The sequence below is a fragment of the Saccostrea echinata genome, unplaced genomic scaffold (assembly GCF_033153115.1).
Source record: "Saccostrea echinata isolate AGI-Se365-2 ecotype Australia unplaced genomic scaffold, CSIRO_AGI_Sech_v1 ptg000009l, whole genome shotgun sequence".
Lineage (NCBI taxonomy): Eukaryota > Metazoa > Mollusca > Bivalvia > Ostreida > Ostreidae > Saccostrea > Saccostrea echinata.
The window spans coordinates 17570644-17642732 of NW_026889758.1; the positions used below are offsets into that span (position 1 = coordinate 17570644).

General features: G+C 33.7%; 1 protein-coding gene and 4 long non-coding RNA genes across 7 annotated transcripts; 3 read left to right on the top strand and 2 right to left on the bottom strand.

Annotated features, from left to right (window-relative positions):
• The first annotated feature begins 34397 nt into the window (after positions 1–34397).
• LOC133181923 (uncharacterized) lies at positions 34398–39614 on the top strand. 3 transcript variants are annotated; one of them, XR_009720505.1, is made up of 3 exons: positions 34398–34495; positions 35255–35495; positions 38291–38813. It is a non-coding gene; the product is annotated as an uncharacterized LOC133181923 (long non-coding RNA). The 3 variants fall into 3 exon arrangements; XR_009720507.1 differs by lacking the exon at positions 34398–34495 and adding an exon at positions 39547–39614 and having other exon boundaries at positions 34684–35495; positions 38291–38524; XR_009720506.1 differs by lacking the exon at positions 34398–34495 and adding an exon at positions 39547–39614 and having other exon boundaries at positions 34684–35495; positions 38291–38506.
• Positions 35419–37145, bottom strand: LOC133181924 (uncharacterized). Its single transcript, XR_009720508.1, has 3 exons — positions 37043–37145; positions 35808–35891; positions 35419–35538 (listed from the first exon to the last, which is right to left on the bottom strand). It is a non-coding gene; the product is annotated as an uncharacterized LOC133181924 (long non-coding RNA).
• A 3671-nt stretch (positions 39615–43285) lies between the features above and the next one.
• LOC133181920 (uncharacterized) lies at positions 43286–45500 on the top strand. Its single transcript, XR_009720504.1, has 3 exons — positions 43286–43477; positions 43589–44824; positions 45369–45500. It is a non-coding gene; the product is annotated as an uncharacterized LOC133181920 (long non-coding RNA).
• Positions 45501–45722: 222 nt separating this feature from the next.
• LOC133182478 (uncharacterized) lies at positions 45723–58702 on the bottom strand. The gene is made up of 5 exons (XM_061317324.1): positions 58621–58702; positions 57736–57861; positions 57306–57447; positions 49584–49676; positions 45723–45769 (listed from the first exon to the last, which is right to left on the bottom strand). Exons 2-5 carry the CDS (start codon positions 57832–57834, stop codon positions 45723–45725), a joined length of 381 nt encoding a protein of 126 aa, XP_061173308.1. The 5' UTR covers positions 57835–57861; positions 58621–58702.
• On the top strand, positions 52754–54167 carry LOC133181919 (uncharacterized). Its single transcript, XR_009720503.1, has 3 exons — positions 52754–52927; positions 53242–53530; positions 54066–54167. It is a non-coding gene; the product is annotated as an uncharacterized LOC133181919 (long non-coding RNA).
• Positions 58703–72089: the final 13387 nt, after the last annotated feature.

The following is a 72089-nucleotide window of genomic DNA, read 5'->3' on the forward strand; positions in this document are numbered from 1 at the left end:
CTCCAAAGTCAAGGTCAATGGATTACAATTGCTGGTATCCAAAGGAAGGTCTTGTCACAAGAAATAGACATATTAAATATGAAAGCCCTAGCACAAACTGTTCAAAAGTTATGTCCAAGGTTAAAGTTTTCTAAAAGTAGGTCAAACTACAAGGTCAAAGGGTCAAAGTTGTTGGTATCCAAAGGAAGGTCTTATCACAAGACTTACATATGTGAAGTATAAAAGCCCTAGCACCAACCGTTCAAAAGTAATGGCAAAGGTTAAAGTTTTCCAAAAGTAGGTCAAACTCCAAGGTCAAGGTCAAAGGGTAAAGGTGTTGGTATCCAAAGGAAGGTCTTCTCACAAGAATTACTTATGTGAAATATGAAAGCCCTAACACCAACCGTTCAAAAGTTGTGGCCCAGGTTAAAGTTGGTAAAATTTTGCAAAACTGGGTCAAACTCTAAGGTCAAAGTCAAAAGGTCAAATATGATGGTACCCAAAGAAATGTCACAAGGAATACACATGTGAAATATGAAAGTCATAGCTTCAACCAATCAAAAGTTATGGGCAATGTTAAAGTGTTTGCGGACAAACAGACAGCTAGACAGGGAAAAAACTATATACCCCCGAATATTCGATACGGGGGCATAAATATTAGGGAAACATGAATCATTCTCGAGATATCAAAGACATTGATAATTATCAAACTAGATGTTACACAAGGTCATTCTAAACAGAAACTGAGTCTATCACTTAACTTACAATGTTTGTTTAAAAATATAATTTGACAGGTAACTGCAGAGAACAGACGGGCTAAGATACACATAGTAATCAGTTTTCAGTACTCAACGACGATTTAATCAATATAAAGTGAAATACAGGTCAGGCATGGTAATAAAGGACATGGTGTTTTAACCACAGGTGCTTATGGACATTCCCTCCTCCCCCCATCATATATATATATATATATATATATATATATATATATATATATATATATATATATATATATATATATATATATATATATATATATATATATATATATATATATATATATATATACTGTATAGGGGGAAAATAACTCGCGGTGTTAATATTCGCTATATTCACGGTGTTGATAAATCCGTGAATTCAAGAAACAGTGAATAAGTTTTCAATAACCTACATGTTTTATTTGGAAATTTGAGAATATACTACGATAGGTATATATATGTGCAGTGCATGTGCCTTCAGTAATTACGAGTAGTACTTGTCATTCAATTATTTTAATTATCACTCTTAACTTTAATTCAAATCAGCAGATAATAACATGTATTTGTTAAAAATTGTTTTAATAGCCAACGCTACATGTTTTATCAATCAAAACACGTGGGCCATGGGTTTGATTACCCGTGCGTAACTAATGTTACCACGTGTATTTGTTACCTGCAATATCATGCGTATTAGTTTTTATCCACATTTTGGTTTTTAAAAAAATCATTCAAATAACTATCGAACTTGCTGAAGATGTGGAAGGATATTATTTCTTCGACCTACATTAACATATTTATTACCGTCCAGTGTTTTTTTTTTTTTTCGCCGCGATTTTTTATCCCTACGGAAAGAAGATCTTTGCGTGTATATGCACCCATCGTAATAGCATATAGGAAAGTCATTCGACGTTTATAGTCAAGGAAATTTAATCACCGCACTTGTTTTAATTAATCGTCAATTAATTATTAGATGATAACTATTTTACATAAACCTACCCATGTTGTTCGTGAAGTGAATACATAACACGGATCATGCTATGGATTAAACGGATATAGACAAGGGAGATAACTTTTATTATATAAAATATATAATTCCGCGAATTCAACAAACCGCGATCGTGTCAGATGAGAGAAAAACGTGAAAATTACAACCCGTGAAATTAATCCCCTATACAGTATATATATATATATACCCCGGGTTCAGATATTTTATTTGTCTTCTTTTATAATTTATGGAAAATCAAAACAGAAAAAAAACAAGATGTGTTTGTGAAACACTTATGCCCCCGAACGGCAACTTATAGCAAAGGTTAAACTTTCTCAAATGCAAATCAAATATGTTGATACCCAAAGTAAGGTCTTGTCTGGAGGAATAAACCTGTGAAATATGAAAGGCCTAGCAGCAACCATTGAAAAGATATGGAAAAGGTTAAAGTTTTTTTCAAAGGTATGTCAAACATCAAGGTCAAATGGTCAAAATTAATGGTGCCAAAGGAAAGGCCTTCTCCCAAGAAATACACAGGTGATATATGAAAGCCGAAGCACCAATCGTTCTAAAGTTATGGCCAAAGTTAAAGTTTTCCAAAAGTAGGTCAAACTCTAAGGTCAAGGTCAAAGGGTCAAAGTTGTTGGTATTCAATGGAAGGTCATCCGTTCAAAAGTTATGGCCAAGGTTAAAGTTTGGTAAAATTTTGCAAAACTGGGTCAAACTCCAAGGTCAAGGTCAAAAGGTCATATATGGCGGTACCCAATTTATTTATTTTGGTGAGTCAATGTGTTGTACAAACTGATTAGTTCATTTACAATGTGAGTTTTACAAGACTATTCCGGGGAAATCTTTTTTCCGGCTATACATACGAGGAGTGTTCGAAAAATAATGTCATTTCACCATCTTCGCGTGAAAATCGTGTAAATATCTCACTGAAACCACATTGACTCGTTAAATTGATCACTGAACCGTAGCGGAAGAAATTTCACCGTCAACATTTTCACTGACTTAGCTACAGTGCACATTGCTTTACAGCGTATTCATTACACTATACTCAATATTAGAGATTGTTCTTTCTGACGTATCCGTATACGTATCCGTATCCGTATAGAGGTATTTATAGTCCCAGTTATTGGGATTTAACCGAACTGAAAAAATCCCGGTTACCGGCCTAAAGTGCAGATTGGGCATGCGCCAAAAACAGGACCGCAGTCATCATCATGGCTGAATCCTCCAAGGACAACACGCCTCAGAGTCAGGCAGGAGCCACATCCAAATTTGTATGGAAATTGTTTTATTCTCACTCATATCTTAATATTTACATTTTCAACCTTTATTTTTCCTATTTTATTAATATTTTTTGCCATTATCACTTATAAACTTATCCTTTTATAAGAATTTCATCTTGCATCTGAGGAAATTCGAAATGCAACGAACTTGAGCATTTTAACTAGGCTATTTAGAGTCACAAATCCTTAATCTTGTATCCTTTACTTTAAAAACATAACTTGAACATTTATTTAACCAATTATTAATGGTACTGGCGGTGTTTTAAGTGAAGGACATGTCTTAATTTATTTGAAAACAATGTTTAACCATTAGTCCATACAGATGTAATTTAGGCCAAACAAAAAAATATGTGTGGTTCCTGTTACACCTCCAAAAAAATTAAGGTAGGTAGGTAAGTTTTTTTTTTTTAACAAATGATTTTCTTAATTTTTCTAGATAATACCTATTACTGCTTTGCAAATGACATTTAGATGTGGTGTGATAATATACTAGTCAATATTGGTAGGGGACACCTACATGCTAGCTTTCTTTGGATTTAGCACTATTAAACACTTGCACTATGTTGTGCAAGGAGGCCGTCATTGCCGAAACTAAAACTTAAACTGGAGCCATTGATGGAAAATGGGGAAAATTCCGGAAAAAATATGAAAATTACCAAAAAAAGTTTAGGGTTGGGGGTATAAAATAGGGACGGTCGGGTAACCGATACCATGTATCTGCTTAAAATGATCTTAAAAATTATTTCTCTATCAGCATTTATCAGTTCTCATTGACTTAAATGTGTCCTACCAGAGTTCTGTAATTTGATTTAGAATGATATATTAAGCAGTGCTGTTAAGAATACTCCTATCCTTGTCACTACAAATTCAACCTCTTTTAATCCTACCTCAACTGATTTTAACCAAAACCATAAGTCTATACCTACCCAAGATCCATGTTGCCTAGATGGAATGTTCTATCATCAAATGATGTCTACATATGCAGTTAATGATTTTATTTTCAATATACTTGATCATGTTGATGATAGCAAAATAATTGGGCCATAACTAGGGCTGTGCAATAATATCAGTATTCCGGTATATTGCGATTCATTAACAAAAGATATCGTATTTATTTATTTCATCTATTAGTAAATTGTATTAAAAATGTATTAGTGGTCATACAAAAATGAAAGTAGAAACGGCAGCGTATATGTAGATAAAAAACAAAAAAACCTTTACAAAGTATCACAGGTAATATAACTGAATAAATAATGTATTAAACATTGCTATTTGGGGGGGGGGGGGGTCTTTTTTATATATTATTGTTCGCCTAGTTTTATATGAAGAAAAAACACAGCAATAAGTCGCTAATCCATCAAGCACATGATGCAACTGACTCAAATTCAATTTCTGAAAGTCTTGGAAAACACCTAACAAAAAAAAATAAATGCCCTTATTGATAAAAAGTTTTTGTTCCAGCAAAAATTGATTTGTTCCTGTAAAATGCATCACACTGTTGGTCGAAATGTCCGGTGTTTAAAATATTTTGTTTTGAGAACACTGGGTAGAGCAAATTGACTGGGAATTCAGGGGGCCGGGTTCTAATCCCTGTCTGGTACATCACATTTACCTCTTCTCCAATTGCATTTGGTAGGGCACCATTTACAATATTTATATAAGTGCCTGAAAGTAACAGGTGTAAGACCTACCATAGAACAATCTGTGTGGTATCCAGTCAATTTGTACACAAACCAACTCATACACAAACCGACTGGTACACAAGGAGTCAACTCAACTCATACACAAAACTGAAGTCAACGCGTACACAAGGTTTTCCTGTGTATAAAACTCATAGACAAAACTGAAGTCAACGTACACAATGTTTTCCTGTGTATAAATTGAGGATTTAATATGTATACAAAATTTTTTCTGTGCACAAAAATGAGGAGTCAACTCGTACACTTAGGTTTTTCCTACAAATTTTACTTGTACCAAGATCAATTCGTGTAGAAGATTTTCTCGAGATTAAAAATGAGTAGTCAATTATGATTGAAAAAGTTCAAAAATTAGCTTAGCCACATACATGCATATACCAGAATTCTATCAAAGTTGAAAGAAAAGTTGTTAGAAAGGTTTGCGATCATGCCAAACAGTAAGACAAAAGCTGTTGTGTGGGTGTATTTAGTAACATAACTGTAATTCAATCAATAAGATATTTTATATTGGTTAAAATGAAGTTAAAATAATAACAATATACCATTTAAATTTTTGCTGAAAATGTTGCAATACATATCGCAATACAGTTAAAAATATTGCAATATATTGCAGTACGAAATCTCTATCCAATACCCAGCCCTATTAAAAATGTTATTAATAAAATACCTTGAATAATGTAATAAAATACCTACCTCCAGTTGATATGTACTGGTATATCTTTTCTAATTAAAGTAAATTTATATGAATTAAGTACCTTTTTAAACTGTCTTTTGAAAAAACAAAACTGTTTCAAACATTTCAAAAAATTGTTTCAAATACATTTTGTAATTTACAATTCTCCAAATTCTAAAAAATTAATATACTTACTCTAAGCAATGAATATGATTCTGAATGGATTCTTATTTTATTAATGCAGGCCAGTAGAACACAGGAGGGCCCCCCCTCTCCCCCAACTTTTTTTCTGAATTACTATTTTGCTACGGTAAATATTCATTAACAGCTTAACATGTTAAGATGCTGGATGTCTCCCACACTTTTTGTTGTTGTAAGATCATGTACTGGCTAAGTGCATAATTTTCATCAGTTAATTAGGGTTTTGTTTTTTTTTTTATGCCCCGCCATGAATATGTTCGGGGCATATAGTTTTTGTCATGTCCGTCTTCCATCCTTCTGTCCTTCCGTCCTTCCATCCTTCCGTCTGTCCTTCCGTCACACTTTGCGTTTAGCTCTGTTCAAAGCTCAGTTTCAAAGAAACCATCCAAGATATTTTTATCAAACTTCATATGCTGATAGATATTGATGAGAGCTATGCAACTGCATCAACATTTTTTGACTTTGACCTTTCCTTTGACCTTGACCTCACTTTTCTTAAATTAGTGTTTAGCTCAGTTTTAAAGATACCATTCAAGATAGTGTAATCAAACTTCATATGTTGATACATACTGATGTAAGCTATTCAACTGCATCGCATCAACATTTTTTTACCTTGACCTTTCTTTTGACCTTGAACTCACTTTTCTTGAATTAGTGTTTAGCTCAGTTTTAATGAAACCATTCAAGATATTTTTAACAAACTTCATATGCTGATACATAGTAATGGGAGCTATTCAACTAATCAACTACATCAATATTTTTGACCTTGACCTTTCCTTTGACCTTGACCTCACTTTTCTAAAATAATTTTTTAGCTCAGTTTTAAAGATACCATTCAAGATAGTGTTATCAAACTTCATATGCTGATACATACTGATGACAGCTATTCAACTGCAGCAACATTTTTTGACCTTGACCTTTCCTTTGACCTTGACCTCACTTTTCTTAAATTAGTGTCAAACTTCATATGCTTATACATACTGAGAAGAGCTATTCAACTTCATCAATATTTTTTGACCTTGATCTTTCCTTTGACCTTGACCTCACTTTTCTTAAATTAGTGTTTTGCTCAGTTTTAAAGAAACCATTCATAATATTTTTATCAAACTTCATATGCCGATACATACTGATGTAACCTTTTTAACTGCATCAACAAATTTGACCTTGACCTTTCCTTTGACCTTGACCTCACTTTTCTCAATTTGTGTTAAAATGTTGCATTACTAATATACCCTAGGCGGGGCATTCATGTCCTATGGACATATTTCTAGTTTTTTTTGTTTTTGCTTGTAAGATTATTTTGGGAAGTTGTCCTGCTCTCCCTTTTGAAACCATTGCTATAGGCCTCTAATGCATAATATAAGCTAAATTCTTTGATCTTTTATATCTAGACATTTGTTTCCTTTGTCATTAACACACACTAATTATAGACAATATTCTTTGGAGGTCATGACTACTGGTAACTACCTTTAAACTGACTGTGCATGGCCAATTATCATAAATGCAAGATAGGTGTAAAAAAAAAAAAAGTTGTTTTTTGAAAAATTACCATCCCTCATTCATTTTTCAATGAATTACTACGTTTTGTACTAGAAATCCACCATCCGGATGCAGTACATAAAATTTCGGATTAATGAGACAGAATAATATCAAAATAATTGGTTCTCCATAAATATCATCTGGAAGTTGCACCATACAGATTAATGGCCTCCAGTTTAACATGACCCCACTGTACTTCAGCCACTTCCAAATGTGAACAATGTATATAAATTTAAAGCAAGAAAAAATGTTTGGACAGTGATAGCCCACAACATTGACATATTTTACATGCAGATCAAATAAATTCTTGGAAAACTAAAGATTTAAATCCCATACAAGATAAATATCTTGAAGATACTTTTACTTAACATCATAATTCCATGTATACATCTGCTTTCATTAAAGACATGTAATTTTGCATTAGAACATTATACCATATAAAACTTTTTTCCAGAGTTATGTATAGCCAAAACACCATGTACACACATCACTGCACCCAAACCAGTATTAAAAATTCTACAGTGGGATACTCTCATAATTTGCTTGTTTGTTCTCAAATATTTCCAAAATTTGCAACTCAAGCAAACTTGGTACATTCATTTTCCATTTGTTCTATAGTTTTTGTCAAATATCACATGCTTTCCACACTGTTAAGGGCTCATTCATATTTAGGTAGCATTTGAACTATTTATCCTAAGGAAAATATGTGTTTTGTTATATTCACAAATCAAAGTTATGTAGGTCAGAAAAGAGGAAGAAAAAATAAAGAGGAGGAGAAGAGAAAAACTGCAGAGATTGTCAAATAAGGTATTGATAAATCATCAATATACATGTATCAAATATACTCAATTAATAATTTTTTAAGCAATCTGGCATGGCTTTTTAAGTACATATAGTGCCCAAAAATCCTCATATTGATTTTAGATACGTGAATTTATTGAGGAGGAACCAGAAATTCCTGTTGTCTTTCTGTTCACTTTAAATGGGAAGACTGAAGGACAAGGTAAAATGATATATTTATTCATTTATCAACAAGAAACTCACCTATTTTGAAATTATTAAACAAATGTTATTTTACAGTGTCCTCACGGTTCACCTAGAGTTATTATGCCCCTGGCCTGGACATGAAATTATTGAGGCATACAATGTTAACCCTTTTTATCCACCCCTTCTTCTTTCTGTTACTATCATTCCAATGATTTCTGCTAAATTCATAATAGTTTTCAGGATTTACTTGGTATGTGAAATATATGGCGATAACGAATCGTATTCAAGCTGAAAAGTCCATTCGAACAAATCAAATCAGGAGCACAGCAAACATGAACCTCCAAAACATCGGAGGAGGGACCAGGTGCTATAAAGGAGGCAGCATCCCCTGCCAACCAGTCACACCCACTGAATGACACTCCCACTTCTTTACAAACGAGAAAGAAATATTCCTCATAATGCTTTAGGACACCCCACTCTCTGCCACTAGCAACATGACTTACACTGAAATGGAGATTTTATAAACTTAGAAGAGAGATTTAGAGACCCCGCTTCTGTAAAACATGTATTGCAATGAATATGTGCATAATTATAAATTAACATGTTTACTTAAGTTACCACAACACGTATATTGGTCAAACGCCCCTTTACTTGTTGTTCATGTAAACTGTTAATATGATTGGTTATTATATTTATGGAATACCTGTTGTACAGGTATTCCAATGAACCATTTAACCATTGTTTTTCCTTTCTAAATAAATAGGGTGTCATTATATGACAATCAACATTCTGAAAAAAGCACAAAATGTTCCATTCATAAGGAGAATTTTACCACTTTAATGCACTTCATTGTATGCAAGAGATAAGGGTATATTGCTGAATAAGTAAGGGAAGTAACTAGGGATGGCAACGAATATTTGAACATTCAAATATTCATTCGATGAGTTGATATTCGAATATGAATTTAAGATTCGAATATTCGGTGTTTTTCAGATTTCATAAAAAGAAGTACTGTGATTAATAAATTTTGATTAGAACAGTGCTGGAATTATCCCTGTTTAATTTACTAGCGATCAATTTCGATCGACTGATTTCTTTCACTACTTTCTTATCTTATAAATCTTCTAAATTACATGTATTTTGTTTTGAGTAAGGTGTTGTAAAGAATTGTACAATAATGCTCTATGTATAATACAAAACGTACTTTCATAACTTTTATTAGTTATAGATACAATCGGATCTAGAATCGGGGACAAAAAATGAAATCTAAGAATATCTAAAAGGCGTGAAGAGTATACTTATCAAAATAAAATTAATTGATCATTGAATGAATGTCCGATAGAATTAATCTGTCATTAATATTGTAAAGGGCTTAATTTCAGAATAAATGTGTAAATTGATTATCTCGGGTTGTACATAATTTATATTCATTACCGGGAAAATAGTTAATAACCTAGGAAAATTGTCTATGGAAATATTTGTTTACATTGTATCAAAGATTATAATCATATCTCTTATCAGGCAGATAATTGTAATTTATTACACGTATTGAAATCTGAATAGTATACCGTTACGACTATCTTGCCTTTTGTGAGACGACTGGTTCCTCAGGTGGAGCTACTACAAATACACGTTTCATTTGTTAAAATTATACTTTTCTACATTTAAATCAATTATTTACTTTAAACATTGACAAATATCAAATGGAATTTCTTATTGTACACCTACAAAAGTCTTCATACAATTTTACTTCCTATATAAGTATACCTACGAGAGTGGGATGATGCATATTTAAAATAAAACAGATTTTATTCATTTTATCGAATATTCGAATATATTCGAATACTTTCATTGAATATTCGAATATGAATTATTGACAAAATTGACATCCCTAGAAGTAACTGTTATACACCAGTTACAACAAATAACATATCACCTTTATATAGGCATGCACTGATGTGTTTCGAGTAAATTTTATATGGCTTAAAAGTTTCTTTTGCTTATTATGACATGAATGTTTGGAAATTTTTAAGTTTCACCATGGCTCAGGGATTCATCCCATATCTTCGCGGAGAAGATCAATTCCGCCAGTTTGGAACACCATGCTGATATGCTTTTGTCAGCAAAGGGTATGTGTTGACAAACATTTATTTAACAGTTATGTATTATTGTTTTTAGGGATACCTCTTATAATCATTTGCTTTATCTCAGTTGTAATTAGAGCTCCACATGAAAATGCTTGAGCCCTGTAGGAATCACTGTGTCTGTCCCTCTATCTTTCTGTCCATCCATCTGTCATAACACTTTTGCTGTGCCATGATGACTGAAATAGTTTTCAGTGTAAATTTAAATATTGAACAAAGGTACTTTACTATACTGCAAATCACTTTTATTAGGTCACTTGAGTTTACTCAGGTGACCTATTGCTATCTATTTTCGTCCGTCAGCATGCGTCGTCTGTCATGCTTTAACATTTGAACATTTTCAACTTCTTCTCTGGAACCACCGAACCAATTTCAAACAAATTTGGCATATAGCATCTATGGGTGAAGGGGAGTAAAAATTATGAAATTCATTACCCCTGCCCCTACCCCCCTGGGGCCTGAGGGGTGGGGCTAAAACCATCAAAATTAATGCAATCTTGAAATCTTCTTCTTTACTCCTGGACATCAAGCAGTCAAACTGTTAGCATGATTGTAATAAGCATTGAGCCCTCTACCAAAATTGTGAAATTTATGGCCCCAGGATCAGGGGTTCTGGTGTTAGGGCGGGGCTCTGTTGAATATATAGTGAAAATGCATTAATTCTTTGAAAATCTTCTCCTCTGCTCCTGGGTATTAAGCTAATGAACTAAGTACATAGTTATGATGAGGAAAGATGCCTCTTCTAAAATTATGAATTTCATGGCCCCTGGGTCAGGGGTTCTGGTGTTAGGGCGGTGCTCTAATGATTATATAGTGAAAATGCATTAATTCTTTGAAAATCTTCTCCTCTGCTCCTGGGTATTAAGCCAATGAACTAAGTACATAGTTATGATGAGAAAGAGTGCCTCTTCCAAAATTGTGAATTTCATGACCCCAGGGTCAGGGCTTCTGGTGTTTTGGTGGTGCTCTAATGATTATATAGTGATTATTCAAAAATCTTCTCCTCTGCTCCTGGGTATTAACCAAACAAAAAATTTATATGCATAGTTATGATGAGGAAAGGTGCCTCTTGTAAAATTGTGAATTTCATGGCCCGAGGGTCAGGGGTTCTGGTGTTAGGGCGGGGCTTTGTTGAATATATACTGAAAATGCATTATTTCTTTAAAAATCTTCTTCTCTAATCCAGCGCAAACAAACTGAATGCATAGTTATGATGAGTAAGGGTGCCTTTTCGTATATTGTGAATTTCATGGCCCCTGGGTCAGGGGTTATGGTGTTAGGGCAAGACTCTAATGATTACATAGTAAAATTGCAATAATTCCTTGACATCCTTCCCCTTTTCTCCTGGGTATTAAGCCAATGAACTAAGAATATAGTAATGATGAGTAGGGGTGCCTCTTCCAAAATTATGAATTTCATGGCCCCTGGGTCAGGGGCTTTGGTGTTAGGGCGGGGCTCTAATGATTACTTAGTAAAAAATGCAATAATTCTTTCAAAATCTTCTCCTTTTCTCCTGGGTATTAAGTCGATGAACTAAGAGTATAGTTATGATGAGTAAGGGTGCCTCTTCCAAAATTGTGAATTTTATGTGGCCTGGGTCAAGGTTCTGGTGTTGGGGCAGGGCTCGGGGCAAAGTTGATACATGTTACTCAGGTGACCTATAAGGCCCGTGGTCCTCTTGTTCATGAGAACTTCATTTTTCCATATAGGTTTGTGAAAATTTCCTCTAGTGTATATTTTTTATCGTTAAAGATTACAGTATATACATAAATAACCAAAAAATGTTGTTCTCTTTTGAATACCATATTCTTTTTTTATGAAAGTATGGTATACTGAAAATGACGTTATCAACAGCAATAGCAAGACACTTACATATCTTGAAATCTTAATCCTTGACCCATTTTTTCTTGCATGATAACTAGTACATTTTTAACGTAATGTTTTCAAATATTACACATAGAACTTGTGAGACAGTCTGTTTTGAATTGAATGGTCATATTACTTTTTTGGTATGTATTTATGTCTTCTTAGTCCTTTAACAGCCCTTAGCAAAGCCCTCTCTGACTCAGTTTTCAAGTTCTTGTTAACTTTATTCACATGCACACTAAGTTAATTTTACCCATTATTTTATCTTTATGCCATTCACAGAATATCAAGTTCCTGCCTTGCATGAAGATTGGAAGCAGATGCTTTCACTTCATGCAAGTGAAACACCTGATGCCGTCCTGCGAAGGATACTGCCTTTGGTTGTCAGAGGCATTATGAAAGGTGCATTAATATAAATCCTGAATTGTATTAGTAATGACAAACAACCTTTTCATTTATCATTTTGTTGAATTGAATCACTTGATATAAGATTAAGAAATTAAGGTGGATTCACTTATTGCATTTATCTTGTGTAAATTAGGAAAGAACATATGGAAGGGTGAAAAGCCAGAGGGTTGGCCTATAGATATTCCGTACCAGGATCCAAACAGAACTAGTAAGACTGCCACAAAATGTAAAAATGTGTCATGCACTGATCGGTGGGGGGGGGCAAGAGGGTTGGGGTGTCCGGATGGTCCGACACCCCTTTGAATTTGCAGAGTTTTTATATGTATATACTAATCCAATTAAAAGTGACCTTTTTTTACTGCCTCCCTCCCCCCTTGGAAAAAAATCCTTGATCCACACCTGTGTGTTACACCAATTCTTTTGAAAATTTTCTTTCAACACATTTAAATTTGTTTTGTAGTCAATAATAAGAAACTTTCAGCAGAAAATCTACGCAAAGTGTTTTCGAGTCTCCAGGCAGCCTACCACATTGTGAGTTGCGTCATAGTAATTAATACACCCAAACATATATATCTATTAATAATTAATAGTACGCTATCACTTAAACAGAATTAATTCTTGAGTGTCTTTAAACTGTCAAAGGAAATTCCTGAACATCAACATTCAAGTATGCCAGAAGATACATGTATGTCTACATTCTCTGAAAAGGTATATCACCTTTATTCATGTGAATAATTTATCCCTTTTTTTTTTAAATGTACCCTAAAATGTTTTTCATATTTGTTGTTGAATCTATATGCTAATATTATTCCTGCAGGAAAAGTTCTCCACGTACCAAATAGAGAACATGATGACCAAGGTAATATATCCAGGAGATATCTCTACAATTTGAAACATTCATTTGATCAGTTTTATGAACAGCTTTACAAGATTATTATGTATAATCAATTATATAAAGTCTAAAATTATATACACAACCTAGTAATCTAATTAGTGAGGATGAGGTAAGACAGTCAAACATTACAAATGCATTAATTTATTTATTTGAAAATCTTTTTCTCTATTCCTGGGCATCAAGCTAACAAAATGCTTTATTTTAAACTTAGTGCTCTACCTGGATTAGCCGGCTGTGGTTAATTAAGTGTGTCATATATTGAAAGTACATTTACATTTTCAGAATCTTCCTTTACTTCTGACATTGACTCGGACATTTATCATTTAGATGGACCTTTATTATAAAGAGCAGCTATCTGCATATGGAAGTCATTAAATTTGTGTATGTCCCATCCATAGTTGGGGCCTATATTGTCTGTTATCTCAACTAGACAAGCTGCATAAATATCTTAATTACAGAATCCTCATCAAACAGGAACATTTTTGTAATACAAACGTAGACTTCTTCTTTTTTTGTGCCCTAATTGATCAGTCTGATAATAGTCATGATAAACTGGTGACCACCAGTGCCTATGGGCTTCTTGTCTTTGCTATATTTCCTCCCAAATGTATCTACCATTTGCTAATTTTATTTGGAAAAATTATTTTTAAAAAATACCAGGTAAGTTAAGAATTCTGTGGTTATCCTTATGTTTGTATTTTTTCCAAGTACATTTTTCTTTTGTAATACATTATAAATATATGTTCAATATGTCATTTAGATATTTACACAATTACAAAGCCATATTGGGCATTGAGAATAAGTATATAAAATTTTGTTTTGTATTCCTACAGGGTAAATTCTCTGAAGTGTGTAAACTTTTGAGGCTAAGTCCTGCACCTGATGTTGTGGCATCCATTGTGGCCACTCATTCTTCTTCAAAAATATTGAGGCATGGCTTCTGGGGGCCAAAAAGTTTTCCATTGGCACTTCTTCAACCAAGGTGTGTCTGTGTTTAGTCTCGTGCCATTTTTTCTATAATTCTGTTAATACATCTATGTCAAATATTCAATTACTATGTGTTTTAACTTAGCACTGTGAAAAGAGATGGACAAGCAAGGTTAATTCCTTGTAAAACCTTGGAAGAGTGTCTGAATATGTATTCCCCCTGTGGCCCAGCACAGTTGGACCTTTTGTGTCAAGTCCATGGACTGCTTCATATTGGGCATTATATTCAGCAGGTTTTATGATACACATTTACTCTTTATTATACTTCTTTAACTAAAAAATGGATTTCTTTCTCTTTATGAATTTTTAAATCCAATGTTGTGACGATCTTCTACTCTACAACAGTATGAGCGTATATTGTCTTCTGAGACGTCCAGCCAGTTAGAGGAAATATATAGCATCTTACAAATTGAAGGCAGGGAAGACCTGTACGAAAGTTTCAAGGATGCTTTGCAGCAACCTAGCGGTATATCATAAATCAAAACTTTTCTATCAGTATATGAACCTAGTCCTAATTATTCTGTGTACTACTGTTCCTATTTGGATCTCGGGTTTATTCCCTAAAATACTTGGTCATTAAGTTTGTATCACTGATAATGAAATTTTTTTTTCAAAACTTCTAATTTTATTATGTTAAGATGGTACATCATATTCTTGTCTTTAAAAGCTTTGCTATTCTGTTTTGTGATATTTGTTGATTATTTTTCTGTTTAACAACTCTATTATTTTTTCTGTCATTTCATTCCTGTTTTTGAGTTTTTGAGTGGTTAATTTAGGACACTTCAGATTGCTGCTGTTAGCAGGAGCCTTGGAGCTCAACATTTCTTTAAAATATGAGCAAGGTTCGACTTTTTCATTTCCGCCCTGCCCGTGCTCCTCTCCAGCAAGGTCTACTTTGGCCATTGTTTCCAAGGATGATTTATTCAGTCTCTCAGTACCAGTGTCCTTCATTGCAGGTGATTTCTTTCTTTAGTTTTTCAATAACAGAAGTGCTATTTCCCTTGCAAATTTTGTTATTATTAACTCATTTTTGCATTGAAATAGTTCTTTTGTTCATACATTGCAACGAAATCAGTTGGAGATGAATTTTTACCAGATTTTATGACTCCTCAAATATAAATATGTTCCATCTTGCTGTCTGAAATTTATATACTAGTATTTACATACCAAGTTTTCTTTGTATTTTCTTTGGTCTTTCAAATCTATACTTAGTCTTTGGTCTCTAACTTTTTCTCATATACTGGTACTTCTTGAAGGCTATAAAAAATCTACAAATGAATCACCAATTTGTGTGGAGAAGTATAGGCTCCCAGGAATGGACAAAAATGTGTAAGAAGTCATTGCTTTTGTTTTTTGTATTTGTTTATTCTATTTCATTGCAATTTTATTTTGTTCAAGTTCATTTTCTTTTTTTTGGGGGGGGGGGGATTTCTTCAACTAAATTGTGTTGACAAAACCTTCTTGTTTTTTGTCCTCAGTCTCATTTAGCATTTTTTCTTTTTATCTTTGTGGTCATACACTGGTCATACACAGCACACAATACTGGTATATTAAAAATTATCATATATTGTTTTCTATATTCACAAAAATCTTTTTACCTCAAACTCAAAAAAATGATTAGACAACATCTCTAAATATAGGTTCAATCTTATTTCTTTTGTACTTGCATTACAATAAACACCATATCATTCGTTTTCAAAATTCCCCTCAAGCTTTGCAGAAAGTCACTCCAAAATATTCACACATGACTACATGTAACACTCCTAGTGTAATCAGTTTGCAGGAGTGTGTTACTTAAGGAATACCATCAAAGTGTACACCTGGGTTTTTTTAATTCCCTCCTGTTGGTCTGTCAGTCTGTATCTCCACCAACAGTTTCCATTCATTTTCTTTGCAGAGGTTGCACATACTGAAATGAAATTTGGCGTACAGATTTATCATAAGAATATCTAGGTCAAGTTCTGTTTTGGGTTTGATCGAGCAAATTTTTGACAGAGTTATGCCCCTTGGACTTAGAAAAATTCCAATTATTTGCAGTTTCTGTTCAATTTTTTTTTTTTGGTTGATTTGTCTGTTATTTCTTACATTGTACATTCCTGAAAAAGTTCTATAGTAAAACAAACTGCTAAAATTAATATTGCTACTGCTCATGGCTGGTGTGACCAGTCAACAGGGAATGCATACTCCTCCTGGACACCTTATCTCACCTCTGGAACTTCTGGGAATCCAAGTTTTATGCCCTGTTCACAGATTTTGTTATCCCCCCCCCTCCAAAATCAAATTTTGGCTTCCAGCTGGGGCATACGTTGCATTACCACACGTCTTGTTGTTTGTACAAAAAATTTAGATCAATAACTGTTGGTTATCTTCATTTTTTTTATTATTTTATTATTGAATTAATTTTGCTTTCATCCTGCAATTCATCTTATATTATCAAAAGAAGAATTTACATGGAAATGAATATAAAATTCTTGTGTCATATGAGTTATGTCCACAGATTTCCTTCTAAAATCTCCTTATTTCTTCATGAATGAGTTTTATTATTTTATATATATTTTTGAGCATGAAATATTTATTTTACTGATAAATTCAGCCATAGAATAGAAATGGGAATTGACCTATACGAGGCTGACCTGAGGTCCTTGGGGCCAATGCGCTGGCTAACAGATGCGGTAATTGATGTTGTTTCAAGGTAATAAATGTTTACAAATGAGTCTTGAACATGGCATTTGTTTATGGTAAATTTACACAAAATAGGATGCATGTACTTTAGACTACTGTGGATGAAATTAAAGGCATTTTAAAGAAATTTTTGTTTATATTTTGATATCTACTGATTCACTTAACTCAATTTTTAGAAGATTGTCAGAACAACTCAATACTGCAGCTGGAAATGTATTTGTATATGATACTCAATTTGCACAGAAGCTATTAGCCAAAGGAGAACTGTGAGTTGGGTTATAAGCATTATTTATTCTGAACAACAGAAAGCTCTTTTAAGTATTTTGCCTCTGGTATATTTCTGTTTGAATAATATAATGTTCAGTTTTCTGAATTAAGATTCCTGTATTTCATAAATACTTAATATTATTAAAATTAATCTTAAGACTTTTGAATACTTTCACTAATTAAGGCATATTTTTCCTATATATATGGACATTAATCGAATGACCTTCATAAAGAACAGTTTCACATGTTTTAATTTATCCTCATTTTGATAATCACCATCCTCCAACACCCCTCCCCTAAAACCAAAAAACATCCCCCCACCCCACCCCTCCCCCCACCCCAAAAACAAAAACAAAAACAAAAGAAACCTATAGCAAAAAAACAAAAAAAAAAACCATTAAAATGGAACAAAAAACAAAATAAAATAAAAATACAAACAAAACTATTTTTTGTATAGAAATTTTCCAACAAGCCCCTCAGGTTGATTTTTTTTTTGGTGCGGGGATCCTTTCCACAAAATACCTCCGGTCAAGAAATAATTCAGTTATATTTTAATCATTCATTACCACTGAATCATTGTTTATTGCGTATAACTTACCTGTATTAAAGTCATATAAGTTTTATATCTGAAACAGTTTAAATCACTACATTGTATGGGCACAGAAGCCCCGTTACTGAGATATTCTATGTCTGTGCACAGAAGTTCCAGAATATAGATCACGTTGTTTGAAGTTTTTTTTTTACCAACACCAAGAACACCAAAAGTACTATAACAAAAACTCAATTTATCTTTTTTACATTACAACATCTGTGTGTAATAGTTATAAACTAATAGAATAGAGTTAAAGGATTCGGAAGTTTCAATAGGTTGGATGGATTGCTTTCGCTGTCTGTTAGACTGAACCAAAATTTATTTGTTTTAAAATTTTAATTAAACAATCTTTAAAATGATCTTTGTTTGCTCTCCCAACTCAGGGTAAAAGATGTTGGGTCGGTTGGTATGTGAGAATTTGAATTCCTGGTATATTTCTAAATGCCCTTTCAAAATATATTAAAATTATAGGTACTTATAAAGTTTACCTACTTGCTGAATAGATGAGAAATGTCTGGAATGAATAAAAAGAATTTCTTGGAAGTAAAAAAGAAACAAAAAACTCGGAGTCTTGTCGTTTTTAGCCAGTCTGTCGGAAGATGGCAAACTATATATTTTAGGGATAACAATCGAATACAGAATTGCTAATCGGTTAACCATAAAATTAAGAGGTATCTATTCATTAACCTGTTAACCGTTTTCTCTGAAAATGAAATTTAAGAAAATAGCTTTAAAATTTACATATTTTTAAATTTTTCCAACTCACCGATTACAGATTTTCTAACACATTGCCATCCTTCCTACCGAGTAATCTGTTAACCGGTTACAAATTGCCCTCCATTGATCTCAATATTAGTTTTCCAAATGTTAAGTTATAATTTTTTATAAGAAAATTGCATGCTGTTGAAACTAAAATGTGAAGTAAAGGCAAGTTAATTTACATCCATTTTTTTTCTTTATTTATTATCAGCAAACAACGACCTTTAGATTTGTCTGGATGCAACATTCTGGCCGTTGAGGACGTGCTCACACGGGCTAATTTCAGGATTGTGGATGGAAGCATCCTAATCGTACCGATCAGTAACATGTACCTATTTTAACTTAAATTTTCAATCAATTTTGAGACTCTTTGATTATCTAACTACAGTTATATATTAATCTTTATTGTTAATTAGTTGTATTTTGTTTATACCTTTTGTTCATTATGAAGCTGTCGATCCAACCCCACCCCCTTTTTTGAAAAAAAAACTCAATTAATGGATCCTTTCCTAACAATTTTAGGATCCATTGGTATTTGGCTGTATTTTGTGCCAAGTCACGGACACTTTCATTTCTATGTTCGATGAACGGGCAATACAAGAATGAAGGAGCATCACTAAAATTGTGAGTTACCTGTACAGTGACGCCTCCTTAATCCGAACCCTGCACCTTCCGGACCAATCTCCCTTGCAGAGTTGTTATAATACATTCGAGGTTGTTTTTCCGCGTGTCGGAAAGGCCCCAGAAGTGGCGATTGGTGGTTACCTATGATCTCCAAACGGTAGCGTCTATAATTAGCGTGTATTCACCCAAATAAAACACAGCTTCTTCTTCTTCCCTTAATGGAGTAAACTCAGTTTGAGTGTTGAAACTCCAGCTCTATTACAGTTCATTTTCATGAGCTTTGCAGCTAAAAATATCACTCAATAAACCACCAGAAGTTATACGTGCTTTAACATTTTTATATAATCCCTTTAAAACGCCTAAAGATTGTTTTGGATACCAATTTTGGACAATCTCAACCAAATTTGGATCTATCAATAGAGTTGAACGCTTTTTTAAAAATCAACAAAGGCACAATAAAGTCTTTTAATCTTTGAAAACCAGGGAGTAATTAAATATTGTAGAGCAAAAATCTCATCATTAATCCTACATTATGACTCAGAACCAAACAGATCTTCTGTAACAACATTATTACATTCTGACCATAAGATAAGTCTATTGTTTAGAACAGAGGTAAAAAGTTTACATAAGTTACTGACCAAACTGATTCCTCCATAAGTTATTAGGATTAAAATTATTTCCCTTTTTAAATACAGGCACAATTACAGAAGTTAGTGAAGACGCAGAGAAAAAAAAACCTGTTTGTATAACACAGTTCATGCAAATTAAATTGGCAAAAGATATTCTTAAAATATTCATTGAATATAAAATCTTCCCCATGAGATTTGCATTATTCCTATGAATAATTATTTGAACATTTTCAATGATGATGATGAACACTTCCGTCATATCATATGGGCTTGAATAATTATAAAATAGGAGCATAAAACAGAAGCGGATCAAAATTTGGTCAGCCTATGAAGTTACCCCCTTAAGAGAAAGAAAGTAAAATTTTCCAGCTGTGTTAATAAAGGAAGTCTCAGCATAAAATTGCCCGTCTAATTTTTTATCCTGTAAATAACATTTGATTTTTTAAAAATTAATTACTTCTTTTAAAACTAATAAAAATAAAATCAATAAATCAAGGTATTCAAGTTTAAGTTTGCCATCACATTTGATACCAGTATGTGCACATGTACTTTGAGAGGATGTTTTGAGAAGTGATTCACTTATGCGGGTCATTCATTTATCCAGAAGATTTCCTTCCGGAAGGGGGCGTACGGATTAAAGAGGCGCTACTGTATATATAAATACTTTAAGCTGCACAAATTAAGTGCTTATCATAATCTCCAATAAGGTAACAATTACTATCAAAATATATTGTATCTCTATTGATGTTACAATTACCCTTGTAAATATTTTATCTCTAACAAAGTTACAATTACCATTGTATATATTTTATTTCTAATGAGGTTACAATTACCGTTATAGGTATTTTGAAAAGGAATTAGAGAAGATTGGCATTGTGGACACTGTTCAGGTTCGACATATGCAGGTATATCTTAATTTTTATCCCAACTAAAGTGTTGCCTTTATATCCCCATTCCCCCACAGCCACCACAAAACTTATTTTATTCTGTCATTCTGCCTTCCTGCTGATATATGGAACCACTATATCTGCTTTGACATTATTTTCTGAAAATTTTAATATTTTTTAAATGATGTTTTAATTATTCTACCTTCCTCTAAAAGCCTATTTAAATCTGACTTGTAAAATGTGATTTCACATGTGACTCCATTGTTTCAGTTATATTGTATGATTTGTCAGATATGTAGTTCATAAATATTTCCCTCCAAATTTCTTAGTGTTTAAAATTAAACAATGGAAAACGGCAATTACATACTATCCTTCCGTCTCCTAATGATAGCAGCTATGTACCCCCGAGATTTGGCCATGTTATATGTCACATTAATCTTAAAATTAAGCTGGAGCAAAAGTTCGAGAAAAATCCACATGTTAATTATATCTAATTTAGATCAACTTTTCTGACATTTCCTATGATTGTTTGAAACCGTCTGACTTGGCAGACAGAATAGAGCATGTCTCTATTCCATCTGACCTCATCTGACTTCATATCTGGCTTATGATTTTCCTATTTACAGGGCATGATGTTTAAGATGTGGCGAGTCACATCTTACAAATCATACCGTGTAAATAGGCCTTACATGTAACACTTCAAAGGCAGTTATGCATGTAGTCTAATACCCATCAATGAAAGAAACAAAAATTTCACTCCTATATTAAAACCAAAGGGATAACAGATTAAAACAACAATATTTACATAATCCTAATTTCGGTAAGCAGCAGCCTATTAATCCCTACTCCCCTTCAGTAATCACGTTTTACTCTCTTTTTGCCTGTATTTGCCTGAGAGAGAGAGAGAGAGAAGGGGGTGTATTGAGTTTTCCCTTGACTTTTTTGGGGACTCTAGATCCCTCCCCCTGCCAATATTTAATTCCAGAACCCTTAGATATCCCTTGGTAAGTTCATTTATTGTATATTTCAGGTTCAACAGCAGAAAAATAGTTTCGATTGCGGGATCTTTCTTCTGTCTTTCCTCAAGAACATTCTTCAGGTTTGATATTATTTTATTTTTAGTTTAGTTAAGTATTTAATTATAATTTATTACTCAAATTTGGTTTTGTTTTTAGACTCAGTCAACATCCCACCTGCAGACTGCAGTGATCCTGACAAGAAACGAAGTGGCAAATTTATGCCTGAATGTATGAGGTTGAATAAAAGTTTTTCCAATATATATCAGTGTTTATTCTAAAATTTACGTGATTCTAAGAACTCTGGGATATCAAAGTAGATAAACTTGGTAAGACAGAAATCTACATCTTAGCCTTCTTACCTATACTTTTAATGTTCCTGTTTCATTTGCATAATGTGTTAACACCTCTATTTTATTGAATCATTCTGAATAACAAAATTACAATAACAACTTAAAAAATTATCATTTTACTTTCAATCAAAATTGATTCATCTCATATTCATCTTACACTCTACAATCATTACAAAATGGCATACTATTTCACCAACTTTTTATAACAATTATACCTGCCTTGAATACTGTAGTTACTAGCATATTCTCTGTACGTAAAGAGAAGCCCAGTTACTGGGATATTCTCTGTACATACAAAAAAGCCTGGTAACTGTAATATTCTCTGTACGTACGAAGAAGCCCGGTAACTGGGATATTCCCTGTAAATATACAGAAGCCAGGTTACTGGGATATTCCATGTAAATACTAAGAATCCCTGTTACTGGGATATTCTCTGTACATACAAAGAAGCCACCTTACGAGATATATTTTCTGTACATACACTGAAGCCCCTTTACTGGGATGTTCTCCGTAAATACAGAGAAGCCCCATTACAGAGATATTCTATGTACGCACAGAGAAGCCCCGTTACTAGGATATTCTCTGTACATACACTGAAGCCCCATTACTGGGATATTCTCCCTAAAGACAGGGAGGCCCCGTTACTGGGACATTCTATGTACGTACACAGAGGTCTTGTTACTGGGATATTTTCTGTTCATACAGAGAAGCTCCTTTACTGGCATATTCTCTGTACGTACAGAGGAGCACCCTAACTGGGAAATTCTCTCTACCTACATATAGAATCCAGGTTACCTGTATATTTTACAGAGGAGCTCCCTAACTGGGATATTCTCCGTACCTACATATAGAATCCAGGTTACCTGTATATTCTCCGTAAATACAGAGAGGCCCAGTTACTGGGATATTATCCCTCAATACACAGAAGCCCCGTTACTGGGATATTCTCCGTAAATACAGAGAGGCCCCGTTACTGTGATATTCTCCGTAAATGTTGAGAGGCCCGGTTACACGGATATTCTCCGTAAATACACAGAAACCCCGTTACTGGGATATTCTCCCTAAATACACAGAAGCCCGGCCAGGCCCGTAGGAAGCAAATTCAGTTTGAGGGGGCACAGCCATAAATTTTCAGTTGACAGTTGAGGGGGCACTACCAAAATTTCCTGACAAGCAAAAAAAAAAAAAAAAAAAAAAAAAAAGGGTCATCACACCTTTATATTGAGGGGGCACAAGCATATAATATTTATGTTTATTATAGTAATCTATATATCGACAAAATTATTGGGGGGGGGGGCACGCACCCCCCCTCGGTTCCTACGGCCATGGCCCCGTTACTGGGATATTCTCCGTAAATACAGAGAGACCCGGTTACTGGGATATTCTCCGTAAATACAGAGAAACCATGTTACTGGGATATTCTATGTATGTGCACAGAAACCCCGTTACTGAGATATTCTATGTATATGCACAGAAGCTCCGTTACTGGGATATTCTATGTATGTGCACGGAAGCCCCGTTACTGGGATATTCTATGTATGTGCACGGAAGCCCTGTTACTGAGATATTCTATGTATGTGCACAGAAGCTCCGTTACTGAGATATTCTATGTATATGCACAGAAACCCCGTTACTGAGATATTCTATGTATGTGCACAGAAGCTCCGTTACTGAGATATTCTATGTATGTGCACAGAAGCTCCGTTACTGAGATATTCTATGTATGTGCACAGATGCTCCGTTACGGAGATATTCTATGTATGTGCACAGATGCTCCGTTACGGAGATATTCTATGTATGTGCACGGAAGCCCCGTTACGGAGATATTCTATGTATGTGCACGGAAGCCCCGTTACTGAGATATTCTATGTATGTGCACGGAAGCCCCGTTACTGAGATATTCTATGTATGTGCACAGAAGCTCCGTTACTGAGATATTCTATGTATGTGCACAGATGCTCCGTTACGGAGATATTCTATGTATGTGCACGGAAGCCCCGTTACTGAGATATTCTATGTATGTGCACAGATGCTCCGTTACGGAGATATTCTATGTATGTGCACAGAAGCCCCGTTACTGGGATATTCTCAATAAATACGGAGAGGCTCCATTATTAGGGATATTCTCTGTACCTACATATAGTAGACCCTTTACTGGGATATTCTCTGTACCTACGTAGAAGACCCTTTACTAGGATATTCTCTGTAAATACAAAGAAACCAGGGGCTCGTAACATAAAGTTTGCTAATATTTTGACTTAAGTAGGGTGATTAGTATGTTTTATGTGCAAACTTAGGACCCGACTAAGTACTACTTAAGTTTGCCTTAAACCGTAACATAAAACGAAATTAAGCCAGGTCTTAACTAAGTCAAACATGTTCAAAATATTACTCATGAATCACCCAGTTTTTCACTTTGTTTACATGTATTTCTAAAAAATGATTGATTTAGGTTTTGAATTAAATATAAATTAAATTTTACGTCCTCACTTACCGATTTTAGTATAACTGAGATTAGATTTCGTATTAAATATATAATTCTGTTAAAAATTATCACAAAGTGGCAATAGTGGTTCAATGTAAATGAATGAGTTTTGGTTATCACTCGAGACTGCAATGTTTTCAGTTTACCTTTTGTTGTTATTCGTTTGTTTTGAAAAATGTTCACGCGTCTTGTCATTGTCGCAGACATGGCACGATAACCGAACGTCTATCTACTTTGTTAAAGAAGTGGAAACAATAGGGACATTTTGAATTTTTCCCCACGATCTATCAGCGAATATCAGCAAGGAAAGACTGCAGACGTTTTATGATATATTTAAACAGTTTATTATGACTTATTTTCAATTTGATCAAAAATCGAAGAGAATTGATTTCAGAAGATAATTTTTCGTATGTTCTAATCTATCAACATCTCTCTCTCTCTCTCTCTCTCTCTCTCCCCCTCTCTCTCTCCCTCTCCCTCTCTCTATGTTCAGGTAGACGCTCTTACTGGGATATTCACCGTAAATACAGAGAAGTCCGGTTACTGGGATATTCTCAGTAAATACAGAGAAGCCCCTTTACTGGGATATTCTCAGTAAATACAGAGAAGCCCCGTTACTGGGATATTCTCAGTAAATACAGAGAAGCCCCGTTACTGGAATATTCTCCATAAATACTCCCTAAATACAGAGAAGCCCGGTTACTGGGATATTCTCCCTAAATACAGAGAAGCCCGATTACTGGGATATTCTCCGTAAATACGGAGGGATATTCTCCGTAAATACACAGAAGCCCCTTTACTGGGATATTCTCCCTAAATACACAGAAGCCCGGTTACTGGGATATTCTCCGTAAATACACAGAAGCCCCTTTACTGGGATATTCTCCGTAAACACACAGAAGCCCCTTTACTGGGATATTCTCCGTAAATACACAGAAGCTCCTTTACTGGGATATTCTCCCTAAATACACAGAAGCCCGGTTACTGGGATATTCTCCCTAAATACACAGAAGCCCGGTTACTGGGATATTCTCCGTAAATACAGAGAAGCCCCTTTACTGGGATATTCTCTGTACATATATAGAAGTCTCGTTACTTAATTATTATCCAGTAATATCCCTCTTAAATACAATCAAACATATTATTGCAACCGAACAATATCATTCATCTGAACACACAACAGCAAATGAAATAATTTCCTAGACCCTTTCTCTGAAAGTAATTCAGAAATCAAAATTGATCGCTAGTATATAGATGTAATATTTTCAATGAAATTAACCATGGCTATCTGTTTCTAAAAGAAAAATCTACAATTTTCACATTAAAAAATCAACTTAAGTTATGAATTAAAGATCTCTGCTTTCATCACTGCCTTTGAAAGACTGACATGAAAATCCAGATAGCCCAATAGAGGAATATCATGGACATTCCCGTATTTTGACTTATTTAATGAAATATATCTGGTTTCTGTCTCCATTCCAAAAAAAAACTGGGGGAGGGGGAGGCCAAGCCAAATGCCTACATGGGTATCAATAAATATAAAAAAAAATTAAAAATCAATAAATTCATTTTTCATAAAACTGATATAAATTGGATGCTGTAACTAGATTTTTAAAATATCTAATGGGTCATCGTCCCTTGGGGGGGGGGGGGAAGGGAGGGGCGATTAATGAAAGGCAACGGAAAGATGTTTGTTTTTTACACTTGCAAGAATTTGGTACGAAAACCCACTTTTAAAACATAAAATACTTAAATTTTCACCGTGGTCTTAAAAATTCTAAGTTCATATTTATACGCGTGCTAAATATGGAGATTCGCATTCCATTCAAATGGTTATGTATGACTTCGTGGTCTAGTAGTTAGCGAGAAGCTATTTTAACGGAAGTTTATTGAGGAAAGTGTTCGATTTATGCTCTTTGTTGTTGTTGTTGTTGTGTAACGGAACCTAGCTAGAATGAAGACAAGATCATTAAACTCTCTACTAAATTTATTATGTTACATATAAGTCATCAATACAAAAGTGATCGTATAGTTTTTGGAATGTCCAATAAATAAGAAGTAAAGTCTTTTCGCCAAAGTTAATTAGAAGTCGCCAAACTTATCACAAAAGTCAAAGTCTCAATCCAGTCCAGGGGAGCAATAACGGGGTCCAAAGAATCTCTTAGTCTCTCGTAGCGGTCTCTCCTCGTCCTCTCCCGACTTCTCCTTTTTATACCGAAGATGTTTGTCCATTGTTTCTGTCTTTTGCCCGACGAAAGAAATCTGAGTGCGATTTTCGTATTTTATGTAGATGGTACTTGAAAGTATGTCATTGCCCCGCTTCCAAAAATAAATTTATATGGTTGACTTTTTCTTTGTAAAAGATGGAAAGTCAATTTTCATGTCCATAGTAATGTTTGTAATTATTAGATTTAATTCGGGTTGACTTTATAATTGAAGTTTAATGTCCATCATCCAGAAACTGGAATATGTTTATCTGTCTTTATCCTGTTTCCTAGGTATGGATGGAAATTGTTTACTCTTCTCAAAGAATTATATAAGAAAGTCATCTTGCAATTTAGTCCCAGATTTGACCTACTAAATTATTATCTAATAATTTATTTCACAATGTACGATAATGACCTATAAACTGATTTAAGAGAGACACACACAGTATTAAAATAGTATCAATACATACATCATGAATATTTTTATAATAAAAGGAATCTACAGATTCATTAGAAGCATAGGGATTATTATGCCCTATAAACACTCTCTTGTCTAATTCATCATTAATACAAGTTTATTAAGACAAGCATAGGGATTATTATGCCCTATAAACACTCGCCTGTCTTATTTATTTAAATGAACTAATTCACTAATTAAAACACCGGTGTAGATATCAATTGTGTTACAGTTGTTTTAATTTTGTTTTACCTTGTAATTAAGATGCTATAGGAATAAACATTTTCATTGTAAATAAAATAAATTACATCTATATAACAATGAATCTATTTACAGTAAATAATTTAAAATGACGGATAAAAATTATATTAAAATATTGGAATACGTGTATTCCCGTTTTTTATTTATTTTCATTATTTTTTTTTTTACTACAAGCGCTTCTAAACCCAAAAATCATCACTATTATTATCAACAATGAAAACATTTTTATAATATCTCCACAGTACCTGTTTAAAACACTCAACATGCAAATTACAGAATAGAAGTCCCTACCCATCATGTTTGGCATTCTGTGACAGAAAATGAGCCAAGTGTTTATCTTGTTTAGAATCTAAATATCATGTTGACAACTATACTGTAAACATATAAATACCCGGGTAAATTCAAACGATTGAGATATTTCCAATAAACCCACTTGCATACAAAACAGGCATAGGCATTTGGCTCTTCTTATCCCCCCAGATTCTTTAACAATTCAACAAAAGGGCCACAAGTCGGACCAAAACTGTGATAAGATTCAAATCTTTTAGATGAAGGAATAAAGCAAAGTACAAAAGGATAGTGTTAAAAGAATAAATAGATATCCAAATTAGAAAATGTTTACATTAACTGGCAATTGGAGAATATCCCAGTAACTGGGCTTCTATGCATGTACAGAGAAAACCCCAGTAACCGGGATTCTCTGTACGTACAGAGAAGATCCCAGTAACCTGGCTTCTCTGTACGTACAGAGAATATCCCAGTAACCGGACATAATTCTCTCTGTACGTACAGAAAATATACCAGTAACCGGGCTTATTTTTATATACCTGTACAGAAAATATCCCAGTAACCGGGCTTTTTTTATATGTACAGAAAATGTCCCAGTCACCGGGATTCTGTGTTCCTACAGAGAATATCCCAGTAACCGGGCTTCTCTGTAGGTAGAGAAAAAATCCCAGTAACCGGTTTTCTCTGTACGTACAGAAAATATCCCAGTAACCTTAATAGTTGCGACACTCCATCACTTATCTGCAGGGATGTTATAAGTATGAGAATTCAAAACATTCCTACCTTTATTTAAAGTTACCCCATGTCGTAAGAATCTTTTCCAATATCTTTCATTCCCCGCATAGTCTTAAAACTTAAAGATACAGAGTAAGAAATCAAAATCATTCCTCCTTGGCACCCCCCTCCCCCCCCCCCCCAACAGTGCTTTACTGTTCCTACTTTTTTCTTCAAAGCATTTTACAGAGACTTCGTAAATCGCAAATACATCTTTTCAACAGGACAGGCTTCAAAACCATAAAGTGAGAACAGACTAATGCCAAAATTTCAAATTGAAATAACTTCTGAAATAATTTTAATAATCAAACAAAATTTTCCTCATTTGTTCGTATTCTGATATTAAACAAACATGCAAATTTAGAAACACATACCGGTATGTAAATTAATACTCAAGATACTGAGAATCAAAATATTGACTTAAATATATTCTCAGTTTATGGTTTTTGGGGCCTGAACTATTATTGATTATAATAATAAGAACATTTATGGCTAGGGTATTCATATCCTAGTAATTCCCCATTTGTGCATGTTTTAAAGTGTCTATATCCATTATAACTTGAAATAAGGTTGAGGTCTCTTTTTTTATCCTAGAACTGTTTCGGGTGATTCTATATTTAAAGCCAAATCTTTATTGCATTTGCATTCCTTCATAAAAACCAAATGGTTTATCCCATGCATTTTGTGATTCTTTCTACCTTTGTTTATCTGGTTGTATTGACCCTCTTTTCCTTGACGCCGCTACTTGATGAACAAATGAAGTCAACATGGATTCGTCAAAAGTTGAATTGTATTTATTTATGAATTAGGAAGCTTTGCGCTGTTTCAAGTTTAAGTTCATTTATTCACTCAAAACCATCTAAATACTAGTATATGGTGCATGAGGACAATGTAAAATGTTTTCAGTATATAAATTCAAAACGGAGGTACAAGCCTATACTAGTACTCATTCAGAAAAGGAAATTGAGGGAGGATGAGGGGAAAAATTCATAGGGGACAGACAACATACAGAGTTCTTTCAATGTCTTATTATCTTGTTTTGTCATCAGTTAAGAAAATTATATTGTGATCTGGCAAAGTATAGTGTTCATTAATATGTTTTTTTTTTACGTGTTCATTAATATATTTTTCCCGAATGTTTGACAATGCGTTACATTAAAGATTAAACTGGAATTCCTCGGCTACATGTTTAGTTTTTACAAAGTTTTCATTTAACAGATTAATGAAAGCTCAAGTAGTAGACTTTGTAGACGGTGCTCAGAAGGATACGAAATTTTCAAATATTTTTCTAAATATATTATTGTTGTGGCAAAATGAATCTCACATTCAAAATTTGATTTAAAAGTTTGATATATAACACCTTTGGATGAACTATTAATGAACGAACTGGAAAAAACAGGCTAAAACAAATAATGTTCCTCAAGGTTTGCCATTCTTGGCAAATTACATGTATAATTTTTTTAATTATTACTTAATTTAGAATATTGATAATTTATAAATTTAACAAATTACAGTACTTAAAAATATATTAGCAAACTTACCTGAACCCAATTATGTGCTGATTTCATATAGAATTGAACCAATTATTCCAGCATTGATTATCTTAAAAAATCGTATGAATCCTCCCAGGTTATATTCCCTTTGGGCCAACTATGGTAACTTCCTAATATACCAGTGGCGGATTTAAGGCCTGGGGGGCGCACCCCCCCCCCCACCTAAAACTGTCAAAGCGTAAATTATATAGTTTCGTCAAGAAAATGTAAAAATCTCTTCTTGGTAGAACTCATTTTTACCCTACAAAATCTCTAGAATCCAGGAGCTTCGCCCCCAGGGCCCCCACAAGGGCTTCGCCCTGGACCCACTGGGGGCCTCAAGGCGGCCCCCAGACCCCCTGCCTACTTTCTGCGCCCCCTAACTTCTATTCCTGGATCCGCGCCTGTATACTGTATATCATCAAACAACAAAAATTTAATTATGAGGATGTTTTAACGACCCTTGTTTTTTTTAGTCAGAGCTTTTAGCTCAATCGCATCTTCTCGGACCTTTCCGTCAAGCGAGTCATAGTTTTGCTGTTATTTCATTGGTCGGATACTTCGGCTAACTACGTATTTAAAGTAAGTTTCAGAAGAAGGATGCGCCATATTCCATGACCTAGAGGTGACAGCAGCCAGGAATTTGAATTGAATAATATAGATTAGGCAAGAATTATTTAAAATACATATTGAACATTTTCACAAGTTTGCTAAACAGCTAAATAATACAAGAATTACTGGTAAGTATGTATTAAATCTCTCGTGCTTTCTTGCTGGGTTTTCCCGCCAATGATTTGACATTGCAAACATTGTAAAGGGCATTCAGTTAGAGTGAGGTCTGTACAAATAAGAAAATTATTCTTTGAACTTACATGCATATATGTGTTTATGATGAATCGACCAGCAACTCGTATTTTTTCTTTGAAGAATCCTACCTGAAGTTATTTCTACCATGAAAGGGTGATTTTTAAATGGGAGATGAATAACAATAAGTTTTAAAGAATGATAAAATTAACAGGTGTAGCTCTATTTTGAATGGTCTATGTATGTAATAATTATCGAGATAAACTGGCAAGAAGCATGGTACTATAAATCTTTCTGTTAGCTAACACAATGACTTGCATTAAATTTATTATTATGATAATGTTTTTTTTATTAGCTCACCTGAGCCGAAGGCTCAAGTGAGCTTTTCTGATCAAAATTTGTCCGTTGTCTGTCGGCGTCGGCGTCGTTGTTGTCGTAAACTTTTCACATTTTCATCTTCTTCTCCAGAACTACTGGGCCAATTTCAATCAAACTTGGCACAAAGTATCCTTGGGTGAAGGGGTTTCAAGTTTGTTCAAATGAAGGGCCACACCCTCCTCCAAGGGGAGATAATTACGAAATAGCAAAAAATTAATGGCATTATTGAAAAATCTTCTTCTCAAGAACCAGTGGGCCAGGAAAGATGAAACTCATGTGGAACTATTGTCAGGTAGTGTAGGTTCAAGTTTGTTCAAATCATGACCCCCAGGGATAGGGTGGGGCCACAATGGACGATCAAAGTTTTACATAGGAATATATGGGAAAATCTTCAAAAATCTTCTTCTCAAGAACAGCAAAGCCAAGATTGGTCATATTTACTTGGAAGCATCCTCAGGTAGTGTAGATTCAAGTTTGTGCAAATCATGACCCCCGGGGGTCGGATGGGTCCACAATGGGTGATCAAAGTTTTACATGGGAATATATGGGAAAATCTTCTTCTCAAGAACAGCAAAGCCATGATTGGTCACATTTACATGGAAGCATCCTCAGATAGTGTACATTCAAATTTGTTCAAATCATGACCCCTGGGGGTCAGGTGGGTCCACAATGGGCGATCAAAGTTTTACATAGGAACACATAGTAAAAATCCTAAAAAAAACTATTTGTTAAGAATAGCAGAGCCATGATTGGTCATATTTATATGGTAGCATCCTCAGATAGTGTACATACAAATTTGTTCGAATCATGACCCCCCGGGGTCGGGTGGGGCCACAATAGGCGATCAAAGTTTTAAATAGGAACACATAGTAAAAATCTTTAAAAAAAACTATTTGTTAAGAATAGCAAAGCCATGATTGGTCATATTTATATGGAAGCATTCTTAGATAGTATACATTCAAGTTTGTTCAAACATGACCCCTAGGGGTCGGGTGGGGCCACAATGGGTGATCAAAGTTTTACATAGGAATACATAGTTTAAATCTTTAAAAATCTTCTACTCAAGAACAGCAAAGCCATGATTGGTCATATTTAAATGGAAGCATCCTCAGATAATGTAGATTCAAATTTGTTCAATTCATGACCCCCCCCCCCCCCCCAACCACTTCTATATTTAAGCTTTTCAACCTTTCAAGATTGAAGTGATTTCTGCTTTTTCCTAGCCATAGTGCTCAGGTGAGCGATGTGGCCCCTGGGCCTCTTGTTAGGAGTAGGTTGAGACCACTTATCATTTAAGCTTTTCAATACTAAACTGATTTTTCCTTTTTTCCTAGCCACAGTGCTCAGGTGAGCGATGTGGCCCTTGGGCCTCTTGTTAGTTTATCTGTTGAAAATGTTCCTGATCATCTTTTTAGGCTCTAAATTTGCTCTTGAGTACATCTGGGAGGACAAATAAAGAATTCTGTAGACACGTTTTTTTCTTAGATTTCTTTATGTGTATTTGAAGTTTTGACTCTAAATAGGACAAAAAAATGTTTGAATAGATAATCAAGTCAAAAATAAATATTTTATTAATGTTTGAAATACCTGCGTACTGGACGCAGCAAAATTATTTGGGACTGAAGGTTCTTAAAACCGATGAAACCGCATTCATGAGTGGATGCGTCCTCGTTAGCGAGAAAATTCGTGTGTCATTGAAATTCGAAGATTTTACATGTCTTATAATGAATTTATAAAACATGAACATGAAGTTTTGATAATTCTTAGAGTTTGGTGATCATACCCCGTAAATAAATTTTTGCGGTATAATCCAACCGCAGAAATTAATTTGCTTCCTTATAGGGGTTAAATCGCAAAAATTTCCAACCGCAGAAAATACCCGTTATACGGTATGTGTCACGTAACACATGACAGACATATAACGTAACATGACAGACGTATGATAAAACGTGACATGATTAAATTACATTTCTGATGCTTAGCAATACAAATAATCTTTAAAAAATAAAATTAAACAATTCATTAAACAATGCAAAAAAAATTTTCACTCTTACGTAGAAGAAAAAAGATTATTAAGCTACTTTTGATGCACAAACTGATGATCGTAACAGTGACAGACTCCTTTACTTAGCCAGCCAAATAAACCATAAACTTTCATTATTTTATCAAAAAGATAATGTTGCCGTAAGAAATGGACATTATTCAAATATCACAGAATGTCATGATTACACACATTTAAAACATTACAGATTAGCCTACTAATAGAAAAAAACCCAGACATTATCTCAGCACTATGCTACTTAATAAAGATCTAATTGAGCATATACATGTATTATCATATATTAAATTACATGACATACAGATGATAGGTATTACCTAAAGATAGCCCATAAAAGCTTTTTTAAAAAGCTTATTTCCATTGGGGTCCTTAAATTATGGTGAAGCATAAAATTATGTCATGGCCATAGGAACCGGGGGGGGGGGGGGGGGATGCCCCCCCCCCCAATAAATTTGCCGATAAATAAATTACTATAGTAAACATATAGAGTATATGCTTGTGCACCCTCAATAAAAATGTCTGATGACCTTTTTTTTTAATTTTGCTTGTCAGGAAATTTTTGGCAGTGCCCCCTCAACTGTCAACTGAAAATATATGGCTGTGCCCCCCCCCCCCCCCCACTGAATTTGCTTCCTACAGGCCTGTATGTCTTTGCACTTTGATAACAACAATGTATTATATTATTATATTTTATTACATGGTTAATGGTAATGACACTTTACTTTTAACCACTATGATATAAAACACACTAAAATTTAAATGAAATTCATTAATTGCATATGACTAATATTATTTGGACATTTACATCTCTTAATTTCTATGCTGAATTTACTTTGGTCACCTAATTTACAGTCTGACACGTTAGCGTCTCCATATGAGTGATAATTTCTCGAGAGGGACGCTAAACAACAAACAAACAAACGTTATTAATGCACATAATATGTATTGATAAATTGTTTCTACATATATTGTATTTTTTTTTTAGAAAGTGCTGCTGGTTTAAATAGAATTTGCATTACATCAGCCCCTGGTAATGGTCTTCATTTGAGGAAAGCAGTAATGTTAGTATTATGTATATTTTAAAAATTGTTAAAATCTATGAAGTGTTTGCAAAAAAATTATTTAATGAGACACAATGTAATATGTGCCAACCCTGTACACAAAAACACAGTAAAATTATTTCAATACAATCTCTTGATATATAGTTATAAAAATAGTGGTGCTAAACAAAGTGTAAATATTAATCTAACATAGTTGAATAATATTCCATTTAACAAATGCATTTTTCAAGGTGAAAAAACATAAATGTGGTGGTAAAATGCCTGGGAATGGCCATAGTTACTCAGGTGAGTGTTGTGGTTCATGGGCCTCTTGTTGATGTTGGAATATAAATGACCTGTGAATGTTTGAAGACCCAAACATGCATAAACAAGTGTACTTTTTTCACAATGTAGACTATCTGACATTGAATAATTATGTATTCCTAGTAATAAATATTTTTTGATCAAATAAAAGCTGAATACATAGCAAAATACCAGTACATTGTAATAAGCATAACAGTTATTGCATCATACCCTATACTGTTATCAAAGCACAACCTCAAGGGGTAAGGTTCAGACCACCTAATTTTAAAACTTCAATAATGAACTGATTTCTGTTTTTCTGTAGCCAAAGTGTTCATATGAGAAAAAGAAAATAAAGGGGGAGACATAACAGTATATCATTTTGAAGAAAAAGTTGTCTTGAAAAAGCCATTTTTCTAATCTAATTTCTGCTTTCTATAATTTAGAACCCAGAGGTAGAACTTGCAATGAAGATGGAAGTTTTCATTTGTCATGTATGACAACATAGATTTCAATTTGCCGAGGGAGCTATTGCCCTGCTCAGCAGCTTGACTGTTCAAGCTTTTAAATTGAGGATAATCATTTAGATTATATCCACTGTTGCATCCTCTGTGGTTGAACCAATGAAGCCTATCAACTAAGAACCAGGAGTCCTTGAAGAAATCTGGATACCTGTTCAGGCAGTAGGTATGTAATTTACAAGCATTGTCATAAATTACAATAGATGGAGCTGTAATGAAAAAAAAGGTTTATGTTATCAAAAATGACATATATATATATGTAATGGATTATGCTTCATACTGTTTTTTATGTAAAATTAGAAGACTGAGGCCCATTAGGGCAGAAAACAGTCTGATAATTTTACATATAGAATTGTATGAGGCATATAACTTACTAACAACATTGCCATTTAAATGTCGAGAGCCTAGACTTGCAGAGAAAAACAATTATCTGAATGAATTTGTTCAAACTATATTTTGAAAAATACAGAAAAATAACCTTTTTTGAATCTTGTCAGCAGTAGGGTAAAAGGAACGTTTGGAGATTCATGAGAATCCATCAGCTCATACCCATAACAAATTCCTGGGAAAAAATGTTAAATGTAATTAATTTTCATACTCTAGACCAAAAACATTCTGAACTTGTATGGGCACAACAATAAAGTAGTAATACTAGCTAAAAATTAAACCCCAATCATATAGGGGAACAATAATAAACCAGTAATCAGGCTAGGAGACACACTCAAACCATGCAAGGGCACAAAAATTGAAATTTCTTATTACTAGTAATTTAATTTTTAACCTGAGTATGGGTGCAACATCTTGCACATCCATTCCAATTAAAACATATATATACTGCATAATTTATTATTCCTCAGTCTATGAATAACAACAATTAACCATAATCCCAACTATATTGGGGGCAAGATCCTGCTAAAATAAAACTCCAACCATATATGGGTGCAGTATCCTGCAAAATTAAACTTCGCCATCTAGGACATAAAGGATCCTGCTAAAATTGAACCCCTTCCATGAAGAGGTATATAATCCTGCTACAATTAAACCCCAACCATAAAGGGGTGCAGGATCATGCTAAAATTAAACTTATAGGAGAACAGGATCCTACATGTACTAAAATTAAAAATTAAATTAAGATTAGGATCCTGCTAAAATTAAACTCCTACCATATAGCAGTACAGGATCATGATAAAATTAAACTCCGACCATATAGGAGTACATGATCCTGCTAAAATTAATCACCGACCATATAGGGGTGCAGGATCCTGCTAAAATTAAACACCGACCATATAGGGGTGCAAGATCCTGTTTAAATTGTTCGTTGTGTTGATGTAGCTTTTCCACTGTTATTTTTAAATGTAGGTTAATAACAAATTCGATCAGCTCATGATAAATCTCGTCCACTGTTTCTCTAACACAAATCATTTGATACTGCATGGCTGATAAGAAATCCACATTTGGAAAGTCTGTTACGTAACTTGTGCCTTGCGCGAACTTTTAGCCAGTGCTGCCCACCATACCTGCACTAAGTAAAACGATGATCGTCTAAACTAACTGAATCAAAGTTTTTCATCCAGAAGAATATCACCAAATCAGGTTTTTCTAAAGTGCCATTCTATCATCATCACGGTATGAACTGAAAAGTCACATAGCCACAAGACATGGCATAACGTTAGTTCACGATCACAACATGTTTTTGTATGGATATATACTTACACAATGTTTGTAAACAATATCCACAAAATATTGAACAGTGGACAACATTACAAGTCCAAGAAACGGTGGGAGGATGTAAATCAATTCAGATACATAAACAAATCCATATCAAAAAATTTGTTTCCACCAGAATGCATGGTCTGGAGATAAACAAGATCAAGTTACAAATCTATAGTAACAATAATTAATTGTGGCACTCAAAATTCCGGAAAAATTCTCTAATAACAGTAGAATAACAGAGATGGTATAAATTACTTTATGTTGCACATAAATACAACAGTATTAGAATGAGACAGAAAAGCTAAACAAAATTATTTTATTCAATTTCAATATTATAAATTATAATGGAGAAATATTTTGATAAAGTTAACAATAATATATAAAAAAGTTATTTCCCTATCAAAATTTGCCCAGTCGTCTTTTACACATATTAGGACAATTCCTATTTGTCTAGTATTAAATTTTTGAATAATTTACCATTGTGAATGACCAATTTATTAGGGTTCTTAGCACCAGCTAGAATGCCATATTTTGATTTTCTGCTTTTTTATGCCCCGCCATGAATATGGCTGGGGCATATTGTGTTTGTCATGTCCGTCTTCCGTCATTCTGTCCTTCCGTCTGTCCTTCCGTTACACTTTGCGTTTAGCTCAGTTCAAAGCTCAGTTTCAAAGAAACTATCCAAGATATTTTTATCAAATGTCATATGCTGATAGATATTGATGAGAGCTATGCAACTGCATCAACATTTTTTGACCTTGACCTTTCCTTTGACCTTGACCTCACTTTTCTTAAATTAGTGTTTAGCTCAGTTTTAAAGATACCAGTCAAGATAGTGTAATCAAAGTTCATATGTTGATACATACTGATGTAAGCTATTCAACTGCATCAACATTTTTTGACCTTGATGTTTCTTCATATGCTAATACATACTGATGTAACCTTTTCAACTGCAGCAACAATTTTTGACTTGACCTTTCCTTTGACCTTGACCTTACTTTTCTTAAATTAGTGTCAAACTTCATATGCTGATACATACTGATGCAAGCTGTTCAATTGCATCGATATTTTTTTACCTTGACCTTTCCTTTGACCTTGACCTCGACCTCACTTTTCTCAATTTGTGTTAAAATGTTGCATTACTAATATACCCTCGGCCGAGCATTCATGTCCTATGGACATACTTCTAGTTTTATTTATTATTAATTTGAAAAGTAGAAATATTATATGTTGCTTTGTTTTTGCTAGGATCTTACCATGCTCACAAAAAAGACAAAAAACACCGGGCAGCAGACTGGGATGGCCTTTTGACCTCTTTGTACATTCCTGTTGTTCCTTTTTGCCATGTTTCATGTCCATGTCATATATTCCCCTGGATCTGATTGGGGAAAGTGCCGGGAAAAAGCTGTCTCTAAATTGGCTTGTGTCTGGAGAGCAGGAATCTAGTAGTTGTGAACTTGGAGGGTAACTGGATTCTGCCAGGTCTAGTAAAGACTGTAGCAAATCTGTCAGTAGCTTCGGTATTTCCTCCAGGGATGACACCAATTTAAAAATCTGTAATATATGTAGAAAATATATTTGCAAGACACTATTGAATAGGAATTTAAAATGTAAAAAAAAAAAAAAAAAAAGCAGAACAATTAGTTAATAAAGTACACCACCAAGGCAGGGAAAAAAACTTCTTTGTGTAATATTGTTAATTATGTTTGTAAAGTAAAGAAACCATTCAAGATAGTGTAAGCAAACTTCATATGCTGATACATACTGATGTAGGCTATTCAACTGCATCAACATTTTTGACCTTGACTTTGACCTCACTTTTCTTAAATTAGTGTTTAGCTCAGTTTTAAAGAAACCATTCAAGAAAGTGTAAGCAAACTTCATATGCTGATACATACTGATATAGGCTATTCAACTGCATCAACATTTTTGACCTTGACTTTGACCTCACTTTTCTTAAATTAGTGTTTAGCTCAGTTTTAAAGAAACCATTCAAGAAAGTGTAAGCAAACTTCATATGCTGATAAATATTGGTAAAAGCTTTTCAACTGCATCAACATTTTTTCACCTTGACCTTCCTTTTGACCTTGACATTCGATGTCAACTTCCTGTTTATTCAAGCATCTGTCCATTCCAATTTTCCATCATAGTTTTCTCAGCAGCTACTCATCACAGATACTAGAAATTTTAGCACACTTTTTTTTTTGCATACCATATGGTGGGATTTATTTTTGTACGAATATGGTGTCAACTTCTTTTTATGCCTGTGTCTGCCTTCACATGGGAGCATATATTGACATCAGAACAGGCTTATTACTAGTGATCAATGGCTGACAGACTTCTTGTTGCTATTAGTTGCAAGAGTTATTTCCCTCATGGGTAAATGTACATATAATACATCTTGTTTAGAATATATTACTATGGATATGTTATCTATGAGAGCTATTTGTAAATGATGCATTGATATGATTGATTTATTGTGATATGATGTTTTATTATTTCAGGGTTATGTGCATGTTTGTTCCATTGCTTACTGAATCTAAAATAAGTGACAAGTGAACCCTGAAAAAGGTATGTTTATGTATACAACCCCCTGCTAGATTTAGGCCACTTGATCCAAAGGCTCAAATAAGTTTTACATATCAAAAGTATGACTGTGCACTTAATGTTTAGTTTTAGGTCTCTTTTGTCACTTTTGTTGTTTTAAGTCTTAACCTAGTTTCATTTTGGTTTATTGATTAAAAAAGCTTGTCAAATTGGAACCAAAATTAAATGCCATAATTATTATCTAAGGGACCAAAGTTTTCCCTGAAATAGTATGATACTTGAGAGATGAGGAATAATTGATAAAAGCAATGTGAGTATATCAGATTATGGGATTTTTTTCTCATGATTATTGATTATTGCAAAATGTTTACCATAGGCAATTGAACCTGCAGCTCTTCAAGAATATCTGGAGATGATCTTGGATCCCTCCTTTGCATATCCTCCAAAGTACGTCGAAGAGCCATGCCTGGATGGAACATTCCACAAATTGGGCTGTCCAAAGCTAGATTCCTTAACAGGTCTCTATAAGGATGAGGTGCTGCGGTTGATAAACCAAAGGATCTGATCAAGGACTGCAGCTGCGAGTTGTGAAAACCAATCAGCTCTGTCATTTTGGTAAATTCCTGATCAGTAAGAGGAGGTTGATCTCCAGCATATCTTTTCAGTAAAAGTCTGGTATAGGGATCAGTGATGAGAAGCCTGTCCCTGTGGTAACTATTATGAATTAAATAAGAAATTTATCCGTTAAAAGCTTTGAAAACCAGTAAAAATGGGAATGAGTTTAGTATTATTATTTATGCCCAGCCATGAACATGGCCGGGGCATATAGAGTTTGTCATGTCTGTTTTCTGTCTTTCCCTCTGTCCTTCCATCGCACTTTGCCTTTAGCTCAGTTCAAAGCTCAGTTTCAAAGAAACTGTCCAAGATATTTTTATCAAACTTTATGTGCTGATACATATTGATAAGAGCTATTCAACTGCAGATAAAAGAAGAGCTTATGCGATAGTAAGGTGTCTGTTGTCCATCTGTCTGTAAACAATTTTTATGCCCCCCCCCCTCCCCCCACTTCGAAGAAGGAAGGGCATATTGCTTTGCTTCTGTCTGTTGGTCGGTCTGTCTTTCTGTCCACCAACCTCTTGTAACAAAAACATGTTTGTAATTCAATTAGTTAAAGTAAGATGAAAATTTCTCCAATGCATTGCTTGAAACTGTTTTACTTAATATAACAAACCTGTAAGGAATATCCAAAATTTTTTCAGATGTTAGTTGTTTGAGATTTTCACTCCAGAGCTTGAAATCTTTCCTGTGGGCCAACGTGGTGGCATCCATAATAATATGATCTGGCGATGACCCACATTGGAGGCATGTAAAACCCTCTTCAAAAGCAATTGTAGAGCACACTTTCTGGAGGAAACCATACCATGCAAACTTGAAATGTGCATATGAAAAGAGGTGATGAAATTTCGAGTCGCCCGACCTTTTATGGTTGTCCTTCAGGGACATGAAGTAAGTGTAAAGAGTTGTTCTAAAAAGATGGAAAAAATGTTAACTTAGGTATTGTATATAATAGCCTAAAGTTCGCTTACATTAAGTCTTTATTAACTCACCTGAGCTGAAAACTCGAGTAAGCTTTTTCTGATCGCATTTTAATATTAATGAGGTGAGTGTTGTGGCCAGTGGGTCTTAAGTAACTCAATACTGAATATTTACCTCAATCTGTTTCCAATATTTACCTGTTCCTCGTAAACAAGTCCATAAATTCAAACAGTACTTCATATGCAATCAGTGTATGACTGGTATGGAAAATGCAGTGTTCCTGTCCGTCATATTTTAATATGGTGCTACAGGATATGTTACAGCATTTTCTCTCACCAACTGAAAAGCAATTTTGTTTTGAAATTGTTTAGTTAAATAGCCAATTAAGTCACTGTGTCTGTCCATAACTGAACTTGTGTATTCACATCAGAGCGAGGGTATATTAGTGAGCAGTGGCTCACAGACTTCTTGTTATCTCTTAATTTATGAGTTGTTACTGAATACTAGACTACCTTAATTTTTGGGGTATATGTCGATTGGGTATATAGGTCAAAAGGCTCATTTTCAGCCATAATTTAAAAAAAAAAATCCTTAGATAGGATGAATTTGGAAGATAGGACGAGGCTTTGTTTATCGATTTTCTAGAGATTCTTAGTATGTAGATACTACATATCAGAACATGTAAACCTCATTAACGTAACCCATGATATTAAAGTATTGAGAAAATAAACTGGTATTTTTATGAATACAGCATTTTAATAGTGATATATACAAACATAGTTAAAACTTCCTTGAATTGTGATATTACATATTTTCTCCTACTTGCCTATTCAATGCCGTCGTAGTTTGACTCTGTCGTTAAACACATAAATACGGTTGTATACAACAGCTATAATTAAGGAAATACCCAAAGTCAAACAATAATCATATCCATTTTAGAACATCGTAGACACATTCCTTTATTCTGACATTATTTACCGGGGTACAATATTAACTTTGATGACTGCCATTTTTATATTTCTTGTCCAGAAATTTGCTAAAACATGCAAATGACTATTACATGTAACAGTAGGCAGTTAAAATTAATCATATTAATATGCTATAATTTTGCTTGAGATATTGATGTAAGAAATAAATTTAATTGAGAGTAAATTTGCAATTTAACATTCATCAAGAATTTTACAGTTTTGTCTGTTCAATGATGTATAGCACTAATACCCCTGTAACGGCACATGGATCTGTTAATCGTGCCACCAACACCGGTGTTAACACCTTTGTGTACACAATGTATATACCTTTATCTGTCGGACAATTAAAATTCTATTAGAAGCCAGTCTTTGTATAATTCAGTGTACCACTTAGGATATAAAACAAAATAGTTATGACTAGCTGTATATTTGGTAAATAAATTTAGGAATTTATTGGCAAAAATTTATTTCACACATTTTACACTTAAATAAATATCACAAGACAATGAAAAAATATTTAGATACATACTATTTCAATTAATTGTTACAAATAAATGGTAAAAAAAAAATATATGTATTACAATTGTGATTGTGAAAACTATTCCGTATTTTAAACTTTGATACAGTTGCAGTTTTATTTTTAGTAGACGATTGCGACTTCCAACTCGACAAGATGGACACAGCATGTTGTAAATATATTTTGAGACATTATTTTACTAGATGATATAATAAGTTTTTTTTGTAAATAGACGGATATTTAATGGAACTTATTTTGTAAGAAATCAATGGAATAAATATTTATTTAATTCTTTATTGTTTATTATTTTTTTCTCGGTAAAATAATTTTAAAAAATTCAAAAATGGCACGAAAAATTTGCTTTAAAGTTGACGTAAATTTTACTGATTTTTGGGCATTTTTCGTAAACTTGAGCCTTAGATAGGTCTATGGATTGTTGTTTTATACTCAGGTGACTGTTAAGGCCCTTGGGCCTCTTGTTGGAATTGGTTTAGATAATTCAATTACTTGTAATTGAAAAAAAAACTCAATTACAAATACTTTCAATTAATTTGAAAAAATGTATTTAGATACAGTAAATTACAATTACTTCTTTCAATTACCCAAACCGAGCTATATAGGTTTTGGATGTGTTTACCTTCAACCATTGTAGTTATTTTTTTATCAATTAGTGGCAAGGACTTGATGTTGGAAACATTGTTGGACCACATGCTTCCACAGATTTTACAGGTGCTGTTGGACTTTGATTCAACAAGAACACCACCAGGAATTCTCTCAGATGCTGGCTTTGCATATACAGCTTGAAGATTGTCACCCAAACGGAATGGAATGCCCCTCCAGGACACAACTTTAACCCAGGGAGAAGTGGTCAGTTTTTTGGGGTTCATTATTTTTAAAGCATTCTCTGGCAAATCTATATTGTATTTCTCTGCAACTTCAGACAGTAAATTGATATGTCCACATCTTGAAGATTTGCAGGTGATGCAAGATAATACCTCTTTGTAACAAATTATTCCACTGGATCCTTCATGGGTGACACACAGGTATTCTCCATCCCATGACAATTCCTGAACTGGAGAGCTGTCCTTCTGATGAAACAAAGACATATGGTAATAAAAACAAGTTTTCTACTAGTTTTCTAGTAGGGTGGGGGCACTATGGGCATAAATGTTTTACATGGGTATAAATGGGAAAAATCTTTTAAAAAAAAAAAAAATTTCCGGGAACATCAAATCATAAAAAGTCATATTTATATGGAAGCATTCATAGGTAATGTAGATTCAGGTATGTTCAAATACTGACCCCCATGGGTATGGTGGGGCCACTATTGGTGATCAAAGTTAAAGATGGCTATAAATAGGAAAAAATCTTTAAAATTCTTCTTTTCAGGAGCAAAGTCATGTTTAGTCATAATTATATGGAAATGTCCTTAAGTGGAGTCCAAATCATGACCCTCTGTGGTACAATGGGATCACTATGGGGCAGATCAAAATTTTACAAAAATATACATTGGAAAAAATCTTTAAAATTCTTATTTTCAAGAATGGCGATTTCTTGATTAATTGTATTTGTAGTCCGTTGGCATCATTCATTTTGACCATGACCTTGATGTTTGACTTACTTTTTAAAAACTTTAACCTTTTCCATATCTATTCAATGGTTGCTGCTAGGGCTTTTATATTTCAAAAGTATATTCCCCGAGACAAGACCTTATTTTAGGTACCAACATATTTGATTTGCATTTGAGAAAGTTTAACTTTTGCTATAAGTTGCCATACGTGGGGCATCAGTGTTTCACAAAACACATCTTGTTTTCTTACTACAGCTTAGATACTTGTTGAGGAATGGGGAAATTTTTATCTTAGTCCTTAAGATTTTTTGTGAAAAGGGCCACTGTTTATTTTATTTTTAACCTCTAGGATGCAGAGAATCTCATGCTGATATCTGTAAATTCATCATTATACGAGTTCATTCTGACTGTAAAATTTTACAAAGAATTGTTAAGAATTTTGACAGAGATCCTGAAAAAACTTTGATTAAGCATTGAATTTGTTTTTTGTTTTTTTTTGTTTGTTAATTGTGTCCCTCTTGAGAATTTTTTACTCTTATGGAGACACCACCATTTGCCAGTGGAGGGCTGCACTCAGGCCATTGGGCAGTGAGGGATCTTTTTCATGCTAACATCTACTGCAACACAGGACCTCGCTTTACAGGGTTTGATATAAACTTTTACAAGTAGAAGACCAATTGAGTTACTTTCAATAATTTATACCAGCCATGATAAAAAAATTAATAACCCTGACCAAACATGCAAGTTTACTTCTTATAATCAAGAATTTTCAGGGCTCGACATTAACGCTTGTCCGTTTGTCTGGTACCAGTGAAAAAAAATTACGGACAAGTGAATATTGCTGGGCACTTGTCCGATTGGACAAGTGCATTTTGATATAAAGGAGTCTCTAAATAATTAAAAAAAAACGACTGTTGAAAGTTAATCAGTAGTTTCAAGATGGAAGCTGTACATAAAAACCAGACTTCGATCCCGATAGGGATAGCTATTAATTGAGTTCACATTCGATCGGGATCAAAGTCTGGTTTTTCATGTATCAATATTTTTGACAGACTGTTAGATGAGGTCCCAGCCAATTGAGTTTGGTTCATCGGGACATTAAAGTATTAAAATTATTGTAAATCTTTATAACTATACTATGCATAACTATTTTTACCATATGGATCAACTGCGACTTGTCAATTACAGCGATTGTGTTGTGGGAATTTTTCTTCCTCACATGGCCATGGAAGTTTTTAGATTATTTATTTTAAAGACTGAGGGAAGTTTAACAGTTATTTAATCAGCACAATCAAAGGGTCTAAGTTCTTGTACATTTTACACCACTCATTTGCTAGACTGGTCGGTCAGATGTGCCGTAGTGTCAAACCCTGCTTTAAACGGTCTCATCCCAAGAACCGGTCTCCACATTGGGCAGTGGATTCGAACCTGCAACCTTAAGATCAGCCCCTTACTGGGCGACTCTAGAGAGACGCTCTAACCACTGCACCAGAAGGGCAACTGGTGAATTTGGTATATCCATGTATGTACTAAACAAGTCTTCTATTCACATACCTGAGATTGATAGCAATGAAGAGAATAACTGTGATCTGGAAAGTAAAGACTAAACAATTAATTAAAAGTTGTCAACAATTATGATTTGATTTCTTTAATAAGAAAATTCTGACAAAAGATTGAGTTTATTTAGTATGTCATCAAGTCCTTCATGTCCTTTTGATCTGAAGATTATAGAGAGATGTAACATATCAGAAAAATTTTACATATAATTTTGAACAGGATGGGGCTAAATTAGACATAGACAAAGAAACTCGTGTACTCTGGTGACTGTGAGGGCACTTTTTGTATTTTTAGCTCACCTGCACGAAGTGAGTTAAGGCTAGGTATGGGCGTTTCTATGCAAATGAGTTTATAAAAACACATAAGAAGTATACCTATAATTCAGAGAAAGTTTTGAATTATTTTTCTTATACAGTACGGTCTCATTATTACGATGTTCATTTTGTCATGGGAAAATATCATAATACTGAGGGCAACGTAATAAAGGTTCCCAATAAAATCCATTAAAACATCGTTTTGAAAGCTTGTTATTTTTGTGGGAGGTGTATTTTTGCCCTTTTGTTCCCTTCTTCTGTTCCAATTCTTAACTAAAAAGCAAACACGTATATGATTTATTAACAACTTATCTTGAATAGATGTCTTCAAGATGATATTTCTTCTTTTTCCTTCATTTTAAAAGAAATGTGCATATTTCTTATAAAAACTTTGGTGATCTTCATTTATCTACCACCATTTCCTTTTACTTCTGTTTCTGACTCTCTAGATAATTCATTCGTAAAAATTTCAATAAGCCATCTTCGTAATCAATTTATAGTCGTTACTACATAACAACAACAATTTTTAGTGAGCTTTTGGGTGTTCAATGAGCTTAGAGCAGCAGTGAACAACTGATGAAAGGGGGCAGTGTGACTGACGTATTTATGGACGGAATTTGACAATACACAAGCTATATGTCAAAATAAATTTTATTGTTTAAATTACTGAACAGAGTTCAATTAGGGGTTCAGCAATTATCGATTTGAATTTCTCCTGACACCTGTGAGGTAGTCCAAGCCACAATCCAAGCTGTTAAAACGTAAGTGAAGTTCAAATTTGGCCCAAATTATGTTTAATACCCAAGCTGTACATTACCGCAGTTTAATTGCAAACAAAATTACACAATACATCTTGAACATACATGAACAAGATTAAATGTAACCTTTTATAGAGTAAATTAATTTTATTTATTAACCAAAGTATAAAGATAAAATAAACTTTACAGAGATAGATAAACTAGAGACTACATTTATAAATAAACGGTTTAATTGTTCAACAATGGCTTTGACACAATGTCTCCAGTTCTGCTGACCTCGCTATAGCAGTCAGGTGTGTGCAGTCGAGCGTCACTAATCACCTAGCGGGTCTGTAGGTTAACACTGTCAGAGCACAGGTGTTTCAATGTTTATTTAGCATCTCCTTAAGTGTCTACCATTGATCAGCAGTGAATAAACACGGAGTGAAAAAAATTGTGGACAGAATTTTTACATAGTAATACCGAGTCCCTGCATTTTAGGACATCATAATAAACGGTTCTATTTTGTATAGATTTAAGAAATGGTTTTGTGCTTTGAATTTACAATGTAATAATGGTTCTGTCTTATAAAACCGTCACCTTAATAACGAGACTGCACTGTACATACTTAGTACCCAAGATATGTTTAGTCAGTACACATTATGAAGTCATATTATGACGTCATTGTTCTTGCATACTGGAGGTAATAAAACACATCAACAGCTTCGGTGCAAGGGATTACCCTATTTAATTTTGCATAAAAATGTATAATGCTAAGAAGAATTTTCTATAGATTAGTTATTAATTAAACTGCTGCACAAATCCTAGGCATTTTCTCATTTGATCGGAATCTGAGGAAACTTATAACGGACTGTACATTTTAACCCAGATCCAACTTAAAACTTTACAAGTAGTAATTATACCCCACGCAACTAGTTGCGGGGGGTATAATGTTTTTGACCCGTCAGTCCTGTTTTTTTGTCAGCGCAACTCCTCCTAAACCGCTGCACAGAATTTCGTCAAACTTTGCAGATATTTAGGACACAATGTGTAGATATGCATATTACCAGGAAATTCCGATTCCTTTATTTTTTCTGGGAATTTCGGCACTTTTCAACTTACATTTTTGGCCATATCTTGAATATAGAGATGAACAGTTTGTCAGCGCAACTCCTCTTAAACCGCTGCACAGAATTTTGTCAAACTTTGCAGATGTGCATATTACCAGGAAATTCCGATTCCTTTATTTTTTCTGGGAATTTCGGCACTTTTCAACTTGATTTTTGGCCATATCTTGAATATAGATATGAACAGTTTGTCAGCGCAACTCCTCTTAAACCACCACACAGAATTTCATCAAACTTTGCAGATATTTAGGACACAGTGTGTAGATGTGCATATTACCAGGAAATTCCGATTCCATTATTTTTGCCCCAAGAGTTTTGCCTATTATTGAAGAAACTTTCCAGCTAGGTAATAAGGAAATCCACTGGAATAAGCCTTTGTAATGACATTTTATGTGAAATATTTTATGACCTTAAAAGACCCCTATTGATTTTGAGATCAAAATATTAATGATTTAACACACACACAAAATCTTGAATCTTGGATAGTTCTTCCCCCCCCCCCCCCCCTTCAAATTGGTGCTTTGCCTTAAATAATTTCATAAGTACAGTATATGAACAAATTCATATGACTACATCATAATTTTGTTTCCATCAATTATCTAAATGTGTAAGTTGTCATGTGTTAGACATGGACTTACACTCATTAACAAATCGAAATCAAGGAGGAATTTAAATAACAGTTTATCAGCATAACTCCTGCACTGAATTTCCTGAAACTTTGTAGGTATTTCAGACATAATGTATAGATTTGTATACATACAATGATTTGAATGTCCTTATATGCAAGAATTTTTGATGTGATGATTTTTTGCAAGTAATGCCCCTTTTTGAATTATACTGTGTATTTAAAATGCACTGTGCCATTCAGTACGTGTTGCATTGTCAAGTTTTGGGGGAGCGTGGGGTATGTGAGCTTGCTCACTTTTTCTTTCATTAAACAACTGAGTTGTTGATATCTGTGCAACAATGCCAGCAATCCTTGGGAGTATTTTGATTCTAAATATACCTTGTTTTAGTTAAATGAAATAGAGCATACCCTTGCGCCAAAGCATTTTTTGTTAATGTCTTTTATAATCTTGTGTAGAAAAGAACAATGACGTCATAATATGTACTGGCTGTCTCATGTCATGGGTACCAAGTATGTATTAGACAATAAGCTTTAACGTTCTCTGTGCAATAGATATAGTCCTTAGGCATTTTAATTAGTTTATTTGCATAAAAATGCCTATACCTAGCCTTAATTCACTTGCGTGGGCTGGACCTTTCCTTTGACCTTGACCTCGCTTTCATAAAATTAGTGTTTAGCTCAGTTTTAAATGAACCATTCAAGAAAGTGTAATCAAACTTCATATGCTGATACATACTGATGTAAGCTATTCAACTGCATCAACATTTTTTACCTTAATCTCACCGCTCTGGGTAATAAGTAATCAAACTAAGCATGCTAAGTGTATAGTTATGATGAACAATGGTGCCTCTTTCAAAATTGTGAATTTCATGGCTTCTGGTTTAAAACACAAACCAAATTCATTGTTGGAAAGTTGTTACATGATACATGGGTGACGAATAAGACCCATGGGCCTCTTGTTTTAATAGGTATGAGAAGTAAAACTTACAAATGCATTTTTTCTTTGACGATTATTTATAAATTTTTTTCCATTTTAATACCTTCAGGTTGCAGATCCTCTCTTGAATCATATCTTTCCATCAGAAATGATACTGCATCAATATGTATGCACCTTGGATAGCGTTGTAAAAAAGCTAAGAAATGTAGATAAGTTGAGAATTTTAACACACATATTGTTTTGCATATGAAAAATGAAACAGGAACATTGTTTTGCATATGAAAAAAATAGAGTGTTCCAAGGAATGCATGTGTCACCTGCTTTGTAGCTTCAAAGATGTAAATAAATCTAAGTGTAGTTAGCTGTTTACTTACAACTAGCATGATAGTTTATGCAGAAAAAAGCATCCACACACATTATAAGACTGCGATAGAATCTGACAAAGAATATACAATTATTGCTGGTTTTTGAGGTCAATACGATGATATAGACACCTGAGGAGTACAATATATACCGAGCTCGAATGAATCTTGCGTCAACGTCCTGTTACTCCGTGCATCTGTCCCTGCAAAATTTCCATCTCAGTTTTGTCAACAACTTCTCAATGCGAATGCATGAAATTTTAGCATAGTCTTTATTTAGGCATGCCATATGGTGGGATTCATTTCTGTAGAAATCTGATGTTAACTTCCTGTTTATCCATGTGTCAGTCTGTACCAAATTTCATTCAGTTTTGTGGGCAACTACCTATCTGGACTAGAATTTCTTTTTTTTTCACTAGTCACTTGGGCTATGGGCTTAATTTTTTATTGGTCAGCTCAGCACCTTTACTGTCCCACTAGGCAAGTAGATTTTAAAATGACTGGCCCAAAACCATATTAATAATAGTAATATTTTGTTCATATTGTGATACTGGTAGTACTGCTTAGCAGAACAAGAAACAACTGAACTTGGACAGTCAACCATTTTAAAGGCCTTGTGCAAGGAAATAGCCAATCAAAATGAACTTAGTCAATTAAAGTTCCATGTATATAGAGACAATTTCTTTTTCTTTTTTCATTTTAGGCAACATTTTTAGGCCTACAGTATTAATTTTGGACTCATGTACTAGGAATATCATATCTTTAGCAGAATTGAGCCACTGAATTAAAGGAAACTCTTTTTTTAGGTGCGCATGAGGCAACTTCCTGGATGGTGTGTAGGCTGTTTGTCAACATGTAAACCCACATGTATTTCGATGTTGGTATGTCTACTCTCAATTTTGTTTCTTAAAAGCCACATAAGGGGTATTTTTTCTGATCTCAAATTTTTGTCTCGGCATTAATCTTTATTTTCTCTTTCATGAATTATCTGAGAGTCTAGTCAATTGATTTAATTTAAGATATATAGTAACATATAGTGAAATTATTTCCTTATGTGAGACCTTAAAGAGGAACATGTAACTCTCATTTTGACTACAATTTCTTTGATTTCAGGAGTAGTCTCCCCTTTTAAAGATTAATAATGGGGGATATACAATACGGCATGCAGTCTGGTTATCACCAGAGAGTTTCGACACCCGTATACCTCTGTAACCTTAGCTTTGTTGTGTTCATCAGACAGGTAAGAAAAGCAAGATAATTAATTAAAATAATTTTAATGAGATAAATGATAGAAAATAAAACATTTTTACATACACAGACTCACTCATATAAGAAAATGTCACATTTTACACATACAATAACATATCCAAATTTTCCCCATTTACACAGTTGAATAGAATTAGTGCATAATAAAACATAGCAACAATTATTACATGTAAGGCAATTCACAAAATATGTATTAAATACAAAGAGCAAGGGCCACTTGGGTTTTTTTTTGGCCCTGTGAGTTTCTGAAAAATTGAAACTGCTCAGTTTTGGTTGACAATGCTGTATTTATCACTTGGACCCTTTTTTGACTGTGTATCTATTGAACATCACGTGATTTTCTATATAGGCAATGCATTATGACGTCATGAATGGCTTCATTTTTACTATATCCTGTAAATTCCTTTAAAAATGGCCAAAAGTTGGAGAATTATTTCAATATTCCATATAGAGCACAACTTCTGATCTAAAATATGCAATTACATAATGAAAGGTCTGTTTCTTAAAATCATAAAACATGGTTTAATTTTTGAATCGAGGGTTGTGCTCATATTTTAATTCTTTGCTGAATGTAGTCAAATATGCTTGTTTTCTGCTAAATTCAACAACATTGCATTTTCACAAAGCCTGTTTTCCAATACCTGAATTCTCAAAAAGAAAATTTGTTATAGGAAATGAGAGCGCTAAGTCTCTACTTTATTATGATATATGAAATGCAGAGGGTGATAGTCAATTAATTGACACAAGAACAGGGCCATTTTATGCATAAAGTGAACCTAGCTCTTTCATACTTTTTAATTACACAGCATCAATGCCCCCTCTTTCAGAATCTTACAACTTCCTTTTTAATTTTGGATCTGTTAATGATTTACAGTAAGTGTCTTTAGATTTTTTTATCCTGCAGCTGATATCTTTTAGATCTATTGTATTTTATTTGAGATTTATGTTTTAATAGTTTTTGTTTCATTTTAAAGTAATTTTGCCTATTTTGTTGTTGTTTTAGATGATGGACCACTCTACTTCCTTTTACAAGAGGTGCCCCTACAGAATCACAAAGTTCCAATGGTGAGGTTCCATGACCCCTATTCAGTGAGTGGACAAGTTTATGTATTCTACTCTGGAAATTTCTACTACTTGTAATACATTTTGGATTTGATTTTAAATATGCCCTATTCACAGATTCAGATTTTTGTGTACAAGTATGATGTTTAATTCTATCAAGATTAATTGGTCCTAAAGTCAAATTTATACTGTCTTTTAACAAACATTTGTCTTTTTCTGTCATGTTTAATGCAAAGTCACTAGGCAACACTGAAGAGTTCCACTTATTGCTTTTCAGGAAAAGGAATAAAGTTGATAGGACTTTCCGCACTGTCAGTGGTACCAGCTTATGATGGAACGAACAGCAGTGGACATAGCCCGCTTCATCAAAGGTAAGTCTCTGGAGTAGTGTTTGAAGCAATTCTCGTACTCTGTCCTGCATCAAAGCTTCAGGTCCAAGGCAAATCTTCTCTGCAAGGATTCTCCTATGGCTTTGGTTCTCCCTGGAAACATGTGACTGCTGAATGGAGCCTTAGCAGTCTGTTTTCTTTGAGAGTCAAAGAAATGATGCATGTCTTTAAGGTTTTCAATCACATGTCCTTGTTTTTCAGATGCACCAGACACAGCGGCACTATCTCCATCACTGATGAAATGGGAAATGACGAGTGGACGGTCATCACTTTGTAACTCACCGATACAGTTTGCAGCCCATCTCTTCTCATCTCCAATGGTGGTCTACGGAGGAATGGTTGCATTGCAGTCTTCGTGTCCTGGGCAGGTAACTTCCTTTCCTTTGCTTCGTAGGTGTGTGCCTTTCTTGCATAGTTTGTTCCCACAGAAAACTGCCACAACATTTTTCCTCTGAGTTACATTTTCACTTACGGTATAAGTCACTTGGGTGGCAGCTTGAAATGAGGTTTTTTCCAATGGCACTGAAGGTGGCATTATTATACCGAGCATGTCCTTCCGCTCTGATAGCAGTATCAGGACTCAGGAGGTCCACATTTTTCATTAAGTTTTTGAAAATTCTGCCTTATTTTCTTCATACTGTTTTTATTTGCTTCGGTGATAATTTTTCCCACTTTGTTGCAGGTCTGTTGCATGTTGACGGCTGAAGCTGGTTCAATATTTGCACCAAGAAGCATACCACGCATACCTTCTATTGTAAGACTGGTGACCAACAGGTGACCGACAGCCATGGCCACATTAAGCTGTGCAGCTCTTCGTCCCCTTACAGATCTCCTCACCTCTTAGTAAAGCTTTTCTCAGTGACTGGTATAGTGGCACTTCTTCCATCGGATGGAAAGGATCCATGCCAGGCCTCGTTTTTCCTCCCCATGCTGATTCCAGTCCAGTGAACCGTCACAGTCTGGAAACTTATGTGAGTGTTCTTTAAATGCATGATTCCACAATTTAGCAGTCTTTTCTTGGTGAAGTACTCTGTAAAATTTTGAATTCAGGTCATGTGACACAGCTTCCATGTAGGAGTCTACAGGCTGGATTTCACTTGGCCTGGGTCGCAAAATCTTCTTTTCACTGCTTCGGCTCTTGGCATCTGTAACTGCAAACATTCCATTTTTCTGTGGCCGTACAATGTCACTAAACTTTTCTTTACTTAGTCTTCTTATGGGAACTAGAAATTGGACTGGGCTGGTGGTCCCTGTATTCTTCTGGCCTTTGTTGTGAGGAATACTTCCTTTTTTGTATTGATGTTGATGCAACCATTTTGGTCCCTTTTTGGCATGATTATTATTTTATTGTACACTTGTAGACTTTTTCCAAGAATATTCTATTGTATGTGGTGCACATTTTCAAGTATTGTAAACTTTTGTGTTGTTTATTTAATTTGGAGCTGCCTGGTCTTCTGAGAGAAACTGCATTCTTTGATGACTGATGGAAAAGTTTATTTATTTTAGAGCTGCCTGGTCTTCTAAGAGAAACTCCATTCTTTGATGACTGATGGAAAAGCCTCCTCACCCCTACTGCTAAAGAACCCATCTTAATCACCAGCCATTAATCAGTGATCACTGTTATCAAAGCTCCAAGGTACATTATTGAAGTCTCTTTTGACACCTTTTTTTCCAGTCTCTGACTTCGTTTTAGAATTAAGATTTTCAATTTTTTGATAATTAATTTCTTATAAATCAGTAAACTTTCTGTTCCTTAGCTAATTAGAGCTTATTAATTAGAGCTGAAAAAACTTTTAAGCAGATAGCCAAGAACTCCAACATTTCAGCTTGTATTTTATTCCATTTTTTTCTGAATAATTCACTCATTAGATTTTTTAAAGTTTGAAATTAATATACTGTAGATGAATTTGTACAGAAATTAAGCCTAAAATTCAATAATCTGTTAGGAAGAGTTATCTCCTATTTTTCATCCCTTAAGGACAAAGATAAATTTGGTGCACTAGTATATGAAAGATAAATAACTAAAAGACATTTTCTGCAAATTTCATTTAATTTCATTAACTTTTAGTTGTCATAAAGGTCTTACGTAAGGAAACAGCCAATCAAAATGAACTTAGTCAATTATAGTTCCATGTATATAGAGACAGTTTCTTTTTCTTTTTTCATTTTTGGTAAAAATTTTTAGGCCTACAGTATTAATTTTGGACAAATGTACTAAGAATATCATATCTTTAGCAGAATTGAGCCACTGAATTAAAGGGAACTCTTTTTTTTAGATGTGCATGAGGCATCTTCCTGGATGGTGTGTAGGCTGTTTGTCAACATGTGAAACCCACATGTATTTCGGGGTAGGTAAAAAAAAAAAGCACTGATCTGAAGGGCACATGTCCTCTTTAATGTACTAATTAACCCAGATTTAAAATTAACTGGGCGCAGAAATAATAATTAATAATAATAATAAACTTTATTTATCCAGGATTACGGTGCACAATTAAGCATAAAGCTAGTTTTCATTGTGGTCCTGCTACAAAACATTTTTACAATTATATATGGGCATATAAAACTAGCATCTAAATAAAAAACATGATGTAAAAGTACAATCACATGACAGATATATACATGTAGAAACGTATTTGTAACAATACACTCATAAATTGGACACTCAATGAATTGGAATGGAAATCTAGTATTGAATACTCAGTAAGATACACCGATTTAAAATACCCACTGAACTAGAGTTCTGAACATTTTGTGATAGTTTGTTCCAAATAAATGCAGATGAATAGCTATATGAACATCTGTAATTTTCTGTTTTGACTTGTGGTATGTGGTAAATATAATAGATTTGACATACAACCATTGGACCTGATTTGGCGACAACTGACATCTTATGTATATATTGAAACACATGAAGATAATCTGGCATTTGGTTGTTTAAACCCTTAAATAGAAAAATGACTTGTCTAAACATAAAATAATCCTTGATTGGCATCCAATTTAAACAAGGAAATAAAAAAGCTGATAGGAGTTAAATTTTCTGGAATATTTAAGCATTCCAAGATACAGCATTATCAATATACACATCAAGTAATTTTGCCTGTTTCACAAATTCAATCTGCACACCACTAAAATTTATGTTAAGATTTCTAAATTTCTGCAACCTTTTAGATGTGACAATAAGCATACACTGCGTTTTTTTTTAGATATATACAGAGTTTATTTTTGTTCAACTATTCAATACCTAAGTCGAGGTCTTTTTGAAGTTTTTTCTCTAGAACATGTATACATTTATCTCTTATGTCCTCTGAGTTGTCGTCTACATACATTGTAACCGAAGAGTGTTTAAGACACTTTGAATAGTCATTAATATAAAGAGTAAAAAATAACAGTCCTAAAATTGACCCTTGAGGGACACCTTAAGATGTATCTTTTTCTTGAGAAAACACACCTCACCAACTGACACATTGCTTATGATTTGAGAGATAAGATTGAAACCATTTAAAAGTATTTTGACAAATTCCAAACGACTTAAGCTGGTGTAAAAGAACTTTATGATTGACTGTATCAAAAGCATTACGCAGGTTAATAAACAAAAGTCCTGTAATTTTCCCATCATCCATGTTTTTAAACCATTTATCTGTAAGACTGTTTAGTGCAGTTTCAGATGAATGACTTGGCCAAAAACCTGATTGATTTTCAGTTATTAACTTCTTCTTTGTTAAATATTCATAAAAAAGAATTAAAAACATGACACTCAATAATTTTGCTAATAACTGACAAAATCGATACATGTCTTATTGTTTACTAGATGTTCATCACCCACTTTGTGCAATGGATCACTACTCTGGCTCTTTTCCAGGCATCAACAAAAGTACATGAAAATATAGATTCATTAAAAATAAAATGTAAAATACCACCTATCTGATTAAAAGACAACTTTATAAGTTTTACAGAGAAAACCATCAATACCTCTAGCTGTTTGAAGAAGACATTTTGGTAATTTCATTTGCCCAAGACTAGCAGGCCATTAATTATTTAGAGTCCTGCTCATCATAGATGCTTGAAATTTTACCAGTTTTTATTTAGGAATGCCATTAGAGGGTATATTTGCATCAGAGTGGGGGTATTAGTAGTGAGCATTGGTTTACATTGAACTATAATTCTGCTTTTTCCTAGCTAAAGTGCTCATAAAGGGGATGTGGCCCATGGCCCTCTTGTTCTTGGTCCCATTGTGTTCAAAATAACGATGTTTGACTGTATATATTTAGGAAATTAGGTATCATTTTTAAACATCTTTCAGGACATAAATATGGGTTGGTCACAAGATCAAATTTGATCTCGTACCAACCCTTATTTATATACTGTATAGATGTTTTAAAATCATACCTTATTACTTGTATTTACATTTGTGACTTATTTATATTTTACATTTGCCTGATTATAATCTTTAACGCATGAAAGGCTTTATTTTTCAAACTCAACGGCACATGTTTGATCCATTGATTGCGCATCGACCCTTTATGACGTCAATGAGAAATTACGTCAAACATTTTTGATGTGAGGAACCAGTGCTTATACAGATATAGATAGGCATTGCTTTTAATAGTGTTATATGAAAGAAAACATTTGCATATCTATATATATATATATATATATATATATATATATATATATATATATATATATATATATATATATATATATACACTTTTTTTTAAAAATGATTTTTTAGGATTAAAGACTAACCATCATGAGAAATGTCAACACTCCAGGATAGTGCATTCACCAGTGATGATCTGGTATTATTGCAAGAACAAGTGAAACACCAGTGGAAGGAAGAGCCCTGGAAAGACTTGCTGGATCTATGTACAAAGACAAATTTATTTGCCTGGAAGAAAAAAATTGTACTTGACTTAGTAGATATGATTTTTTAAAAGAGGTTTAAGTTATTTATTATGTAATATGTAGTATAGTTTACATAAAAGAAACTAAGCTAGAGAATTTATTTATTAATTGTAAAATACAATTTTTTATATATTCTGATGTATATATAGTTTAAATTGTGTAGCTATTAAATTAAATTCCCTAAGTAAATTATGTCAACCTGTTAAATACAGAAAACATGTTGCTTATCCAATTTAAAGGTCAGGTAAAAAAAAGTACATATTTTGGGTACCTGCAATTGTCTTTCATCAAGGTCATAATCTTTTAGCACAAATTTGTCAAAGTAGTTGCCAATTGGTGTAAACCCTTTGTATAGCAGTAGTTGCTGCATATAGCTTTGGAGTGCATTTGGGAAGCTCTGCAAGTGGGATAAGTAAAGGATAATCATTGTTTTTTTTTAGTTTGATATGGAATTTATTTAAAGAGGGGGACACAATTGTAAAGCATCGATGAAAATATATATTAAAACAATGTTTGTCTCATAAGTGAAATAAATTCCATGTTCAACTACAAAAAATTGTATTGAGTTTTATACATTGAAATAAAAAGTAAAGTATTTAATGTTGAAAAGAAGGATGGGTTTTTTTTTACTATGCTTGTCTTAAAAAAACAATGTATATCAAAATGTGGATGAATATGCATTTATGATTTTTTTTATTTTTTTTTTCAAATTGTTCATTGACAAGTTGGTAAATGATTTGGCATGGTTAGTTTTGATTGTCAGGTTTCAGAATGTTTTGAGTATTGTAAATGATATGATGTATAGTTAACTATCTAACATTAAAACTTCCTGTTGTAATAAGGGACTAGAGGGAGGATTGTAAACTCTGTATTAATTGAATGTAAATTTTGTTCCTTACATTTTGCATTCATGTTTGGATTTCTGAAGTTTGGTTTTCAATTTTTTTAATATTAGATTTGTAAGCAAAGGAGTGGTTATTATTGATAATAATGTAGAAGGAGGGAAAAACAGGGGGATAAAAATTAATGGATACCTGATTTAAAAATGATTTGTTAGGGTATTTTTTTCAGTTGTTTTTAAATTAATTTTATTAAGAGGTAAAAAAAAAAAATCAGGAAATTTAATCCTCAATAAATATTTAGTTTCATACAATACCTCAAATGCAGTGGATCCAATCTCAATAAATTGTTGATTTGAATTATTCTCAGGCTGTTGTTCAATTTTATTTTCTTGAACACTTGTTTTGGATTTTCCATTTGCTAAAACTGTTAATCAGATGTTAGTTCATTTCAATTTTTATGCGAAGGGGAGTGTAATTCCAACTTAATTTTGGTATAGTTTGTGCATCTGTCTGTCCGTCAATTAACTGGGAATTCTGGAGAAACTGAACAAAAATCAATCAAGCTTACAAGAAAGAATCATTTGGGAAAGTTGTTTCATTTTTTTCAAATGAAGAACACAGACATATTTCAAAGAGGTATGATCAAGAAGAGACTAAAATAATGGGAATATTTCTAAAAACCTCATGATTCAATAGATTAAAGTTATAAAGGCCTCTGGGGTGAGGGTAGGGGTCATTATTGGGGATCAAAGAGGAAATTGGTATGTAATTTATCATTAGAATATAGGGGATTATAGATGTACTATTCTTATAAAAACAAGGGAGTTGATATTTCTATATAAATATCACCTTATTAAATTAGGTTTGGTTTCTTTTAAATCATTATCCCTTGAAGTGAGATTGGGCCACAATAGAGAAGGAAAGGCAATCTAATATGGTCATCAAGATTGATATTCATTTTAATGTAAGTTTTATGTATTTAAAACATTTTTTGGAATCATTACTCCAAGGGGTAGGATGGGAGGAGTTGTATGAAAAACAGCATGGCTTAAGTGATTAAGGTGAGCATTTTGGCCCATGGGCCTTTTAATTGTGATTTGATTATATTACTTATATTAGAAATTGTCTTGTAATACATGAGAAAAGATAGTAAAATTGATTGTATAAATTTAGATGTTCTGGATAGGCTATGACTTCTTGAAATAGTTGTTTGTTTTCATGGTTAAAATACTTGCCCTTCCTTGGGGTTCCTGGTATTTTTCTTTTGAGTGTTGGAATCTTCGAAAGGTCGAGTTTGTTTTCATTATTTATTATAACTTCCTTAGAAAAATGGCCGTCTGTAGGGAAATAAAAAATAAAATTATTTGAAAATTGGTTAAGAAGTTTCTACGTGGGTACAAAATTTGTGATTTTAAAACAAAAGATGAAAAAAATGGATAAGAAAGTCTTTTTAGATAAAGAGGATGGGTGAACATGACAACCGGAAAGCCTATAGAGTAAGGAACATGAAGGTGAAAAATTGAATCTCAATTATACCAAAATTTTCCTGAATATTTGGTATAACATTAAAATATACTTTATGAAAAATCTGTGAAATTTGCAAAAAAATCTCAGAAAGATTGAAATTATTTGCCTATGAAATATATACACACTAAAGAGGGCAAAATGGGTCATTTTCTCATACTATAACATTTTTTTTTCGATATGAGTGGGTCTTCTTTCCATTTTTTTTTGAAAGTTAATCTTGAAAGTTTGGGTAAAAATATACATTTTTTGGTTACCAGAAACATGGAGCAAAGACCCACTATACCTTAAAAATACATTTTATGACATAACATTCGCATATTTTCAAGAAATACTTAAGTCCATTAAGTCAAGGGTCATATCGCAAACATGATATAAATGCCAATATTTGTCAGGACTTGTGTAGTGGTTAGCCTGCTAGTCTAGGAAGAAATGATACTCAGGATTTTTATTGCTAGGGTTCGATCCCCGGGGAGTACCACATTATTTTTTAATAAAAGAATAAATTTTGAAAAGAAAATTTTACTAGTAAAAGTTTAGTTTATCATGATTTCATAAACTTCAATAATGAGAAGGTTACTCTAAATAACAAAATTCATAAATTTCACATGATTTTTAAAATATGTGAAGCTATAGGCTTTCTGCAGGATGTTCACCCATTTTCTTTTGGGGGAACAGTTTTGTGTTAACAGTAGTTGAGATTTGGGTTTGATGAATGTGATTAGCAATAACTTTGAAAAAAAAATAATGCATTTTGTGGTTAATAAAATTAAAATGTATTGAAATATGGGTTGTTATTTTTGTTGAATATATTTTGCTAGAAGAATTGTGTGTGTATATATGATGTAATTATGAATGTCTCCGGATGAAGAGGAGAGTTTAAATCTGAAATATTGTTGGAAAAGGTTACGGTGATTGGGAATTGGGAAAAAAAATAAAGAATAGATTAATTGTTATTTAATACTGATGACGTACTGATACATATAATGAAAGTGGATCAGATTGAGGAATAAAAATGAGAGTCTAAATTGGTTGTGAAAAAGTATATTGGTCCGTGGGAAAAGACTGAGGAGGACTATAGATACATTGAAGGCATTGCCAGTAATTGAAGATTAATATAAAGGCAATACCTGTAAGTGGGTAAGAAAGAGCAGGAGGGATTGACATATATTAGAAGAAGCGTTTCAGATCAGGGTCGGGAGTATTGAAAAAAAAAATATATCAGATTGAAATGAACCCCAATTGAAATGTAGATTGGATGGTAAATCATATTTAAACATGAATAAGAAGATTGTGATAATCAAGGTTTATATAGGAGTAATATATAAGGTTTACCTTGCTAAGTAATTGATTATTAGGCTTAAATTCTAGGCTAGGTGCATAAAATTCGATGATACGTTTATTTTTAACTTACCAACAACCTTTGTTTTTTTCATGTCTTTTAGAAAATACAAATTTCCCTCCTGTTGAAACTACATGACCTTGAGATAAGGTTAGTATAGTATAAACAAAGGCAAAAAGTCAAATAATTAGTAGAGTTTTTATTTTAATTTATTTAAGGTTTCAAAAAAGGGATAAAGTTTAATAAAGGCATTATAAAATATAAAATAGCTATTGTAACAATTTATTAGAGTAAAAAGAATTTTCAAGCTAATTTAATTTTAGTGAATGATAAAATCAGATTGCATTTGGTGCGGTGCCATTTTCCCAGTTACCGGGACGTATCGAGATCGGTTAAATCCCATTAACTGGGATAGTATATACCTCCCGTATACGTATCGAGGTATGAGAGGCATCTCGATCCCGATGAATTAACCGTTGGGTACCATTTCCATCGTCTCTTGTTTGATTTTAACCTCATTCATTGGAAAATAAGATATATAGTTACTGTAATATTTCTAATAAAACGTATCAAGTTACTGTTCACACCTATCATTTATGGAAGGATTTTAAAAAAATAAAATTAGTAAAAAAGTATGTATATTTTTATTAAATTGTTTAAAAATTAAAAAAAAAAAGGTTAAAAAGGGACCTCTCTCTCTCTCTCTCACACACACACACACACACACACAACATCAGGATATATTATTGTTTCATTCTCGAAGTTACCTTTACCAGTACAAGACATATTCCCCATAATGCACACAGTCAACGCTCGTTATCTCATGCAACTTGATTGGACCAATTCAAACTTCGATATATCCAAGGATTTGAGTTAACAAAGTTTAACTGTACGAGGTGTCAGAGATCAAACATTCTAGATGAGTATAAGTTTGTATACATCAAGCAGACACTTAAAATTGATTAACGAAGTGGAGAAGGGGGAAGCTGGGCGAAACCAAAAAATGACAAGTCACCTTAGCAAAATTTGACAATAAAAATGTGTAGATATTAATCAAACTCTTAAAAAACTTATTACTAGGTATGTATGTATGTGTGTGTGTGTGTGGGGGGGGGGGGTATGGATATTAAGTTTTGAGTTCCTCTTTTCCATAAAAATAATTACGGATACATTAACTGTGAAAGATTAATTTGACCATACTGCATACTCTGTGTGTACGTTTGTGTGTGTGGGGGGGGGGGGGGACTGAAAATTTCGATCCTCATTTTCTTTTTTTTATCATTATTAACATTCTGTATATCATTTGATCATATATGATGGACATAGTTCTCCAGAAAAGCTTTGGAAAGCTGGCAATAGGGATGGTTTGAAGACTCTAAATTCCCTAAATTGTTAGGTGATAGCCGTATCCGAAATTCCAGAGAGCTTGAGAAAGGACAACCATTTCCGAAAGTGATGCAATTACACGCAGTTTTTATCGGGGATGAATTAACAATTGTCGATAAAAGGAGATACACGGAAATTTTTTTTATTTATGTCTTATACATTACTTTATATACATGTTGACTAAAGTTTACTTAATGATTTATTTATTGAAATTAAGACTACCGTAATTCTTTGTGTACAAGCGGGATCAAAACTCTAAAAAAAAAAAAATGCTGATATTTTATCAATTAAATGTTTTGTGTAAATTTTATCCTTTATTCTGTTTTTTATTTCTCTGCTACGTTGAAGCAGCCTCTTCTCTTCAATTCTATAAACTGCGTGTTGAATTGACTCACACTTGTCCCGATCTGGGCTAAAATGCATAAATAAATAAATAAAATTAAAAAATAAATAAATAAATAAAAATCAGCTGGATGGACAAGGTAGCATAGAAGAAATAGATAAATCTATTGTTTTGGAATTTTTTAGCCTAAAGTTCTTTTCTTTCTTATAAAAAGAGAGTTAAAATAATGAATACCCTATTATGAAACAGTTTCTATATAAATCCATGAATTATATATAATACGCATGTACGACAACAAGAGAACTAAAAGGAAAAATCAAATTTAACAATTGCATTTTCATTTCATTACCTATTTTTTTGTCGCCATGAAGTCTTTTCAAGTTAATACTGCTGAAAGGACAAAATATAAAGCAAAATCAAGCCGTATGAGAATAGGCACGAAAGTAGCAATTTCAACTGGGGACGGGAAGGGAAGACATACAGGTATTTGTCAAATAGTTCATTGAAAAAAGAATGAAGAAAGTCAACAGACGCTATGAAAATTTGTGTGTGTTCCCGGGGGGGGGGGGGGGGTGAACTGGCATTTTTAAGCATATAATGGTAAGGGTCTGGAAGCAAATTCTCTTTAGAAAACGGCTACAAGGTTTTATTGATTGTGTGGATATCAACGTCTTTTGCATTTTAGTGTGTGAGTAGGGGGGGGGGGGGGTAACTTTGATGTCATCTAATGTTAATTACAGAATCAATCAATAAAATGTCCTGATGTTAAGAGGTAGAGAGGGGGATCCCGATAAATGTTTTTAAACAAAATTGATCAAAGTTTTAAACAATATAATGAAAACAAATACAAATTTATTTAATTTCATTATGTATTTCTTAAAATTTTTCCAGCGAAATGATAGACGTTCACAGCAGGTTAATACATTTTTTATTAGAAAAAATACCATATGCTATTATTAAATGGATGGGGCTGCTTTAAAACCAAACAAATAACGATGGAAATTATAGTAAATAGTTTAGACATCGGGATCGAGATGCCTCTCTCACCTCGATACGTATGCGGATACGGATACTTATACGGATACGTCAGAAAGAACAATCTCTAATACTATAAAAAGAGCAAACAATGCAGTTGAAAGAACTAGGCACGCTAACTCTCGATTCCCGCCTACATTTTACACCCATTTAACTCAATACTAATGGCAATTTGGCCGTAAAATCTTTGCTGAATGCAAAGAACAGTTCAATGGTAATTGACTGATAATTTTAATTCCAGTGTTGAATATTTAATTACCCCTAATTCCAGCTCTTTAAATAAGGGGGGTAGACGATATTTTTATTGAAATCGGACTTTAAAGTAGCAGCACATTTTAAAATATTCTTGGATATGAATAAATGTTCCTTAAATCTTTTCTTATATTCTACTGATATAAAATTAAACATATATTATTAATAAAATACAATGTTTTAGTTGCAATCCCCTTTGAAATTGGTGGGGGGAAAAAGTATTTTTGTAGTTTTTTGTCTGTAAACATATGCCCCCCCCCCCCCCCCCCCCCGTGAAACACAAAAAGCTTTGGTATGAATTTGTGAAATGACAGTCCATATTACCTGTAAAAAGGAATTTTTGTTTCACGGGGGGAGGGGGGGGGGGGATGTTTTAAAAATATTTTCCGTTGATTTCTATTGTGAAAAACACAAGCTTTACCAAAATTATAGAGTTATCTCTCTTTGTTTTTCCAAAGAAGCAATGTTTTATGAAAATTCATATAAATATCTATATAGATATGAAAAATCATTCAAATGTGTTAACTTTTTTTGAAAATTGACTTGGAGGTAGGCGGGAAAACAATACTATCGTTCGCAGTTCTTAGGGCCTTCATAATAGGTAGGTCCTTACTTGGCATTAAATCTGTAGATATTCATCGTGAGGTCTGTGATATCTATGCAAATGTCTCATAGGTATGTTTGTAGGTGAGTTGCTAAATTTAAAACAGGTTACAAAAGATGCTGCTCGCCAAGGTCGCCCTGCAACAGTTACAACCGATAATAGCATCGTAAAAATCCACCAAATTTTAACAGAAAGGCGCAAGATATACCGTGAGGCAATTGGCTCGGATGACTAACTTGTCGTTAGCACGTATTCATAAATCTAAAGCTTAGAAAGATAAATGCTAGTTGGATACCTCATTTGCTTAGCGATGAACAAAAAGAGTCTCTGTCGAAATTGCAAAGACATTATTAAAATTGTATCCAAAATATACCAAAATGACTTTTGATAATTTAGTTACTGGTGATGAGACTTGGTATACTATTTTTAGCAAAAACGAAAAAAAGAGTTCTAACAGAATCTGGGCATCAAAAAATACTAAACGTCCTAGTATTGCTAAAAGTTTACGAACCGTGAAGAAGGTTTTATATGTTATTTTCTTTGACAATAAAGGCCATGTCATGCAAATTCCTGTGCCAAAAGGCAAAATAGTCACAGGAAACCTCTATAAAAATGTTGTTATTTAAAAAACTGAAGAAATATTACGAAAGTTCTCGCTCCAAAACGGGTATGAAGTATCTCCGACTTTTGCACGACAATGCGCTTGCACACAAAGCACGCATTGTGACCAAGTATTTGGAGGCGGGAAAGGTTACTGACCAACCACACCCTCCGTTTTCTCCAGATTTAGCCCCATGCGACTTCTTTCTGTTCCCCAAGCTTAAATTCCACCAAATTTGAGAAAAGATACAAATTACGAAATGCCCTTGGGTCTGCAATTAATCAGTACATGATGGATGTCCCTATTGAAGAGTATGAAAAATGTTTCCAGAAGTGGATTGATCGTCTAAAAAAAGAAGTATCCAGGCCAAGGTTGAGTACTTTGAAGGGTAGGGACGAATAAAAGGATCAAAGATTAATAGAAGTGGGTGAAAAGAGTCAAGTGTCATTAATTTTGAAACATCCCTCATATTCTACTTATAGAATGCTAATCATTCTATCTTACTTAAAATATATAAGAATTTAAACAGTGGGGGATCCATAAATTTAAAAACGGGGGGTTAAAGGTCGGGGGTCTAGGGGCTGTCTTGAATCTCCCAGGGGGTCCAGGGCGAAGTCCTGGTGAGGGCCCAGGGTGCGAAGCCCCCGGAGGCTTCTTAATTATGACAAAATAAGAGAAACATATTTTAACAATCTAATTAAAATAAGATGTTCCGAATCCGCTACCGCTTCTCAAACATCTAACAACATCCCATTTGGGGTCACGTCAGCGCAACCTTTCGATTTACCAATGGAATCGCCTCCTCCGAAATCTTGGCTTATAGTTCGGATGCGTTTGTTTTTTCACTGCCAAACCTAAACGCCCGAGGAGTTTCGTAGTAAACAAAATATGCATGGCAAAGGCCTTGCTATGTATGAATGTGACGTGCATTTTTGTGCATTTTCGTGTGCGTTATTCAAGTAAGAATGCCAGATTGGCGGACCATACATTAAATTTATACCAAAATTATTTAATTCAACGTAAGAAACAATAATTCTAAGATGTAGCCGTGGAACTAATTTTAGAATCGTATACAGAAGCTTGAATCTGATTGGCCAGAATTTTCATGTTTATTCATAATCGAAAGGTCACTCTGACGTGACCTCGATTAGGATGTTGTTAGTTTTTTGAAAAGCAATAGCGGATTCGGAACATCTTATTTTAATTAGACTGATATTTTAACTTTTTGGACAAATGTATTTTGTCTAGCAAGTTATGTAAATTGTTTACAATTTCTCAGTACAATTTCAACAAACCCGTGATCTTTCATTATTTGTCTTCCTTAAATATGTTTACGTACATTACTTTAGATTCCTTATTTTTTTACCCGAGTACTTAAAGCGAAATGGCTCTTAAGCCTCAAATCTAGAGAACAAAAAAATCGAGAACGGACGGTTGATCGATATATTTTTCATGAATTAAGCTCCAATATTTACATTTGCTATGTTTTTCTACCAAGCCAACCGTGAAATTGATTTGAATGCCTTTTCTTGTATAATCAAGCGTAGAAATATGCACGTAGAAACTCCCGTTAAAGTGACGTCACAATGAGCTATAGAGACGTTAATAAAAATGTAACGATATAGGGCAGCGAATAATTCAAACATTGAGTATATTTTTTATGCTTTCAAATGTGTAAAATGTAAATTTAAGGAATGTTTTTAAGTTTAGTGTGAATTATTGGTGTGTAAATTACACAGACTTGCACGTAGGCATATTTTTCATGAAGCGCTAGCGCGCTTTATGAAATATGCCTATGTGACAAGCATTCCTACTTGACAAGTATTCCTAATTAACATTCCTTAATTAAATTAAAAGCGAGAAATTTTATTTCGCGAGTGCTGCCTCTCGCGGAATAATGTGATAATAGTAATTCCTCGCGTATATTTGGGATTCTGCAGTAGTTCGATTGTGCAAATATTTTTGAAAGAAATTATTTTATTCTGATTTCAAACAGTGTCTTTAAACACACCTCTTGATTTCAATGTTATATGAACGTCATTTCACAGGGGAACATGCTCAATGATACATGTCTTTAATAAAATACAGATCAACACTATAGCCTTGTAAAATGCAAATATCGATAGAACGAACATCGGTTATAACGAGATCTAAACCGATGTCCCAAGCATCTCGTTATACCCGGAGTCCACCGTATGTCCTCCTTCTTCTGTAAGAAGTCTCCTATGCACTTCAACAGTTCGTTTTGTGCAGTTTTCGAGATATAAGATGTATTTTTCGGTCCTTCTAATATATGTTGCTTTAAAACGTCATCACCAGCGTTGATTTGTATATCAAGCAATGTCTTGTTTATGGAATTCGACGTTGCGTCGTCTCTGTGACCCCTGTTGTTATCCCTTGCCTAACACAAAATTCCAAGCACTCTATTAGAGATACCAATATTGCTACACTTTTTTTTGAAGTTCACACCTGCAAGTGTGCAGTTATTTTTGTGTCTATTCGGAGTGAGGGGCCTTTGTGACAAAGAATGAAATTATATAGTTTGTCCTGTGCACATTAATGATAGTGGCATTGTTTGTGTAACTGCCAACATTCAAGAAAATGCTTCCAGTCTTTATACTGGATACCTTTACAAAATTTGAGTCTACTTTGTAATATATAATTTCATCGAGAAACAAAGTAAAGGCAAGGCAGTATACCCCATCTCTCACAGAAGACGTATTTTTCCAGTCAGTCTCTCTTGCAGTGTCTGATGGAAAATCCACTTTTTCTGTTATCTCTGTAATTTCTTGGTGGAAAATGCAGGAGATTTGACATGATTGGTCGACGGAATACAGTTTAAATCATTTGACCAATCAGATAAAGCGTAACATATCAAACCTCCTGCAAGGCTGTCAATAGAGAAAATTTTATTTGTCCGTCTAATAAATCGTCTGATTTACAGTATATGAAACACTAAAGATGAGGTTTAGGTTAAAGAGACGAATAGGAGAACATCTACCTGACAGAGTGGTTGTAAAAATATGATAGGCAACACTGTAAATACCTTGGAAATCAGCCTCGGAGCGGGGAACCCCCCGTTTGTTGATAATTTTTGTTTCTTACCTTGTTTATTTATGGCCAAATTTTAGACCTTAACAAAAGTACAAACAAATTGCACAGAATGACATACAGATAGAATTGACGGAGAAATCACAAATTTTCGAGAAAATGAAGAATCCTCATATTTTATTAGTTAGTTGGAAGGGGGGGGGGGTTCACGCTTCAGGTCCTGTAGAATATTTGAAAGTCCACAATTGCTTAAAATATTCAAGATATTATTTATCTAAGCAATCTTCATTGTCTTTTGATTTACAATGTCTCTTAATTTCATCAGTAGACTTGATATTTTTGTTTCTTTTCCAAGTTTAATATTCACCAATATGAAATTTTCTATGGACATAGGATGCCGGCCGAGTTCACCATATACATACAGTCCAGAGTGGATTGTTTAAGGTTTCGAAGTAATTTACAAAAATTTAGATGTATTCTATATACAATTGCATTGTTCGAAAATCGCCATATTTCACTGCAAAATGCTAGTATGAAGGGCTATTAAATCACTGCCACTGCTTTCTATGGACAAACTTGAAGGAATTTTACCACCTCCACTTCCTTCTGTATGTCACATGGTAAATTTTACAAAATTGATATACAATCTAACAAAATTTGATTTCATAAAAAGAATGATTTTTAATGCTTCATATACTTAAAATTATTTATCTAACAATTAATGTTTAGACAGTAAAAAGGAAATTGCCACTCAATATTTATTTAAGGAATTAGTGTCAATCCTCTGCCTCAAAGAAACTGAAGCTGATTTATTTGATTAAACGCCTATTTTTACACAAACATATTCAATGGCGTTGTACAGTAAAACTGTATTTAAAAAAAAAAAAAAAAAAAAAAAAAAAAAAAAAAAATTACATATTATGTACAAATATACATGGAGAGTAATCATTAAAATAAAGCATCAAAGTCCCTAAAGAAGTAATTTTTTAAGTTGTTTTTGAAATCATCAATAGATTTTGATTGTTTGATATACAAAGGCAGTTCATTCCACAATTTTGGTCCGATGGTACTAAAACTCCTGTCGCTGAAAGTTTTTCTTTTATTAAATGGGACTATGTAACAGCTTTCGGAATTTCGGGAAGAGCGCAATTTTTGATGCGAAGTTTGTTTTGACGGTAGTTCAATTAAATATTCTGGTGCTTGGCCCACTGAACAATTATACATGAATGTCAGAATCTTGAATGATATTCTAGTTTTGATCGGTAGCCAGTGGAGATCAAATAGAGATTCTTTTGAACTGTCATATTTCCTCCGATTTAAAACCAATTTGGCACACATGTTTTGAATTCGTTGCATTTTATTAATTTCGTATTGTGCTATGCCGAATAAAATAACATTGCAATAGTCTAAATGTGAAATAACTAATGATAGAACTAAAATTTCCGTAGCTTCCTTCGTTAAATATTTGCGGATACTTTTGATCCTTAGATAATTTAACATTGCTATTTACATGTTCTTTGAAATTAAGATTTTCATCTAAAAATGCACCCAAATATCGTATACATTCTACGGACTTCATTTCATTTTCATTAATGTTAATCACTTTTGTAGCACATTTTTCTAGTTGTCTTTTACTGCCAAATAGAATAAATTCTGTTTTTGATGCATTCATTTTAAGTTTATTAGCGTTCATCCAGTTGTTAATAATCTTTGCGCAATCCTCAAGCTCGCGAATAGCCTCAATTTCGCTGTGTTTCGACGTTGGATTAAAGCGTGTATTTGCGGTATGGTCATCTGCAAAGCCGAAAACTGATATGGAAGGAGGAATGACATCAAATATAGTTCCTGCGTACGCCAGATACAACCAGGGTCCTAAGCAGCTACCTTGTGGAACGCTGCATTGCAGCTGACGCACAGATGATGAAATGGAATTTACACATACTTGGCAGCCACGAGGTCGCAAGTATGAATCTAACCATTTTAATGCCAAGCCACAGATTCCATATTGTTTTTGAAGTACTTTTAATTAATATATCGTGGTCTACAGTATCGAATGCGGCGCTGAGATCGATTGCTATAAGAGCCGTTACGTCTTGTTTCTCCATAGAGTCAAGCAGGTCATTTACGAGTCTTAAAAGCGCAGATTCACAAGAATGGAAACGTCTGTATGCCGACTGATTTTTGGGGAGTAGATTGTTTTCATTAACATGCGAACTGAGTCTATAGAGAGCGGATTTTTCGATAAGTTTTGAAAGAAATGACAGATTACTCACTGGTCGGTAGTTCGCTAACTCCAATTCCAAACCTATTTTCTTTAAAAGAGGTCTAACGATCGCCTGCTTCCATTTCGCTGGAAAGATACCATGTTTCAATGAAAGGTTAACAATTTTCGTAATGTTTGGTAAAAGGTCATTTAAAAAAGATTTCAAAATATTGGTTGGTAAGATGTCTAATTCGCAAGATTTAGTTTGGAGTTCCATAATAAGATTTTTTATTTCATCTTGCGAGAGTTCTTGAAATTCACTAAATGAAGGAACATCTTTATGCCTTGGTTCAAAATTATCAAAATGTTTTAATGATTGTCTAATCTTGTCTATTTTATCCATGAAATAGTCGGCAAAATTTTCCGCAAACGCTGCGTCGCTTTTAGCATTCGGCATCGGATTTTCTGTCTTAGTACCGGAAAGTTCCGAAACGAACCTATACAGCTTTTTGGAATCTCCTTTAAAGTTGAGTACTTTTTCACTCAAAACTTGTTTTTTCTCCCGATTTAACTCATAATTATACTTGTTGCGCGCTGTTTTCATGGCCATGTACTGATGCGGTTGTTTATAAGTTTTCCATGTTCTCTCTGCCTTGCGTGAAACACATTTAAGATGATGAATATTTTCAGTAAACCATGGTTTTGGTGCTCGTACAATCCGCGTTTTTTCCTTTATTGGGGCATGAATGTCTAAAATATCCCTTACTGCAGTTTCAAACTTATCGACAGATTGATTAACATCTTCACAATCGATTACGATTTCACTTAAACCCTGCCCAAATTTCGTACTATCAATTTCTTTAAAGTTCCGTCGCGCAGTTGTTTGACTTTTGATGTACTCTTTGTTCACATTTAGGATAATTTTAACAATACAGTGATCCGAAACAAATACTCCAGGTTGACATAGAAGTACTTTTATACCATCAACGACCTCTGTTATAACCAAATCTAGGCTGTCCGACTCGTATGTGTGATAATTGCGTAAATGTGTTAATTGAAGTTTAAGTGAATGCCATGTGTTGTGTGAGAGAATCAGTGTTAGAACCACCGTGGACTATCCCGGACGTGAATATTAGATGTACTGGACATTCCGTCATCAAGAAAATACAATTTTACTCTGGACTATTCCGAGTTACCAAAACGTTTGTGTGTGTGTCCGTGTGTGAGCATTTCAAATCGTCTTTGTTTTATGTATCTTTACTCGATTTATTTTCAGATATACAAACTTCTACATTTATATTTCGTAAATTATTTTTTAATAAATTTCATCACAAGTTCACTTGTTATGTAGATAAAATTTAAGGAATATGTGGGAGTCGATCGCAAACAAAAGTTAAGCCTTTTAACAAATTGTATAGTTTAATTTTATGTGTTTGTACGAT

Excerpts from the sequence above, each read along its gene's own strand:
- LOC133182478 (XM_061317324.1), bottom strand. The coding sequence starts at position 57,834 with ATGCAGCAACTACTGCTATACAAAGGGTTTACACCAATTGGCAACTAC. Across the intron at positions 49,677-57,305 it reads TGTTGACATTTCTCATGATG|CTTTTTTACAACGCTATCCA; the intron begins GTTAGTCTTTAA and ends TACATTTCTTAG. Across the intron at positions 45,770-49,583 it reads AGAGGATCTGCAACCTGAAG|ATCACAGTTATTCTCTTCAT; the intron begins GTATTAAAATGG and ends TTTACTTTCCAG.